General features: G+C 43.6%; 1 protein-coding gene across 5 annotated transcripts; it reads right to left on the bottom strand.

Moving 5' to 3' along the window:
* Nucleotides 1-17,918: 17,918 nt before the first annotated feature.
* VEGFA (vascular endothelial growth factor A) lies at nucleotides 17,919-48,123 on the bottom strand. Of its 5 annotated transcripts, none has more exons than XM_083732826.1 (8): nucleotides 46,972-48,123; nucleotides 39,953-40,004; nucleotides 32,445-32,641; nucleotides 29,631-29,707; nucleotides 28,347-28,385; nucleotides 25,194-25,265; nucleotides 23,875-24,006; nucleotides 17,919-21,788 (listed from the first exon to the last, which is right to left on the bottom strand). In XM_083732826.1, exons 1-8 carry the CDS (start codon nucleotides 47,035-47,037, stop codon nucleotides 21,767-21,769), a joined length of 657 nt encoding a protein of 218 aa, XP_083588952.1. In that variant the 5' UTR covers nucleotides 47,038-48,123; the 3' UTR covers nucleotides 17,919-21,766. The 5 variants fall into 5 exon arrangements, with proteins under 5 accessions (XP_083588952.1, XP_083588953.1, XP_083588954.1 ...); XM_083732827.1 differs by having other exon boundaries at nucleotides 25,212-25,265; XM_083732828.1 differs by having other exon boundaries at nucleotides 25,216-25,265.
* Between the last annotated feature and the right edge of the window lie 23,966 nt (nucleotides 48,124-72,089).

Genomic DNA, 72,089 nt, shown 5'->3' with positions numbered 1-72,089 from the left:
CAGAAGAACTTAAGATAGAAAAAGGGACACGTCAGGGGTGCCCAATTTCCCCACTACTTTTTATTTCGGTCCTGGAGGTTTTGCTGAACATGATAAGAAAGGACCAGCTGGTTAAAGGGGTTCAGGTCGGAGCGAGACAATATAAATTGAGAGCATTTGCAGATGATTTGGTACTTACATTGCAAGAGCCGGAATCCAGTACGAAAAGGGTTTTGGAATTAATTCAAGAGTTTGGTCAAGTGGCGGGATTTAAATTAAATAAATTAAAGACTAAGGTATTAGAGAAAAATCTAACAGTAAGAGAGAAGGAGAGGTTTCAGAATGAAACAGGGTTAACAGTGGTTAAGAGTATAAAATATTTGGGGATTAACATGACAGCTAAAAATATGAACTTATTTAAAGACAATTATGAGAAATGTTGGAACCAAGTGAAAAAAGATTTAGAAATTTGGTCGAACTTGAAGCTTTCTTTGTCTGGTCGAATAGCAGCTATCAAGATGAATGTATTGCCTAGAATGTTATTTTTGTTTCAAACATTGCAAATTGTTGATAAGATGGAGTGTTTTAAGGGATGGCAGCGAGATATTTCTAAATTTATCTGGCAGGGCAAAAAGCCCAGAATAAAATTTAAGATTTTAACTGATGCAAAGGAAAGGGGAGGATTTGCCCTGCCAGATTTGAAACTTTACTATGAATCAGCAGCTTTCTGCTGGTTGAAGGATTCGCTGCTCCTCAAGAACACTGACATCTTAGATTTGGAAGGTTTCAATAATTTTTTGGGTGGCATGCATACTTGTGGTATGACAAAGTTAAGGTTCATAAAGGTTTTAAAAATCATATTGTCAGGAAAGCATTGTATAGTGTTTGGATCAGATATAAAGACCTACTGGAGAGCAAAACTCCAAGGTGGCTTTCACCAATGGAGGCAAAAGCTGCGAAAAAACTTAATATGGAGTGTATATGGCCGAAATATTGGGAAATTTTAGAAAAGGAGGGTAGTAACTTCAAACTGCAGAGTTTTGAGAAATTAAAGGATAAAGTGAGAGATTGGCTCCACTATTACCAAATAATGGAGGTTTACAAGATGGATAAGAAAATTGGCTTCCAGGTGGAGAAATCGAAATTGGAAACAGAATTGTTAGAATCCAATACTAAAAATTTAACCAAAATGTATAACTTGCTGCTGAAATGGAATACGCAGGATGAAACAGTTAAATCAGCTATGATTAAGTGGGTGCAAGATATTGGCCATAACATTATGTTTGCTGACTGGGAAAGGTTGTGGACCACCGGCATGAAATTTACGGCGTGTAACGCCTTGAGAGAAAATATTATGAAAATGATATATAGGTGGTACATGACCCCAGTCAAGCTTGCAAAAATTTACCACTTGTCAGATAACAAATGTTGGAAGTGTAAAGAAAATGAAGGCTCATTCTTCCACCTCTGGTGGACATGCCCAAGGATTAAGGCTTTCTGGGAAATGATATATAATGAAATGAAAAAGATGTTTAAATACACTTTCCTAAAGAAACCAGAGGCCTTTCTCCTGGGTATGGTCAGCCATGTGGTGCTAAAGAAGGATAGAACTTTGTTTTTGTATGCCACAACAGCAGCAAGGATCCTTATCGCAAAGTATTGGAAGACATCAGATCTACCCACTCTGGAAGAATGGCAGATGAAGATGACAGACTACATGGGACTTGCAGAGATGACGGGCAGAATCCGAGGCCAGGAGAAAGAGACAGTGGAAGAAGATTGGAAGAAATTTAAGGACTATCTTAACAATTATTATAAGATTAAAGAATGCTAGATTGACTTGGATTTAAAAATATTGGTTTTCAGAGACATTAGAGTAAGAAAAGGAATGGAATTAGTAAGAAACTTTTGGGAAATAAGGGAATGGAGTTGCTGATGGGATAATGAAACTAGAATACGAAACGGTGAGGTATGAGGAAGTCGGGGAAATAAGGTTGAGAAAATAAGTTTTGAAATTATACTTGTTGTTTTTTGTTTGTGTTTGTTTTTATTGTAGTTGTTTTGTATTTGTATGTTCTTATTGGAAAATTTAATAAATATTATTTTTAAAAAAACAAAAAAACAAAGTCAATGTGAGGCCTGGAGGCCAAGTTTGTATCCAAAGTAGATGCACACATTAACATCATACATTTAAAGCACTATGATGCTACATTAAACAGTTATGTCTTCGTCCAGAGAATTATGAGACCTGTAATTTGTTAAGAGTGCTGAGACTTGTTAGGAGACCCCAAACCCCTCCCAGAGCTACAATTCCTAGAGTACCCTAGGAAGAGAGATTGGTTGTGAGACCAGTATAGGAATGTCTGTTAATTTCAATTAGTCTATTCTGTGTATGATGTTGGATACATCCACACGTTCACTGAGGGGGGAAATAAAAGAGCTAGATATTTATTATTTGTTTCAAAGGGAGCCCAGGATGGCAAACACCTAAGTGGTAAAACAATATGATGAAAACTAAAATATATTTAAAACACTGAAAAACATCTAAAAAGATTTACAAGTGTTAAGAACATCTAAAAACATTTGTTTACCCAGGCCTTTTCAATCTGGCATGGTAATATTTTCCCTGTGTGTGGATTTTTCTTATATATGACTGTTATTTGATGGATATTTGAGTTTGTTTTGGCCATTGGTTTAATTCTGTTATTTATCCTTTGCTGTGCATGGTCCTGGACTCTTGTTAGAAGAGGGGCAATCACATATAAAACAAACAAACAAACAAATAAATAAATGGGGGCGGGGAAATAGAGGGGTTGTTGACCATAAAAAACTCTCATATGTCATCGTCACTGATACCGCTCACAAGGTTCCCAAAAATGCACTGCACAAGTGTGCATTTGACAACCTATGAGAGAGAGAAAGGATCAGAATGTGTCTGAGGACAGTCAACATGACATTGCTGATAGCATCCAACTTGCTATGTGTGGCCCATTTCAACACTGCCACGTGGAAAAGAACTATGTCACGTCTAAGGAGTATAGCATGTTACTGAAACATATGTGGGGAATAGTAGGGACTCCACCTTTAAGAAACAGTAGGAGTGCAAAAGGAGCTCATGTGCAGCTCTCCTCTCATGTGCCTGTACAGTTTCCCCACCTGTCTGATCAGCAGGTCTGAGGCACAGTAGTACAGAGAAGGGTGCAGTCTGCATGGCAAAGACAAGACACAGTCTGCATAGGAAAAGGAGTGAGCCCAGTCTATTTCTAGAACATGCACCACTATTTATAGAATATGATGATGACATCACAGTGCTATACGAAGAGACAGATGGATGGATTTGGAAAGTCGAAACTAGCTTTGAATAATCTGTTAGGGCCCTTTCTATTGACATAGGCAGACAAATGAAGCACCTTCAAATTAAAAGAGACTGAATAAAAATAATAGGGTTGTACCAATCCCACACACAACATAAACAACAGCAACAAGCTGAAGTAAGCAAAAGCTGCAGTCTAACCTCTCTTGCTATGCTGTGTGAGAAAGCTCTGGTTTCATTTTATCGAAATAGCCGTTCTCAGGTCATTGGCTCAGCTGGCAAGGTGCTATGGAATGTTTATGAACATCCCAAATATTCAGAAGCTTAAAAGCTGTCAGCATGCATTCTAGCAGATGTATGGGGCTGTGTGCTACTGGTGGAAAGAGTTCTGTACAGAATAGAATAGGCAGCATTATTAACCACCAGAAGTAACCAGCTGCTAAACTGTACGTGAGTGCTGTGAATGTATGAAAGTGGTATTTGAGTACTGCATGAGAATAGTTTGTGGTATATATGAGAATAGTTTGTGGTATATACCAAGCCAACAAATGAATGATAATATAAGAAATGTAATTAATTTAATTGAGTACCTGGAAGTAAGGAATGAAAAACAGGTTGCTTTGATCTTTCTAGATGCGGAGAAAGGCTTTGATAATATTTCTTGGTCATTTATTATCAAGGTTTTAGAAAAAATGGAGACAGGTAATTCGTTTCTAGGAGGTATCAATGACACACGGGGCAATAGATATAGGACACAATATAGACTTAAATCTCTGGGAGAAACTTTGGAAAAGGTATTTGAATTTTACTGCGTGTTATTTTCTGAAAGAGAACTATTTGAAAATGATTCATAGATGGTATCTAACTCCAAGTAGGTTGGCTAAGATGTATAAAGCAGAATCAAATATGTGTTGGAAATGTAAAGAAATGGAAGGAACTTTTTTTCATATGTGGTGGACATGCAGAAAGGTGAAAGAATATTGGGAAATGATTTATAATCAGTTGAAAAAATGTTTAAATTTATCTTCCCCAAAAAGCCAGAGTCCTTTTTGTTGGGAATAACTCAGACAGAAATTCCCAGGTGCCATAAAAGTTTATTTATGTGTGCAAAAACAGTGGCTCATGTTCTGTTAGCCCCAAAATGGAAAGTGAGTGAAGTCCCTTGTAAAAAGGATTACCATTTAAGATGTTATAATATGCAGAACTTGCAGGTTTAACTCACAGAAAAAGAGAGCAAGAAGAATGTATATTTAAAGAAGAGTGGGAAATATTTATTGAATATATGAAAAATAATTGTAGACAGCTGAAAACACTGGCAGCATTAAGATAAATTCAACAGAGTAAACAATATTTGATTGATGTAAAAGTGGAAAATTGATTTGAATGGTTATAGTAAAATATGCAGTGGAGTATGATATATAATATGAACCATGGAAGGAGAAGGGAAGTCATTGGATATTTTAAAGTTTGTAAAATGTTTAATTTGAAATGTAGAAAAATGAAAACTCAATAAATTGCATATATATTGGTTTGTGGTATATATGAGCTCTGTGTATAAGTGGGTGCATATGTGGAAGGATACTAATGGGGAGTCTGAGACAATGCAAGGGAAATTGGCACAAAGAGGTTCTTACCTACTAAGAAACCACATCTGCAAATTTGTGGAGATTTCTACTTCCAAGGCAATATGGAGTCTGACATATTGAAATCAGTCCAATGTTCCAGCTAGCCTAATATTGTCTTATTTGACTGGCAATTGGATGAGGTCCTGTAAATCAGAGATGCCAGAATGAATCAGAAATAATGAGCTCTAATTCCCCCCCCCCCCCCATAACAGGCTTGGCCCTCATTTCATGCAGGTAATAATATATTTAGTAAAAGGAAATATTAGTGAACGGACCTCATACTTAGATGGAGAAATTGCTTGCCAAAATGCATGTGTAGGGAGAAATGCAAGTGTAAATACAGACTTATTTTTTAAAAAGAAAATGTGAACGGATGCAAAAATAGGGCAAACTGAACTAAAATGGAAAATGAGAATTAGAAAAACCAAAATTGGCAGATTTTTTCCCATCCCTCCAAGTATGGGACTTTGGGCCCTCCAGTTCCCAGCATGGCCAAAAGTCAGGTCACACATTTCCCATCCTTACCATACACTTAAAATTTCCAATTTGACACAGCCATGTAAGACATGGTGGGGTTTGGTCACATTACTCTTCATTAGAAACATGGCTTATTTCTAGAGTGCATCTTTATTCTGCTCAAAATGTGATCTGTTTTCCTCTGAAGTTTGAGGGGACCACAAAGCTTTTAATAACCCCATTCCTCAGGGAAAAGAAAGGTACATTTGCTTAAGTGGGTGAAATTATGACTCCAAAGTAATTCATCTCTTCCTTCTGTCTCAAAGAGCAATGTTTGTTCCTGTTGCTCCCCCGTCTCACACACACACTTCCTTGTTCCTTCCAAGACCTTGGCTCCTTGTTTAAAGAACTTCAAATCACAACAACATGTGTATTGTTTTGTTCATGTGTGTATAAGAGATGAGGGAACGCAATGTATCCAAACAGTGGGGCAAAGGAGAGCATGTAAAATAATCATGGAATGATGCTTGCATTAACACACACCTCCCCCCAGTCTGCTTCCAGGCCTTACAAACATGCATGATTCAGCTGACTTAAGTATTTCTTAGTATTTCAAAGAACCAGTAAGCATATCTTTAACCTCTCCCATTGGAATCAGTGTGGTATAAAAGGGTTTAACTTTAAAATGGATTGTGGCCCTCTGATTCACAAAGGCTCTTTATGCTATTAAAGGTACAATCCTAAAGAGGTAGCTTAACTGCCTTATCCTACGCCCTGGATCAAACCAGCAGGTGAAGTCACAAAAACACTCTAGTCACGTCCCTTCATCTTTTTGGCACTTTCTTCCCTGGCAATTTCTCTTTAATTGGGAACAACAGAGCCTCCAAATATCCTTATTTTGCAGCGACAGTCCCAGATTTACAGAAGCCATCCTGGTTTCTGATTTGATCCTGGAATGTCCCATTCTTCCTTAGGACATCCCTATTTTCATTGGAGAAATATTGGAGGGTATGGAGTTATGCGGCCTGCAAGCCAATGAGATAAGTAACTATACAACCTTTAGAAGACATCAGAAGGCAGCCCTGAATAGGGATATTGTTTAATGTTTAATTTATATATATATATATATATATATGTTGGAAGCCACCCAGAGTGGCTGGGACAACCCAGTCAGATGGGTGGGGTATAAAGAATAAAGTGGTGATGGAATATTATGTCCCTATTTTCATTGGAGAAATGTTGGATAGTATGGAACAATGGGAGGGAAATTTGCAGGGGAGATAAAGGCAAATCTTCTGAATTCCTTCATATTTCTTCCCATTTCTGAGTGCACATCAGGGGATTGGGCTGGATCTGGATCCAAGGCATTTTCCAGTTCTCCTGTAACACGCCGTGATACACACCTTTTTGGCTGTCCAACTTTGGCTGGACCAGGGTGTTAGAGGATCCCTCAGCAGCAAGGAGGCAGAATTCAAGAGGATATCTCCCCCCAGAAAAAATATGAGAGCAATGCTGGAGAGGGATATCCCTAGATACACCCACCCAACATGAAAATGGCTGGAAATGACTGACATCACTGTGCTTAGAAGACGAGGGCCATGCAGGCCTAACACAGGATGCAGTGGTGAGCATCAACTTGGAAGGCTTAAAAAAAGAGGATTAGAGAAATTCATGAAGAAGAAGCTGTAAATGGCTACTAGCCACAATGGCTATGTTCTACCTCCAGTGGCTGGGAATGGCAGGGGGGCTCTTGCCCTCGTGTCCAGCTTGTGTGCTTCCCTCAGGCATCTGATTGGCCACTGTGGGAACAGAATTCTGGACTAGATGGGCCATTGGCCTGAACCAACAAGCTCTTCTTATGTCCAGTCTTCAAAACCCCTGACATACTTCTCCACGTTTCTGAGGAAATTACTTGAAAAAACAAAAGCATTCTTTAGCACACAGATGATTCATTCCTGATATGTGACCAGAGGCAGGATAAATAGTCTTGTGATGTTGATGTATTTTGCATGAGAGTCCAAAGCTTTCTCTCTCCAGTATAAAATCCAGATCCCTTCTTTGAATTGTTTAAGAGGAGGCCCAGGGGGCCAGAACATTGGGTCTTTTGCATCAGACTCCAGATATCAATCCTTTGAAACTTAAAAAAAAAAAAAAACTTTGCTTACAGGATAGCTGCAGTGACCACACAGGTCAGAATGGAAAGTGATGCCTTGCTACATCCCTACTGCCACCACCTCTGCTGTTCACGAAAGCGTCAGCCCTGGGGTGGTCTACAAGGATTGCCTTGAGAACCTGTCGTGAAGGAATATGGCATCATTATATTAATTGCTAAAATTAATTGTTCCCAACATCAGATCGTTGAAGATATACTGACCTGGAGCTTAGTAGTTAGACTTTGATTTTTCATGGGTACAGGGACGCGGGTGGTGCTGTGGTCTAAACCACAGAGCCTAGGGCTTCCTCATCAGAAGGTTGGCAGTTCGAATCCCCGCAACGGGGTGAGCTCCCGTTGCTCAGTCCCAGCTTCTGCCAACCTAGCAGTTCAAAGCACGTCAAAGTGCAAGTAAATAAATAGATACCGCTCCGGCAGGAAGGTAAACGGTGTTTCCGTGCACTGCTCTGGTTCGCCAGAAGCGGCTTAGTCATGCTGGCCACATGACCCGGAAGCTGTACGCCAGCTCCCTCGGCCAATAAAGCGAGATGAGGACCACAACCCCAGAGTCGGCCACGACTGGACTTAATGGTCAGGGGTCCCTTTACCTTTTAGCCTTGGGTACAACTTTCTTCAGTGGGTTGAATCTTGAGCTCCATGAAATGAGCTCTGCAACAGCACAGGAAGTGGTGCAGAGTGGCCACAGGAAGAGAGTGAAAATCCACAACAAAAATCCCTCTTCCCAATTCCATTTGCAGAAGCTGTGTTGGATCTAGCCCTATGCATTTTTCTAAGGCGGGGGTTGAGAATCTGTGTCTGTCCAGATATTGTTGGACACCAACTGCCATAAAGCTCAGGCAACATTGCCAATTTCTTAGAGATTGTGGGAGTTGTAGTGCAGTGACATCTAGGCGGCCACATGCTCCCCAACTCTGATTTGAGTCCAATATGTTAATCCACATTTCATGAAGATATCCTTCCTCCCCACCCCCACCTCCTTCTTAAACATGCCATCTATCCATTTCCTGAATGATTCTGCTTGAAAGAAAATCTATTAATTATTTCCTTGTTTCTTCACTCATGATTTTATTCCCCCCCCCCCCCAAGTCAGTCATCTTTTTCCTAAAACTAAAACAGCCTTTGAGAAGCCTTTAAGAACTCCCATCAACTCCAGCAGTATGGCCAAAAACACCTGAAAGGGATCTTTATTGGGCTAAAAGTATCCTTAGGTTTAATGTTTATAGATGAATGCAACACATGGAGCTAAAAGTCGTGGCATTGAATAAGCTGTTGTTCAGGTCTCTTTTGTCTCAACTGAACCACCAAGGCCCAAACAGATTCCTTCTCGTGAACACTTAACAGATTTATAGGCCTCAGAAATTCCCTCAAGACATGTGGAAAGTTTCTGGAACAAAGCCTATCATTCAGGTAATAACAAGAGAACATCAGACAGACTGTGACCCTGGCATTATTGTAACAGTAGGTTACTGTCAATTCCCTGCGTCACTGAGAAGATATCAGTGTATCAACAGCGGCCTTACAGTAGGAACAAGCAGGGCCCTTTAAAATATCCCCTTTTGGCTGATTTATAGGCATTATGGTTTATTTTAGATGAAACACGGCATTTTATTCCAGTATGATGATGTCCACTAAAGTTCATGGTCAATAACATCAGTGAGCTTCCTAAAAGTGGCAACTAGATATTACACCATAAGGCTGGGTAGATCTCTGTTTTTGATGTTTTTGTGAAACGAACATGGGTTTTCTAAGGCAGCAAGCCTTCCAAAGCTACAGAAATCACACTGCATTTTTCATCTGTTGCTTGGTTTATATTTATCTTATTTACAAAACCAAGATAAAATGCAACCATAAATACAGCATGCTAAAAACAACATTAAAATGTGTGCAAGAGCCTAGGAGAATGAAGATGGACGATTATTATTGATTATTATTATTTATTAAATTAGCTAGTTGCTGTATCTTGCCCAAGGCAACACAACATGACTTACAACCTCAGGTATTTGGGTGTTAAATCATTTAGGGATTTAAAGGTAAGCACCAACACTTTGAATTATGCTCAGAAATAGCACGTATATAAATGCAGTAAATTAAATAATGGTTTTAAAGCAGCCAATCCAAGTTACCAGAGCGTGGGTAACTGTGACCTGGTGCCAAAGAATTTAGGGCTCATCCAGACTTTGTTTTATGCTGCACTTCTCAGTACAGTCTGTTGTGTATTGAGTCAAAGGATTTTATATCTGTATTATTATTGTCTGTATTTGCATTAGGGTAAAGTAACTGCCTTTTGGTTCCAGAGGGTACAGCTACTATTGGTTCATTTAAGCTGCTGTATTTGGATCCTCTGTCTTATTGGTTTCCTCCAAAAGGCAGGACTGTGATTGCCTGATATTGTTCCCTCCAAAATGTATCCTTTCTAGCTAGTTCCCTGTCCCTATAAATGTAGCTCTCCCCTCCTCAGCTCTCAGTCTTGTTTGCTTTAATAAAGAAGTGTTACTAGAGAACTGTCTCCAGCATATTATGTCAAGAAAGCTGAAATCACAAACCCCACGTCACAACACAGTCCAAGCTCTAAATCACGGGTCGGCAAAGTTTTTGTGGCTTGTGCCGGTTCACGGTCCTGCAGACGCTGCGGTGGGCCGGAGTGTGTGTGTGTGTGTGCACGCATGTGCAAACGCTATTTCCAGCACTCCTTCCGGCACGGAGGAGGAGTGTGCAGTTTCCCATTGACTGCAGGAACTTCCTGCAGCCAATAGGAAGCCAGCATCACGGAAGGCAGTTCCCACTCTGCTCTACACTGGTTTAGTGCAGCGCATGGGAGCCAACTAAGCGGGTGGCGGGGGTCCATGGGCCTTAGGTTGCCGACCCCTGCTCTAAATCTCCAATTCCAAGCACATTTTCTTCCCCCTGGTGCTTTCCCAGCAAAAACTTGCACTTTAGAGAAAATGGCTCTCCATGGAAAACCCGAATTTAGGGCTGCCATACGTCTGGAATTTCCCAGACCTATCTGGTATTAGTGCATTGGAAATAGCGTCCGAGGGGAATTTCCAAAAATCGCTGAAAATGTCCAGGAGAACCCAGGCGTATGGCAACCCTTCTTGTAAGTGTTGGTTTTGGGGGTGAATTTCCTTTAAAAAGTAGCTCAAAAACTTCAACAACTTTTATGTCTGAATTTTCACTTTTTGAAATATGGCAACCCTACCCTTTATAGAGTGAGTTTTCCTGAGGAAAGTGAGTGTGAGTGTGAGTGTGTGTGTGTGTGTGTGTGAGAGAGAGAGAGAGAGAGAGAGAGAGAGAGAGAGAGAGAGAGAATTCCTTAAATGCTGGCAACAGGCCAACATCCCTCACTACATAGAGAGCAGCAGGCTAGCTTAGGGGACACACAAAGATCTGCCTCCCAGTCCTTCACTGCCACTCCCTGCCCCCAGGACCTGCTGCCTGATCTGCCTAATGGTAGAGCTGGCCCCATGAGGGTATCATTCCAGGGTATCTTAGTCTTACTGTACATAGTGTCTCAAAGAACAATCAGGTGAAGATGCCCCTCCCAGAGGTTTTCTTTGTGTGGGATACATGAGTAATGGAGGAAGGTACCTAATCAACAAAATAAACAAAAGTAAGCTATCAGTTTCACATCATGCCTGAGGAGACAAAGAGAAAGCAGTGAGAGGTGTGTAGAAAAAAGCTTCTCTAAACAACCTGATTTGCATAAGAAGCAGAACCAGGAGAGGAGAGACAGACAGGCCAAATGGTAAATACTTAAACAGGTAACTGCTGATTCACTTCAATGGTAGAGAAGCTGCAGGAGTAGAATTCTTGTCCCTCTTCTTGTTAAATTATTATGTTTTAGGCCATAGGGAATCCAATGTGTGTGTCAACTCAGTCACTCCGACTGTGTTTCCTGTTAATGTTCTTTTTCACATAAAGGATTGCTATCTGGTATTTATTATACTGACCTAACCGTTTTTTGTTTTCTTCCCAGGCTTTGGGCAGGGAGGAATATGAACTCATCAGCAATGCTGGCCATGAATTGTTTTTTAAAATGTGCATTTGAATGAATTAACATAGGAGTGGGAAAGGGGGCAGGGTTTCAGTAAGTTGCTATTTCATAGGCTCCCAATGCTGTGGGTGCCATCTTGCTTTACCCAAAATGCAATGCCCTGGATGTTCTTTCAGTTTCTGACCCTTTAAGAAAACATGGTGGCAGCCATCTTTTTGTGGTGGACACCTTTTTTACCCACAATGCCATGGAAGAATTCATCTTGGAGGAGCTTTAGATGGTGGGCACAACCACAGCTGCCCAGAGTGGAGGCCCCAGCAGGTGTTACCAATGGCAATGAGCTAGCAGGTGTCACAACTGCCAGTGGTTTCTTGGAAGCTGCTGGGAAACCCAGCCAGATGGCAGGGTATAAATAAATAAAATTATTATTATTATTATTATTATTATTATTATTATTATTATTATTATTATTAAAATGTCTTCTTTGATTCCCATGGCTTTCATAGCCACATCCAAGAAACTGGCAAACAGATGAAGGAAGTCTTCAACAGATGATCAGGTGGCAGTTTTGTAAAAACGTGGATAGTGGGCATGATTGGGTGGGTAGAAGATTTCATAATAGCAGCTCATTTCTTAATCAGGAAGCTGTGGAGATTCCTGTACCAGGAAGGTGTACATCTCACCATGGGAAGATATGCAAAAGTTCTACCTCAAGCCATGGTAGTGAAGCACCACCACAGGAAGTGTGGGCACCTGTGCTTCCTGTTATTCCACATCTTCTTCACGTCCAAAGCTCTGCTCATGGGGCAATCCTAATCATGTCTACCAAAGTGCCAAAAGTGTTGTTGGACTATGATCCCTTTCATTCCTGGTCATTGGCAGGGTGGCCAGTCAGGCTTTGCCAAAATGAGGATTTGCATCAACAAAACGGAGATCAAAAGCGACGAGCAACTTGCTGGTGGCAATTTATATGTATAGCTACAAATTTACAAATAATTACTGTCATTTAAGTGGAAATACTATACATCTCACTGTAGTGGGGAAGACACCAGGTGACATCTGTGCCTGTTCAGGCTGCTGACCACTTCAAGGCACCTGCTGTCCTTATTTATAGTTCATTCTCTTTAAGCCAGACATGAGCTGGACACCTTCCAATGGACAAGTGTCCCCTGGCAGCCCTTCAAAATAGAGGACCGTTCTTGATAAAGCAGGGTATACGGTCACCCTAACCATTGACCATGCCGGCTGGGGCCATTGGAGACCAACAAGATCTGAATAGCCATCAGTTCTCCAACCCTGCTCTATGCATGTCAGTGGGGCTTAGCCAAACCTGGTAAGTGGGTTGTAGCCTTAGCCAGATTTTAGCATAGTTCTTCTCTAACTCAAGGCAAGGTTACGCACTTCCTAGGCCTAGAACAGGCTTAACACACAACTGCATCGGAAAATGAAAGTAACCACAAGAACAAGCAAAAGGGTGGAGTCTTAGTTCCAACCCACAATAACTAGAGACAATATTTAACTCTACAGTTACCAATTACTGCATAGAGCCTAACAAAACTTGTAGGCATGGCGAGTAACCATGGACCTTTGATCACAAACTGCGCACCCAAATAGCTTAACCTTTATTACCACAACTTGCAGGCATTTGTGTCTGTAAACACCTGCAACATGATGTGTTGTATCGCCTTTCACAAGGCGGCAATGTGTGGGACAGGTGGCAGAGGGTGCTTGGAAGATGCTGAGGTGCTTCTGCTGACTCATGCTAGCCAATAGCCTTTAATAGCTTCCCTCTGATAGGCTGAAGGGTTTGCATGTTCATGCCTCTTTCAAGGCAAAGTCTACTAAGAGGAGAGTTTCCTGCCAAGGGATACCCTAGGAATAGCCAAGTATAGCTGAATTGATGGACAATTATCAGGAAGGACTGTGGTGCAATGACATCCAGTGTGTACATGCCATATTTATAGCAGAGTGAAACAAACACATGATTGCATATACACAGAGGAAGCACTGGAGCAAGGTGTAGGTTACACCAGCTTCAAAACTCGCATCTGAATTTAGCCTTCGCTCTGCACACTAGGGCACTGTGTCCTAATATTACAAATACCAAGGTTGACATATAGGGTTTATTAATAGTGTGAGAGGTGTTTATTGCTCAGCAACAGTCAGTAGCAAGGAGGATATTACATGCCAAGGTCTGAGATCTTTGTTGTTATGGAGTCGGCTCACTCCCGTTAATACTTCAGCTCACAGGAGGATCAAGGCCTGAAGAAGCTGGGTTGGAGTAAAATGAGGCAGGGAAGTTTTTTTCCACATACAGGAATCCCAGAGTATTCAAGCATCCCTGACAGAAGACCATCTTCCCATTGCTTATAAAAACCTCTAATAAAGGTTCTGAGGTAGTCACTTAAGCAGCTTGCACCATTAGGTTCTTTTTGCTGAATGCTTAGTTCGAATCCATTTTCTTGTCATTCGAACACATTGATTAACCGTCAGGAGCAACAGAAAATAAATTTGCTTAGCCATCTATGTGACAGCCCTTCAGATATTTGAAGGTGGCCATCATATTGTGCTTAATTGTCTCTCCTCCAGGCTATACATACCCAGTTCCTCCATAGGACTTTGGCTCCAGGCACCAGATTATCAGGTTATTACAGTGGTACCTCAGGTTAAGTACTTAATTCGTTCCGGAGGTCAGTTCTTAACCTGAAACTGTTCTTAACCTGAAGCACCACTTTATCTAATGGGGCCTCCTGCTGCTGCCGCACCACCGGAGCACAATTTCTGTTCTCATCCTGAAGCAAAGTTCTTAACCCGAGGTACTATTTCTGGGTTAGCGGAGTCTGTAACCTGAAGCGTATGTAATCTGAAGTGTACGTAACCCGAGGTACCACTGTATAAGTAGTGTGTTTAATATTATTAGTGTTATTTATTGGATTTCTTACCTGCCTTACACCATGTGATTCCAGGTCGGATTACAACAATGTTAAAAGACAACATTAAAAGCCAGTTAAAACAATTTAGCGAGGCCATATCCAGTACTATTATACCACTTTAACAATCATGGCTTCCCCCAAGGAATCCTGGGAACTGTAGTTTATTAAGGATGCTGAGAGTTGATAGGAGATCCATAGTCCCCTCTCAGAGCTACAATTCTCAGAGTGCTTTAACAGTTGCTTCCTCTTCCCATATAACACTCTGGACATGCAGTCCACTTGTCTTTCAACGTTCCACAAAAAACTGAAACAAGAAGCAAGCACACTCCTAGAAGTTGCATCCGTTGGTCTTCTTCTTTCTTTAGTGCATATTAACGTTTTTCAGAAGCTGATTCAACCTTTCTAAAGCAACTTTTCTATGTATTAGTGAAAGTGGTATTTGACAGTTGCATTGTGGCTTGCCGTTGTGTTGCAATGCATATTGTGTAACGTTATGTAACAAATTAACAGAAAGTTCTTGGCCTAGGAGGCAGTATTACTAAATACATATCCAGTAAAAGTGTGTAATAAATCAATTAGTCTTGAAACTGACAAAAAGACAAGGATTTTTTTTCTTCTTCTTGTATCGACCATGCTTCAGCTGTTGGAGGATCATGAAGAGCTTTCAAGTTCCTACACCACTTGACTTTTAATAGAAAATGTCAAATTTATAAGTTTAACTGTGCCATCTTCATAGATGTCTTCTTAGAAGTAGGTCCCACAGATTGAAAGGTCTGTATTCTCAAGTACGGATAATTCTTTGGTGACCAATGTAACATTTGTAAGCTTCTTTAAATAATATTTTATGTTTTAGCTATTATTATTTAACTCCAATTAACATTAAACTATTTGTTAACTGGTTTAATCTTCCCTACAAAAATAATAATGAAATATGCACTATTGTTGGCTAACTCTTGTTTTGCTTTGTATTTATGTATTTAAACATTGATTTGGCAGGGGAGTTTTGTTTGTTTTGGTAATGCTGATTTATTCTGCATTTGTTGAGTTGTTGATTTTTGTCATTTGAATTTACTAACATGTTCTGTATTTTTGTATGTTTGTATTTTCAATGTTTTGATGTTTTTGAATGTTTGCTGTGAGCTACTTTGGGCAAAGATCATTGTGGAAAAGCAGCATATAAATAAACTCAACCAATCAATATGCCACAAGTAGTTTAAATGTTTTCTTTTCATTATGGTTGTGTTTTTTTTAATGTGACCAATGTAACAGTTTTGCAACCTCAATAATTCATCTGTAACTTTGATCACCCCCCCCCCCAAAAAAAATGGTAATGTTTACTGGAAACTGTGGGAAATAGGTTCTCTGGTAAATGACCTGGAACCAATGTATCATGACCAATATAACATGTGACAATTCACGGATAGACATCCACAAATAAATAGCTCCAAAGCTAAACCCTCTTGCATTCACAAGTTGCCAGTCAGCATCAAGTCCATGAGGGAAGTTGTAATTCCCAAAGGAATTTATACTTAGCTGCAGGCAACACTCAAATGATTTGCTTTTTTCCAACCAAACATTTGTCATTTTCAGGAAGGCAAATGCCAAAAAAAGTTCCTCTTTTTGAAGATGACTTCATGTTAATGAATATAATATTGCATCACCCAGTCCACTTTTTTAAAAATTTCCCAGTCTTAAACCCCAAAATAACAAAGTTGCCAACTGAAACTAGTAGTTCACTGGTTGTTTCTGTTTCTGCAGTTTCATTCAACATAATCACATTTTTCCTAGGGACATTATTCCCCATGGTTGTAGCATTTATCTTAAATTATGTTAAAATTCATTAATGCTTTGTGTTCCAAGGTTGCCTTCAACATTTCACAGGCAAGAGACCTTCAGTTCCTGAGGTGAAATTTCGAGATCAGGGGTCAGGAAACTCCAGAAGATGGCTCAGTCTTGGCCTGACAGGCTTCCATAATCGGGCCATGAGGCCATTTTGAGCAAACCATAGCCACCCAACCTGCAACTGATGTCATACAGGTGTGTGACCAAAAGAGTGGAGCTTGTTCAGCTTTCAAAGTGCCAAGAGCCTGACAACCAGCTGGTTGTCGGAGACTTTGAAGCACTGCCCAAAGTGGGAAAACCAGTTTAAAATCCAACATGAAGTCCTCTGGCCACGATTTTACCTCACTTTTGTCTCTAGACACCCAAACATCATAACCTTTCCTCAAAGGGGAACTGCTCCAACTTCATGTTAATTTCAGTTGCAGCTTTGACATTTTTATTTTCCCATTATGTGTTGTAAGCAGTTTTTAAAGATCTCTGAAAGAAAGGCATGGTGTCCATGGTGCCTTAACAAAATGGAACCTGGAACCAGCTGGAACACCCATCCAACGGCCCCAAAGAATCATCTCACCTGCAGTTAACCAAAGATTGTGATGCAACTGTATTTTCTGAAAGCCCAAACTCATTCTTGCTGAGGATATGTACTTCAGGAAATCACTAGGTGATTGATAAACTTAGTTGTGAATGCCATCAAAAGACTGGCATCTGTGGCATAGGTTCATATGAAAGAGCCTTCAATAAAGTCCACCACAACTAGCTTGCACAGATAAACCGCAGTCGTATGAAAATGCTAGGTTGTTAGGTCTTCCAGCAACCTCTGTGTCCATTAGAGCCTTCTGAGTGGACATCTTACTTTCGGACTGAACTGTTTGCTAGTACAGTGGTACCTCAGTTTTCGAATGTAATCACTTCCAGTAGACCATTAAGATTTCTGAAACATTCAAAAACCGAGGAGCAAAGGGTCGTCTGCAAATTCAATAGAGAAAATTGGGGGGGGGGGGGACTCAACGAAAGCCATTTGACTTCAAAGGTGCGTTCGAAAATGGAAGCATTTAATTCCAGGTTTTCAGCATTTGAAAACCAAAACATTCGACTTCCAAGTCGTTCAAAAACCGAGTTACCACTGTATATAGTAATATTTGGATATCTTAACAGCACAAGTAGGGAGCATTGAAAGCATACAGTGGTACCTCGGGTTAAGTACTTAATTCGTTCCGGAGGTCCATTCTTAACCTGAAGCAACCACTTTAGCTAATTGGGCCTCCTGCTGCTGCCACGCCGCTGGAGCACAATTTCTGTTCTCATACTGAAGCAAAATTCTTAACCCAAGGTACTATTTCTGGGTTAGCGGAGTCTGTAACCTGAAGCCTATGTAACCTGAAGCGTCTGCAACCCGAGGTACCACTGTATTGGTATTCTGCCCATAGATCAAAGAGGGCTGTTTTGTGGCCTTAGGTCATTACATAAGACAATGCACTTTCACAGCTATACAAGCCCTTCCCCCCCCCCCCGTGTTCCCCTCCCCACAGCCGATTAGCAAAATCAGTTCAAAAACACCAGCAGAAAAAAAAGATGCAAAAGAAGTTTGGGAAAATAAACCAAGTGAGAATTAAATTCTTTATTACAAAAAAAGCCATAGATGGTGGTTTTTTTAAAGATATATTTGTTATTTTTTTGTCTAAAAATAAATATTTCATATGGAATCTTGAGATTAGCCAGTGTGGCAAATGTATTCTTTTCTTGCCACATTACAGATAAACAGTAGCACCAATAAATAAAATGATAGTAAATTTTTCTATATTTCTGGGGCGCAGGAGCGGGTTACATATATAAAAATCGTAGTGTCTATTTATTCCGAATCACACATATACATAAACATATATATATATATATATATACACACACACATACATATAACCAAATATATATATAATATGTAGATGTATAACCCTTGCCTCAAAAGGAATGTGTAGGGGGAGGGTGTTAAGAGATATTAATTAAATAACTGATCATGCTACTGACTCTGTCAACAACTGGGGAGAGATTGGATGGAGCAGAAGAGTTAAAAATTTATACATAACAGTACAAAAAAAGAGGTACGGCTTATAAATAGTAAAATTAAATATTAACAAAGAATACTGAAAAGTACCTAGTTTAAATTATTATTTTTAATTTCTAATTTTTAAAAAGGGATATTAAACAAGTATATAGAACAATGTTTGTCACCTTGCACAGCATGAATATATACATTTCAGCTGTGTGCGTGTGTGTGCACGCACAAGCACACACACACCCCTGCACGCACACACACACTCACACATACACCACACTTGCTATTGGGTAGAAGGGAATTTCATAGTGGTTAATCATCAAACTTGCAACAAGTTGATTTTTTGCTTGTCTGGAAACAGACAGGCATTTGACAGCATTCTCACACAGACCAAATGTAACTTGATTTTTTAAAAACCCAAACTTCTGAACTGAACACCAGGCGTACACCCCACTCCAGTGAAGGCAATTGGAAGCAAGCTTCCATACACACACACACACACACACACACACACACACACACACACACGGTGGGCACATGGCTCTAGACCTCTGCATTCACAGCCACCCACCACTGAATTAGGAAACAGGTCTGCAATGCGAAATGGATGGCCAGCGCTAAGTGCTGAATCTCTTGGGGGGGGGGCGGGATCCAGAACCTACAGCTACCCCAATGCAAGGGAAGAAGTTTGGATTCATTCCGCCCACTCACCGAGCCAATCAGAGCTGGCCTTACTACCTTTTGAGCAGCCAGGCAGCCACAGGTCCATGCATGCAGCATCACTCAGGTGCACGCACACACACATACACACTGAACGCTAACGTATTTTACATAAATTAAATAGGAATAGGTTTTCAAAGGCAACAATGCTGTTTCAAATCTCAAAGAGTCTGCACCACCTGCACCTGCTGTAGAAGCCACCCACAACGTCCCAGGTGCTGGGTTCAATCCGACTGGGGGAGGGGGGAACGGAAGCACTGCCCTTCCAGGATCAAACCAAGTGCAGGAGCACCAGTTCCACTCACCCACCAAGTAAATTTCATCTAGAACTAATGAGTGAGGGGGGAAAGGCTACCAGTGGATTGTATCCACGTTGCACTTGCCAAGTCATCAATATGGCCCTATTATCATCAGCACTCATTTGCTGGCCAAAGCCAGGGTGCATTTGGGCAAGTCAACAAACTTCAGATATTTAAAGTACATTGCTGCCAGCTCCTTTCCAGATCAGAATGTTTACTTAATACCTAGTGGTTTGGTGTGGTTTGGTGTTTATAGGGTTTTATCTTGCAAAGGCACTGAGCATTATAGCCTGATCTCACAAGAGCACTTAGGCATCCGTTACTCAAAATTTGTGCATTATATCTAGGTGACTAGCCCAAGCTTCTGTGTTGTAATGCAGTCCCCATACCAGTGTTACAATGGAACTCTTGCCAGTTTTAAGAGTTGCAAAGCTTTTTTCTACTTTCCCAAGGGTTGTGCACACATGGTCCCGCAAATCGCAGGCAATGCACCTTTATAGTGGCTGTTGGCTGGGCCTGATTTTACAAACACACACACACACACACACACACACACATTTAATTCAACAGCCTTCCCCAATCTAGCTGAGTTAGTTGTAATCCCAAAAAAATTTAGCTGTAGTAAAAACAACAGTAACCACTGGAAAGCACCAGGTTAGGAAAGCTGTGCTAAAGGGAGTTAAACGATACTGCCAACATCTAGAGAGCCTGAATATATTAGCCACTCTAGGGTGCTACCAACTTTAACCAGGTTCCACATAAGAATGTTCTGAACCTTGTAGTGCAGAAGCATGATGAATGGGGTCAATTTGAGGCTATCTTTGTCACATCAAGCCAAGTCATACAAGTGTTTTCTGAACAATTCAACACTGAAAATTCAAGATTCTACATGGCACATTGCTCAAGGTTATTGGGGAAGGAAAATTTAAGATGGGCACCCCCAAAGTCCAGATGAGAGTTTACTTCAGGCAAATAAACTCATTAGGAATTATCCAACGTTTGGTGGCGAATGCTTCATAAGTCTCTTGTTAAATAAGTTTCTGTTGCAACGGAACACGTTTTCAAATAAACAAGACCGTGTATTGGTAGGATAGGCAACATTACTCCACCAGCATGATGGTGGAAAGGAATAAAGTTACAAAACTCCAGCATAGCACAAGATGTCTTGGCACATTCATGTTACAACAGATTGAGAATATTAATGAATTCACAAAACGAGAAGTAATCTCTCATCGGATACTGCCCAGCAGGCTGTAAATGCCACTTTCCAATTTTGAACCTGTATATTTGTGTGCATATACTCCCCACACAGACACACACTCACCCCCCGCCCCAATCTATTGTACATATATACTTCAGATTAATATCCCTTTCCAGAGATGTTCCATAAGCATCTTCAATGGCAGCTCTGTGCATAAGGATGGCAGACAGCACTGCTCAACTGCCTGGCTATATATTCTTGCTTCCATGTACTGCCAAGCCCCTATATCCTTGATTTAAGTAGCAAAGAGAGGTTGCAAGATTGTAGATCCCAGCAACGCCTGCTCAAGTTGACAAGCACCAGCCACTGACAAGCACCGTTAAGGCCAGAACATAGATCCAGGGCAAAGTTCCTGCAGCCAACTCAATTCGACAACATACACCAGTGTCCCATCAAAACAGGCAGGTTGCAAGACAAGTTGGGGCAGATCGTTTTGGAGAGGAGGGAGAGGGAAGTTGACCGAATCCTCAGACCTAGTGGCTAGAGTCACTTCCTTGACCTTTTGACCCATAATATTCCAAGGCCCCATCTTTGGAATCCCCTGCCACCTCCTCTCTGGTGCCAATGTCTCTCCATACAAGACAGGGCCTGGGGAACTGAGCTTGGTGGAGCAGCATGCTTAACAGAGTCAGCAAGAGTATGAAGATTACACTGAGCGCTTTTGGCTGAAGTCCAGTCATCGTTTCTTTCTTACGCCCCAAGTAGCCCACTTGTGTCCACAGCAGTTGAATATATCCAGTGAAGACACCAATAATGTTAGCAATGTTTTTTCTCTCTCTTAAAACTCAGAATATATATGTATATCTATATTTACAAACATATATATTTTTATTCGTGTGAAACGGGAGTCCCAAAACATACCACTCCAGTCTCCCTGGCTCTATTATTTAGCAGCATGAGAAGGAAAGTCTCTATAGAAAACCAGTTCAAAACCAAAAGGTGAATCTTGTGAGGGTCCTCGGGGAATGTTCCTTCCGGAGTCCATCGTCCGTACTCAAAAGTGCTGTGCTCTACTGATCCTTCATTTTAGTGTTCATTTGGATTAGTGTTTTTTGACCAGGCGAGATATCAGGCTCCAGAAACCAAGGCTCTCTTCCCCCACTCCTTTTCTTCTCTGCTGCTCACCGTCTCGGTTTTTCACATCTGTTGAAGAGAGTGGGTGGGGAGAAGAGGTTATGGTTAACTGAAGTAACTTAGGTGTGGCATTCTCTGAGGTGATGAAGGCAGTGGTAGGGGAAGAGGAGAACTACAGAGCTACTAGAAGAACAGTCAGTCCCATTGTTCCCCCACATAAATCCATACAAAGCAGGTGAGGTGGGTGACTTGAAATTTGTCTTAAAAGAGCAATTTTTTAAAAAAAAAATTAAAACACCACTGCGTTTCCATGTGATCCCTGCTCCCAAATAATGACAGAAAACTACTTTCCTCTCCAAACTGTCATACCTCCTTGCACGTCGCAACTCACACACACACAAATTATCCCCTCCCAATCTAGATTGCTTTTTGTTTTGTTTTTTATGTGGAGGTGCAGCCAAACAAAGCCGTGAGTGTCTCACGCAGGCAAAAGGGAAACAAAAAATATATATTGTTTGTCATTCCACTCTTTGCCAAGAGACAGTGGTTAGTGCCTGAACACAGCAGCAACAGTTTGTGGCAGAAGCAGGAAGAAGATGAATTTGCTGTGCCCTTTTAAGGTCCAGATTTCATAACTCGGTCGGAATGAAAGTTCATCTGAAGCAGCTTTCCACACTCACACAGATATGAGGTTGCCAGCCCCAACGAGTATAGCCTCTTCTCCCACCCGATGCACTGACAAGACACTCTGAAAATCAGCATTTCACCCTGGCACAGGGGAGAACCTAACCATGGGGTGAATAATTTCCAAATCCTAGAGCATTTTCCTTCCTCCTTTGAGAAACCTTCTGAGCCTTAAGCTTCTAGCAAGGATGGTTTTCCAAAGCTGCTCTTTAGAAAGTTTGAGGAAAAACTATAAAGGTCAAGGGCAAGAAGATGCCTGGTTTCTCTCCAGGGACTACTTCTGCAGGGTGAACTGTAACCCAAGAAGAGCTGGCTCCCTTCTTTCTGCAGCAAAAGGCATCCACACTCAGGTTACAACCCCTCACAAGATTCCCCTGCATAGAGAGCAGTGTGTCTCAAACTCCTCCACTAACAGAGAATGGAGCTTCCTGGCCAATCATATCAAAAAGCCCAACGGTATCCAGCTCAATATCTGCAAGCACACATGGTCGACTGCGGATATTGTAGGTCAGTCTTCACCAATCTAGTGTCTTCCAGATGTTTCTGACTACAGCTGCAACTCTGCAGAGTCCCAGCAAGTCCAAAGCATCTGCAGGGCACCAAATGGACAAAGCTACTGTAGAACCACATGTGCTATTCTCAGAGAACTAAATGGACTCCTGCCCTTCTAGCCTTGGCTGCAGGGGACCCTTTCTATCGAGGCAGAAATGCTCATTTCCCAAACGTAAAAACAGGATGTATGAAACCTCTTGGTGGCAGGAAGCTCTGGAATCTTTGTGAAGGGTTGGGTGGTATTTGTGGTTACAAAGTGGATACAGAGATGATGACATCTTGTATGCACTCAGTCAGACTTTGAGGTGGTGCATATCATTGGCTTGTGGCATTGCTTCTCTGCCTATTCTAGTCCACGCAAGTCACTCTTCCAATTACACCACAGATGGAAGGACTCAGTCCTAAGGTGGACTACTGCTGCAAGCCTTAATAAATATTTTAAAGAGCTTGTCTAGTTACGCTTCAGTTCTCCTTACAGCCCTGTGTCTGGAGCAAAAGGGACTTCTGTTATGATCCAATAGCCTATATCCTATTATACAAGCACTTGCATTAAAGGCACTGAGCCCTTTCCCCTGGTTTCCAGCAGCATGAAATGAGCCATCTTGCTAGCCAAGGAGCACGTTCTATCTTAACACCGCCCTGTCTTGTTGTCATTCCAGCCCAGCCCTACCATAACACAGAAAGCTTGTGACATGAGACTCATAATAGCCCTGTCCTTTTCCCTATCCATGTCAAGCAGGGGAAAGGAGGGATCATAGAACATTGGCAACAGAAGCCAGCAGGAAGCAAACTTTCTCTTGCTCTTTCTCAACTTGAGAGTGTTTGTGTGTTTGTGTGAGCTGCACGCACGTGTGTGTGTGTGTGTGTGCCCATATGTTTGTGGGTATTTTCTCTCTCTTTCATTCTTCAGGACACAAACCTGCAAGTGCGCTCGTTTAACTCAAGCTGCCTCGACTTGCAACGTGAGTCTGTGAATTTGCAGGAACATTTACAGGTCTGGGGATCTTGTTTGAACAAGTGCTTTCTCCTTTCTGAGCAAGGTTCACAGTGACTGCAAAAAGGCAAAAGGAAAGAGGTCTAAGCTACAGCGCTTTAGCGGGAAGAAATTTACACATGCAACACCCTAAACATTGAAGCAACCCCTGCCCCCAACCCCCACTCGCTCAGCACTGCTCATTCAGAACACTGCTGGCTGGCAGACAGTCCCAAAGGCGTCCCAACACTTACTTGCAACAGCTTAAAGAAAAAGAAACCGGCTCTCTGCAGCTGCACAATTCACAAATCCTGCATTAGTCCAATTGGCCAAGGTAAAAATGGCGAGAGCCTCCTCATGTTAACAGAGGTCCCCAAAACTAGAGTGAAAACATGTTAAATACCCAGTGGCAGCTCCTCCTACAAAGAAAGTCTTGCTAATGTCAACTGGGGCAACAGCTATACCAAAAGGTGGAGAGGAGAGGAGACAGTCTCCTAGATTCAGCTGCTTTATGCGTGGGGGCCTTAATAATAATAATAATAATAATAATAATAATAATAATAATAATTTCCCCCTTAGGAATTGAATCAAAATAGCTCCTTTTCAAATCCCTTTCCTGCTCCAGAACTGCCACCAGATTATTAGCAATGCAGGATTCTGTGAATTGAAGAGAGAGAGAGTAAAAGAGGAACCACCAATATCCAGAAGAAAGAGAGAGAGAGAGAGAGAGAGAGAGAGAGAGAGAGAGAGAGCGCTCCTCATATGTTTCCCAGAGTCCTCTAGCTCCTCACTGGTTAGTGTTACCATCAGATCAAACACAGAGACATAGACATGCATGAATGGCAAGCACCAAGCCCTTGTTGCCAGCCTCATTAACAATGACAGCCTTAAAGGGAAAGCTGAAATTAAGGGAAGCGAGGAGATGGGAAATCACACAGGGGGAATTGCAGGGTGCAGCAACAGTGAAGCAAATAAGCCTGCCTGTCCCTTCATGTTGTTGTGCCTTCAGAAGAGAAAGAGTAATCCCAAGCAAGAAGAAGAACCGCTCCTCCTTTTATGCCTCTGCGTCAGACGTGCCAAAGCTGCTACGCTACCACCACCAGTGAGGCCACCCCAGCTCTCCACAAAGGGGTGATTTGGAGAAGTGGGTGGGGAATTGTCTCTTTGTTGTAATTAGGTGTATCGCAAGCAGGTGTTTTGATTTGAGGGGTGATGGGAAGAAATGGGGAAGGGGCAGAGTCTACAAGCACATGATGCAAACGTACAGGTTTTGTGGTTTATACCGGCCTCTCTTGCGCTTTCTCTTTTGACCCTTCCCCTTTCCTCGCTTTGATTTTCTGGAAGAAAAACAAAACAAAAAAAAGCAGAAAGAAAGAAAAGAGAAGGAAGGAGGAAGAGAAGAAGCAGGAAGGAAACAGGGAGGGAGGACAGGAAATGGGGGAGGAACTGCCCTGTGGGCTTGGGCGAACAGGAAGCCCAGGAAGAAGAGAAGGCTGGAAAGCCTTTGGCTCAAGGTTTCTTTTTTGCCACCTCTTACTCTAGCCCCCTTCACACCACCAGCACAACCCCTGTCAGGGCTACGGAGCTGGACCATGGCAGACCCAACAGTGTCTCAGCATGCAACCCTGCCACTGGCCCAAGAGATGGGAGGAGCTGCTTCTCCCCACTTGGCGGAGGGGCTTGCTGAAAGAGGCCTGGAAACTACCTGTGCCCAAATGAAATGCATTGTTCACCATCAGCTGGTAAGAGACAGCGCAGGCAGGCATCCTTGATAAAGCATTTGCGCCTTGCCCAGCATATGTCTGGATTATTCTGACACACAGAACTTCTGACCTCAGAAATCCAGTTTGAAGAACTCCAGTAAAATTATAAGGGTGGAATTCACAGTAGCACTAAGGAGACCACCCATCTTTGCCCCTGTTCTGTGGGTTGATTTGGGGGGCACAGAAGGAGAAAAGCCCCATTGCACTAGCTGGACTTCTTGTGTTGGCTCCCGCTAGCACAACTATTTAGTTGAACTCAGCCCTATGTGGTGCTCAAAAGTAGGCAGGCAGCAAATGGAACTGCTGACTAAAATCTCAACCTCAGTCCCTTTGGCCTTACTCTGGAGACCATGAACTCTGGGTCCATTTGAACCCAGCATGCTATTCCACAGCTATGACTGTCATGTTGCAACTGACAGCAAAGCAGCCCGTTCTGCTATCGCTTTGCTGCTGGGGTCATCCACAAAGACTGAAGCCATGACGGATGCTGGCAGGTGAACAACGATGCAAGAAGAGGAGTCCTAACCCAAAGAACGGCTGCTGAACTTCTCTTGCTTCTCAAGCCCTGCCAGGAACAAAGACCTGCCAAACAGCCTATTTCTAAATGATGAGATGGTGAAGCAAAGCCTCAACCTAGCTAGCGCTCTTTGGGTTATGGCACAGGCCTGCCAGAGAATTTGGAGCCACCTTCCTGTAGTTAAGATAAGACTGATAACCTGCTAATATGGGAACTCAAGTCTTATTCCAATATGGGACGCTGCCTTATAGCAAGCCAGACCACTCAGTATTTATTATGCTGACTAGCAATGGCTCTCCAGGGTTTCAGGCAGTGATGTTTCCCAACCCTACCTAGAGATGCCCAAGACTGAACTTCAAACCCTTTGGGTACAAAGCTTATGTTTCACTGCTGAGTTACAGCCCTTCCAAATGTATGTTGATAATGTGAATTGATTGAGATCGGCAGGAATGCTCAGCTCCAACCCCATGACCCAGGTGGATGTCTGGGGAACCCTGATTCCCTGTGTTAGCAGCAGATCAAGGGAGAGGTGCACACAGAAAGAAGCAAGAGCATTTTGAGAGGGTTCCTACGTCTCACTCCCAAGTTCCACCTCCTTCCCTCCCACAGGCAAGTCCACATCAATGGGATGGGAAGAAGAGGCGGGCTGTGGCTGCATCTTTCCTGAGACTTGTTCAAGCCTGTTGGTTGGCACCAGTTTCTCTTTTCCTTACTACAGGCAGAGTAAGCACCCCCAGATCGCAGCTAGAGCTACAAACAAGACAGAGGGAGTGGTGCCTGCTTGAGGAAAACCTTTCCACAATGCTTGACTTCGTGAAGGACACATTCCCCAGGAGGAAAGCAAAACCAACAGCATCGAGCGCAAGAGGAATTTCAGCTTAACTCAAAGCAGAGTGCCCCATGTTCTGCGAAATTTGCAAAGTGAAGCAAGCCACCTGAAGTTCAGCCAAAGGTGAGGAGTGGAAGTTTCAGCAGAAGGTAAGAGGACTTTGGCTACACGAGCATTTTCTCTCCATCGCAGCAGCACACCCTGCTCTCTTTCAGCCACTCCATTGAACAAGATACTCCAGAAAGAACAAGCCAAGCTGAAAGTGCTTTGCTGGGCTCTCCCCTCTTGATGGTTCCGTGAAACAAATCCCAAGGAGAAGGTTAGAACATGGTAATGGCAACATAGCTGGCCATTAAGAGTCTCTTTCTTCCTTTCTCCTTTCTCTCTCTGTTTCTGCCTAGCTGCCATACCAAACCAGAGACTGTCCATTGTCCTACTCATGCCCTCATAATGCATGTGTAATTTACTTATTTTTTAAGCCAGGAGTGGGAGGAGTAAACATTACATTTGCCCTTGTTCGGTATGGTCTGGGAGATGGGTAGAGAGGGTTTTTTTCCCCAATCAACACTGCCGCATTAGTCCACACAAAGCTGAAAGCAGATTGCTGTTCACATTATAACATCAGCTAGTCCCTTTCCCACAAGGCAGCCCATCCAATGTCAAGAAGGTTCACATGTCAAGAGAGTTCATTTTATTTTATTCTACCCATTGTGATCAATATGCGAAGTTCATTCACATGTAAGTCACCTGACCGCCCATACCCCGAACAGGCGTCTACTTTCAGCTTTCCCCCCTATAGCTGGCAGAACTCCCCTTCTCTGAGAGAGACAGCAAAGCTCACATGCATAGCCTTGGTGTTAGGAATCTATGCAAGCGGCTATGAATAAGTCAGCAAGTTTTCACCCAAGCAGCAAGAGAGAAGCAATGATTTCCAGTGTCCACAACAACAACTGCTCATGGAAGGAAACTTTAACCTAGAATCCATTCCCAAAGGGAAGGAGGGAGGGGGAGATTCTGTTGCTTCATTGTTGTTCTTTACCAATTTTGTCCTTGCTATTCTTTACAAATTTCTATGAGTAAGCCGTTTCAGTATGTTATCAGGCAGAAAAGAAGCAACAGTCATCAAAGCTAGGTGTGTGCATGTGTTATCTGCCTACGAAGAATGGATTCAGGGTGCAGCCCTTATGATGGCAATTTTGTTTGTTTGTTAAATCAGTTATTGTTTCCCATGATTGGAAGGAAAGGAGGGAGGGAGGGAGGGAAATTACCAACACCAAAAGAGAAAAGGAACTTAAGCCAAGTTACTTACTTTTCTTGTCTAGGTTTCACTTCTTTTTTTGGTCTCTCTCTGGAAAGACAAGAGAAGAGATATCAGGAGGGAACCAAGAATATATACACAGGTATCACACACCCGCCTTCGCCATGTTAAACCCCCTCTCCCCAAAAAAATGATTACAAGGGTGCCCTTTCTATCTTTCAGCATTTTGCTTGTGTTATATGTTGTGTGCGAATTTGTTTTTATTCACACTTCTGTAAGCCATCCTGGAATCTCTCAATCAAGGGCCATTAACAAACATTTTAAATAAATTATCGCAGCCAGATGCAAAATAATTCCTGGCCACGATGCTAAGATGCTTCACAGCTAGCTATTGGCATCTAATGGAGTCTCATGCTTTGTGCAGATATTCTGCCTGAACATGTGATGCTCAAAAGGAAGAAATGGAGGCAGGGGTGAGCATACAAGCTCCCCCCCCCCCAGCTTCCCTAGGCACACGGGCTTCCCTTTAGATTGGGAGTGGGGCTGCAATACAACAGTGGGCAGGAGCAGAGGCAGAAGGGGGTGGGGCTCGTTTCAAAACATATCCTACATACTTTTATATACTGTTGTATATAAAATATTTCAAAAATATGTAAAAATGAATGCAAAATACGTAAAATGCAGCCTTAGGAAGACTGTGGAAAATGGCAAGGAAGGTCAACATAATTGTCAAATGCCATCACATGGCTGGGAGGTGGGTGGGGTTTGCTAGAAATGACCATTCAGAGAGGCCTGGCAGGCCTCCTTAGGCCCGTGCTTCAGAGGTCCCAGAGAGCTGTTTCTGACCTTAACAGAAGATTCTGAAGAGGGTTTCGCAAGTGTGCTCCATTGAATGCACTTAGAAACCACCCCACAAGTGGGAGACACAGCTCAGTAGGGCTCCTGGTTGTGGGAAGTCTCTAACCATGTTTGATTGAACGTACCTATAAACCCTTTCCAGGTGTTTACAACTAGTTGAGTGAAGATCTAAAGGGAAGCCCATGTGGCAAGAGAAGTTGGAGGTGGGAGTTTAACTAGGTGTCCCTGCCCCAACTTCGTGAGCACTATGCATTCACGGCTTCAGTCTGCACCATCCTGTGAACATACCTAATTGGTGGCGAGCAACCTACAACTATTATATTAAGAACATAATACCTCTATTGAAATATTCTCCTTCAAGCAATCATCAAACAGAGGCCCCTCTGTACTAAGGCTGTGGACCTTTTTTGCCTTTTCTTTTTTTAAGATGCAACTGTAAAGCAGTAAGTTCAGTTCCAAGAAGGTATCCACTCTCACCTGCATTCACATTCTCTGTGCTGCTGGAAGCTCATCCGGCTTAAGTGCTGGCCTTGAAAGTGTTTAATTCTCAGGATCTGAAATAAAAGGAGGGGAAAGAAAGAAGGTAGAGGCTAAGTCTCATTCACCAATCACAACCTCTCAAAACAAAGAGGCAAACAGCACTATGGCAAAACAAAATTAAGAGAGGCTGCAATCCTATACCCGCCTAACCTGAGAGAAAGCCCCACTGAACTCAGTAGGACTTACTCCTGAGTAGGCATGTATAGACTTGCTTTCTAAAGCAGTAAAGAAGTATAAAACTGTGTAATTCCTGCTCCGGATGACCAGCGCAAGAACCCTCAATCAGCAGTTTGTTAAAAGGGCATATTTTTCAATCATCTTCCTCTTACTTGAATTTTAGCTACCAAGCAACCTACTTGCCCACAAAAATGACATGCTTCTCCACAGGTGGGGCAAAGGACCATTTCTGGAGGCATATTGGTGCCTGGATTCAGGAAGACACAATGAAACATGACTTGAGCAAGGCAGCTACAGACTCAGGAGACTTTTGGCAGCCACAATGATTTCAAATGTCTGTAGAGCACACAGGATGATGAAACATGAAGTGCAGGTTGCTACTGAGTGCGTGTGTATTTGCAATACTAAGGAAAGAGAGATGTGTCCAGGAGCAAATCACACATGCAGGGCTCATTCCATCAGCCAACTCTATCGGGCCTCTTCTCTTGCTTGTCCACTGGAAGCAGCCCTTCCAGGAGTCTGCCTTAGCAGAAGAAACGGGAAGCAGGGCTCAATCCATCAGCTCTGCTGAATGGACCCCTCCTGCCCCTGAACTGTTTCCATTCCAGCTGGTCACTAAAATAACTATTCAACTTTTAGGAACTGACATCTGCGTTTGCTTTTCCTCCTTCTCTTCCCTCCCTTTTCCTTTTGTGTTGGGTCTTTCAGATTTCACACCTGCAGGCAGGGACTGTCATGTCTGAACTACTTGCATGCAAGTGACTTTTGGGTGGAGAGCAGGGTACTAATGCTATATAGTCCTGCAGACTCTAAACTGTGTCTCAAAGACAGGCTTGCCAGTTTTGTCTGTTTGGTGAACAGCAGGTTTAGGTGATAAACCCTTCAGCTTGGGGGCCTGTTCCTCTGCCTTGTGCAACAGTACGCAAGGGTGGCACCGCCGAAATGATAACTGGCAGGAATGCAATCTTAACTCCATACTTCACCAAGGTCATTAGTAGAACTGGTTTCCTTGGAATACACATTGCCACTTGTGGTCTTGGGTCTGTATACCAAAAAACCACCATGGCATTTACGCCCTCTGTTTGGGTGAGGCCAGGTCTAGAATGGCAGGTTGACATCTGTAAATGGTAACTGGGGGGCATCAGCAGTCGTTTTCTTAGGCATGGATGCAGATGCGGATCAGGATTCAAGACATTTTTGCAAAGCTGAGAGGAATAGACAGGAAGCAAGTTCTGGCAGAGGCGTATTGGCTGTGCTCTGTGTGGAAAGCGTGCATCCTCACAGTATGCTTTGGCCTTAGCTATTCTTTCCAACCACTTCCCTTCAGGATGACTAAATTCAAAGTAAAAGAGAGAGGAAGCTCTTCCATTTGTCTCTGCATTGTTGTTCTTCCTACCCCTGCAGTGCCTTTGCAACTAACAAGTCAGAACTCTAGCTTGGCCAGTGGACCCTGACCTGGCCAACTTTTGATGAAGAAAGTTCACAGCTCCTTTTGTATGCCACAGTCTGCTGCACTGGGAGATGGGGATGGAAGATACAGAAGCCAAAACAAGAATTAAGCAGAAGCCTGAGTGAAGAGGGGCCAATGGACCTGAGGGGATCCCTGTCTACACATAGATCCTCAGTTTGTAGCTAGCGGGTTCCCTCCAGATATTGCTGGACTCCAGCTCCCACCAGTCCCAGCCAGCATGGTCGATGGTCAGAGATGGTGGGAGTTCTAGGCCAAGAGGATCTCAAGGTGCAGAGGCTCCCCATCCCCAGATTTTCTATGAGACTTAATGGGGACAAAAAACAACAAGCTCATCTAGTGCAAGGGTAGTGTGTAAGCTAGATTGGAGTGGGCAGTCAGGGAGCAGATGGATTCTCCCCATTCAAGCCGCTCAAAAAATCACGGACAGTAGCTGAGTGAAGGGCAACAATTCACATGCTGCTTCTAGACCAGCTAGCTATTTCTCAAATTTGAGGGGCTACCTGATCTAAAGGCAGCACACGAAAAACTGCTATTATTGTTATTATTATTATTATTATTATTACTACTACTACTACTACTACTACTCATTGAATTTATATACTGCCCTATACCCAGAGGTCTTAGGGCAGTTCACATAAAAAGATCACAGTATATAAAATAAAAATAAAAGAAATAACCCAGTAATACCCCCCCTAAAAAAGAGCTACATTTCTCACAGCTGCTTGGTACCCTTCCCTCAAGTGGAGAGGAGAGGTCTCTGTAATGCTATATAAATCACTAGGTCAGTTCCCCATTTTCTGATGCAAGGAGTGCGTGTGCTCCTTTTGACTTCACCAGCACTCCCTAGCAAGTAAAATCGCTCGAGGAAGGCAAAAAGCAGAGCAAAAATAAGAATAAAGAATCCTTCTATTCCAGTGCTTCGACAGCCGACAGCATGAATAGACGGAGGAGGCTGATAGATGTGGTTCAAGAGCTACCAGATGACCATTCCTGATTTAGATAAACCACCCGTGGTCCTGTGTGAGTTACACTGAAGGAAACAAGCAATGTCACCTCCCCCTTTGCTCTGTCCCCCACCTCCAGTTCCTTAGCTAGAGCCTCACCTCCATGGTGACATTGTACGTCGATGTGGGTACGCACTCCAGCGCCTCGTCATTACAGCACCCTGCACACCTCATCAGGGGCACACAGGATGGCTTGAAAATGTATTCCACCTCGTCAGGGTATTCTTGGAAAATGTCCACCATGGTCTCAATTGTCCTGCAGGCACTGCGCTCAAAGACCACCAGAAATGAGATAACTACAAAAAAAAGAGGTGGAGGAGGGAGAGAAATTAGGAATTAAGAACATCTCTGTTTTGCACTGTGATCGTTCATAAGCTGTTTCAAGGCAATGTAGGAAACAGGGCTGTGGGTGTGTGGATTAATGGCTCTGCACTCGGTGTTCTTTCTGCCTAGATACTTTTCCCATTATCTCATGGGCTCACTGAAACATGCTATCAATAAATGCATTAGTTCAGTTAAAAAGCACTTAAACCCAAGGAGATACAGAGTAGAACAGGGGTTGTAGAAAAGCAAGATAGGGCCAAATCACTGGCAGGTTCAGCATTTGCCCGTTTGCATTTTAATGAGCTAGATATCCTGAACACATTTGCAAGGCAGAAACTAAAGCGAATCGTGAGCTCAGAAATCAGAGCAGATCTCACAGAGGACCATGGTAGACCTTATTAGAGCAGCATTCCCCTGAAGCTAGTGGAAGTGGCATGAGGAGTTTGACGCACTCTGCTCAGAAACCAGTTTGCCAAACCCAGATAACTCAACCCAATAGCTCACCATATGAAAAACAAAAAAGCCACTACAAGTCCTAGACATTGTGCATTTCAGGGCCTCTCTTAAAAATTGGCATTTTTCACAGAATAAAAGGCAGCTGTTGGGGAGAACCAGACATCATCTCCTAAGGAAGCACTTTCGCGGTGGGGATATTTTCCTGGCACTCATCACATAATGTTTCATCACAAGGAAAATGTGCTTTTCCCTTCAACTACAGTATTAAGACAAACAAAATTCCTTCCAGTAGCACCTTAAAGACCAACTAAGTTAGTTCTTGGTATGAGCTTTTGTGTGCATGCACACTTCTTCAGATGGTATCTGAAGAAGTGTGCATGCACACGAAAGCTCATACCAAGAACTAACTTAGTTGGTCTTTAAGGTGCTACTGGAAGGAATTTTGTTTTGTTTTGACTATGGCAGACCAACACGGCTACCTATCTGTAACTACAGTATTAAGCTTATTGCGATAGGCATGGAATCTGGAACAGTGGCTATGCAAGTTCTAGAGTCACCTACTGGATACCTGTCCATCACTCAGGTAAACCCTTAAGGCAAAGTAAAAGAAGGAATGACCTGCCATTTTTCAAGCCTTTCAGAAAATGTTCAGGTTCAGGTTCAGGTTAATTTTTTCAGAGCTGTGCTCTTACTCCTTCCTCATTTCAGCACTGGAGTGTTTGTGTCCCAGGATGTTCCTCCACCCCACCCCACCTGGCAAAGAGCAAAGAAGCTACCAGCACCCTCCAACAAGGCTGCTTCCATACATTACAACGAGACAGGGTGTATATTGGTATGGCATTAGCAAAATTAATACACTTTTCCTCCCGACCCTTCTTCCTATTGCTTGTGTTTCATGCTCTATACTTTGTGTGTTTGCAGGAAGGATCCTACCTGACTTCCAGTATTGGGGGAAAGCTTTAGCCTGGGTCCAACCTGTCATCACCATAAGCTTTAATAATGTGTTTCATTATCCAAACCGGTTATTAGACTTGTGTCACCATTTTTTATGAATATAAAAGGATATGTTGTATTTCAACAGTATTGAAGACATGAACAGGGCCACAAATATGCAGCTAGTAGAAAAGGTGCAATGGGCTGAGGTGCACCCATTTCAGCTGCAGATTTTCCATGCTATACAAACATAGGAAGCTGCTTTCTTGATTTCAAGTAGTTATACATTGCTTTACGTCAGAAAAGATCACAACTCTGTTTTACCCCCCCCCCCCAAAAAAGCAAAGCAAAGCAAAGGTATGTGCAAGCAATTTAAATTATAATTTTTTATACTATTAGCCCATTGGTCAATTTGGCTAAGTATTGTTTACACTGACCAGCAATCCAGGGCTTCAGTTAAGGGGTTTTCCCAGCCCTACCCAGACACCCTGCAGACAGAACTGGTGACCTTCTGCATGCAAAGCAGATGTTCCACTACTGAGCTGCAGCCCTTCCCCAAAGACCTTGTGCATATGCCAAGAGAGAGAAACTTAACCAATTTCCACACACACCAATTTCCCAAGTGCACAGCAGAGCTTGGACTTGGGGAGAAAAGGCTGCAGAACAACACAAAAGGAACACATGCAAGCGTGCAAAGTCCTCGTCCCGAGATTGTGCTGCATACTTCCAAATACACTCCCAGCAGCATGGGATTGTTCCTTCTTCCTCCAGCATGCAACTGTTTTTTAAAACAAGCTGTTAGCAGGGCTCAGTTCACAGACACAGCAGATAGCATCTGACCCGAGCTTTCTTGCCTTCAGATCATACGCCTGTGCCGTATGCAGAGTCCCTGCAGTAGTGAGGTTGATAACCCGGTGTGATAACAAGCACAAACTGCTTGCATCATGGAAAAAAAGGGACTCCGGTAAGCGTTTCTGAAGAGCCCTGAACCTGTGACAAACCTGCATAAAGGTTGTTCCATCGAAGCAGTGGAGGTGCACGGAGGGAGGGAGGGAAGAAAGGAATGTGCAGAAGCTGCCAGGCTTTGAGCTCAGGGCTTCTCAATTAATTGTCAAAAGTTAATTCTCGGTCATGTGGAGCTGACAGTGCCACAGTGCTGCTGGCAGCAGGTATAACTAAGGAGGAGGCTCCGCCTGGGATTTCTATGGGCTGCCCTGCCTAAGTGCCTATTAAAGAGGCAGTTGCTCAGGAAGCAAAAATGCAGAGTACTGACTGGCAGCGCTCATGGAGGAAATGCTAAGCCCCTTCATTGCTTCCACCTCCCCCCTCCTTTCTTCCCCAGCCCTCTGCCCAGTCCAAAGTCTGGAATCAGCCTCTCATATCCTTTCTTGCCTGGTATGGGGCCACCTCCTTCTCCTTCCCCTTCAGAGTGACCTTAACCTTAAAATACAGCTATCTATAAACTGGAGAATTAAACAATTCAGCGCCTGGGAAACTTGCAGGCATGCAGCCAGACACGTAACCACATTGCTGATTATTCACACCTTTCCTAGCATGAGGCAGCAAGGAACCCATTGGGGTAAAAATAATTTTTCTGCTCAGTATCCATCTGTGTACAGTGGACTCGCCGGATACGGACTTAATTCGTTCCAGGGGTCTGTAAGTACTTTGAAAAGTCTGCATCTAGAGGCACCACTTCTGCACACACGCACAGTGTAATAGAGTGCTTCTGCGCATGTGGCGAAACCTGGAAGTATAGACTCCAGGTTTGCCACGTTCGCAACCTGAAAGTTACATTACCCGAAGGTAATGTAACCCGAGAGTCCACTGTAATTATATATATATATATATATACACACACACACACACACACATACACATTATGTATATGCATATGTATATGTATATGTATATGTATATGTATATGTATATGTATATGTATATGTATATGTATGTACACACACACACACCAGTGGTAAGCAGCTATGGGCACAGAGACAGAGCATCTCAAGATCCCTTCCATCCATGCTGCAAAAACAGCAGGTGTGTGGGGTTTTTACAGGTATGCAAAGTGGCAGCAATTAAGTGTGTTGATTTATCCATGAGCAACCTCTTCACCCCCGGTCACATCAAAATTCATCAAAATCTGGAGGGCTGCACTTAATTATACAGGACAAAATGTGCAACTGAACATGCAGTCTGCATATCACTCAAAGAAATATGCCAGTTGCCCAAATATAATCGACAGGCATCATGCTCTCCTTTTTTTATTCTGACATTTTCACCTTTAAATGGAAGGGGGTGAAGAGAGGGGTTGCCTAGCCTCTAAGAATCTTGGAATCTCAAGCACAAGAAGCAGAGATGTAAACCAGCTAGGAGCTTCCAAAGAAAGTGGCCTGACAGTTTCCATTGCCTACAATGAGTTACACATTAAGATGAGGAATAAGAAAGGGAAACTGTGTGAATATAAAGAATTTTGAGAATTAGTGCTACTAAATCATAAGATGTCAATCCCAGATGGCAGAATCAGGCAGCTCTGTGGAGAAAGTGATGCACAACTGGAAGGAGAGAGCATGTGTTGTAGAGTCCCTCATTTGTGGCTACACATACAGTTGTGGTGCTTTATAGATAGTGCATTATGATAAATTTCATTATTAATATAGCAGTGAATCTGCAGGTGAGCTTTAAATGCAGTTGCCTGAATCTAGCTCAGTGACTGTACCACTTCTGCCCACCACTTATATTCATCTGTGACAATCATGACAATGCACAGTGTTAAAACAGACTGTCACAAGAAATTTCCTATAGAAGCTGCCACTTTAACTGGCTGCTTCTTGAGCATCTGAACACGAGAGGCATGTTCCACAGTCTTTAAACAGCATTTGAAATGTAATTAGGATAAACCTACAAAACCAGGAGCCTGCTTTTGACAGCAAAGCTAACTTGGCTGGACAGTTTCAGTACATAGTATTCTGTAGAACTGATATCAGGCCTAAAGCTAAAGGATGAAGGAACCCAAACAATTGCTTTGTGATAGAATAGCATCAACGATGAACCACAGCTTGAGCCTCTGCTGCCATTGATATACCTGCAGCTCAACATAAAGGGCTATACAATCTAAAGAGCAATCACAGCAGCCAGAGGTTTCCCTTATATACATACTACAGGGAGGAAGCATTTCCCCTGAAAGCAAACATGGTTTTTTGGATTCTCTCTGCGCTGGTCCACGTATTTCAGAGGGATATAAATTCTAAATTCTGCCTCCACTGTCAGAGGTAATACGTCTACGAATACCAATTGGTGGGAATCACAGGTGGGAAAGTGGGTCCTGTTTGCTGATTTCCCACAGGCATCTAGTTGGGAGTAGGAAGCCAGACAAGATGGGCCATGGTCTTGATCCAGCAGGCTCTTCTTATGTCTGCATGTTCTTATGAGGTCTGATCTGGCCCTGTGTGTGGAGCTGCACATCGGCCTAAATAGGTCCATGGATCCTCCACAGAAAAATTAATTTGATCCTCCACAGAAAATTAAGAGATCAACCCCACGACTTTGGCCTACCCACACAGAGTATACAGGCTCCACAGGTGGCCAATCCCCTTGTGGGTAGCAGAAATTAAACCTGTCGCGCTTACTTCCGAGTATGCATGTATAGGATTGCGCTACAATTTACTGTACTCCTAAATCATGTAGACCGACAGCTAAGTGGTAGTTGGCCAGGAACAGTAAAATACAAGTGGCTATCCCCAGAATAAATCATTTTAATCAATGAAGACCAGTGTATGCTAAGCCCATAGGAACAAAGTGATCTTTCATCCCCAAACCAGTACATGTTCTGTGAATATTAAGGAATAGAGGCTAAGCATGAGTACGCAATAATTGGGAAGAGAAACTCAGAATTCCGGTCCTACTCCTTCCTCTAGAACTCAACAATTCTCCTCCCATTTAGTTAAAACAAACCCAGAGAGCAACAAATGTTCAACTGTCCCACCAGGAAAAGAAATCCAGCGACAATATAAAATGGGTCCGTTGTTACAAACTTGCTCTCCTATAAGCCTCTGGCAATGCTCCTCTAGTTTACCCAGCCAAAAGAAATTGTTGCAATTGTAACCTACTGTGGCAAGATGAGAGGCTGCCCCCTGGTGCCCTGCACTAAGAACAGCAGCCCAGTGCCACTCCCTGAGTGTCCCAAAGCAGGCAGGTGACATTGCCATTGCAAAAGTGGTACATTGCAAAGCTGGAAAACAGCAACTTGGTGATCTCACTGTGGGTGGAGACTGCACAGCCTAAAGGTCCAAAGTTTGCATCATGTATTGTTAAACTGATGTCCTCACAACTAGGAAGTAAGTCTTGCTGAGGTGATTCAGCCACCTATCAAAATAAGCTCTGCTCTCTTTACTTACTAAATCCTCCTCTGGCTCCACCTCTTCACCCAATGCTATTCCTGCCTCCAGCATCACTCAACCTTCTCTTTTATGATGCACATTCATGCAAGATGTAAGACTTTTGCAAGGAGCAGGGAGCTGGCTGCTCCCTCTCTCTCAAGAGCCTTGTTGTGAAAAGGCTGCACTCACTTCCAGAACAAGACCTAATTGCCCAGCACTTGCTGAAAGTCTAATGACCAGGAAAGTCAACATGGTGTCCATCAGATGTTGTTGGACTGCAACTCCCATCATCCCTCAACATTGGTAAGCTGACCACAGCTGACGAGAGCTCTAGTCTAAAAACATCTGGAGGGCAGCACATTGGGTCCCCTGGTTCAGAAAGCAAATGCATTCAGACCCACCACCACTACCCTCCAAATCGGTATAGTCACAACATCCTGGCCCCAGAAGTGGCTGAATTGCCTGTTCCAACATCTACAACGTCAGACGCACCAAGGAGCTTCCATTCACCCTTTGCCCATATTCCCAGCTATACTGGACTCTGATCCCTAGCAATGTATTGACTGGAAAAGTTCAGCCCCAATGCCCTGCCTTGTGCAGAACAACTGATCTAAAAATTAAAAACATGCCCACACACCACCACATGCGTTTTCCCTCCTCCCAATACATTGACAGTGCCATTGTGTGCATGTTTCCTCCAAAGTAAACCCCACTATGTTCAGTGACGTTTGTCCCAAGGTAAGTATGCCAAGGATGGCAGCATTTGAAAAGATGGCCAACTTTCTGATAAGTTTCACTGCTGCTAAGGATAGAGAGGGAATTGACTGGAAAATTATCCCCTCTTAATTCCCTAACTCAGGTTTGCCAGCGGCATGATCTTTGGAAGACTCAAACACTGGTTACTAGTTTGGTGTCTTGCTTCTGTATCTGAACAATACAACCTGGGTCAAAGGCTTGCCAATGGGAAAGATGCTCAGGTGCCCAGTGATAACAAAAAAATGCCAAACCTTCCACAGAAACCATGGCAAATTCCTCCTTACTTCTTCAAAGGGTTGCTGAGAGGGGGGGCATTAATTTTATTTTTAATTAATTCAAATTAAAATGCAAGCATCCTGGAAACTGAAAAATAAGCTTCAGACAATATGTTTTATAGGGTTTGGTAAAACTCAGGGTTTCACACTGTCTGTGCTCCAAAACAAAACAATATTTTTATTGGTTGGGGCAATTTTAATTGGGGGGGGGACACAAGCTGGGATATATTGAAGCTAAGGCAAGGTTAAATCTGGTCGTTAACTGTTCAAACTGTATTTCCCATTCCTTCCTTTTAATATGTGTGCTTGATCCCCCCCAGTTTATACCCATTTTCCAGAAGGTGGCAGAATTAATGAGGCTACCCCCCCCCCTCAGCAGCCCAGCAAATGGATCCACCTCCACAACCTGCCATCCTTCTCCCATAATGTATCTGCACCTACCATGCCAATTAGAGGAGCAGAAGGAAGACAAGCCACTTACCCTCACTCTGTTGCTTTTCCCCATCTCCCTGGGCAGGAGCAGCCTGCGAGTACTGTGAAAACAAGAGAAAAACACAAAAACACTGTTAACCTGTCTTCAGGAAAAAATGCTTCTAATCAAGAGAACCAAGTTGCTTCCCAGGACTCTACAGCAAGGCAAAATCAAGACACCATTTTAAACTGTCATGGCTCCCCCTGCAAAGAATCCTGGGAAGTGTAGTTTTTTATGGGTGCTGAGCATTGTGAGGAAAGCCCTATTCCTCTCACAGAGCTACAGTTCCCAGTGATCTTTAAGAAGTTGTTAAACTACTCTGGGAATGGTAACTCTGTAAGGGGAACAGGGGTCTTCTAACAACCCTCAGCGCCCTTGACAAACTACATTTCCCAGGATTCTTGGAGGGGGGCCATGATGCTACAGTTATGATAAAGTGCAGAAGAGGCCTGCTATAATTTGTGGCATTATTACAAAAATGTTGATGGCAAACAGTTGCAAGTCCGCAATTCTTCTCTTCACTGGGAAATGAGACATCCTCAAAGGAACGTGTCTGAATTATCAGCTGAAAAACTTCTGGGGTATGGCAGGGCTGTGTGGAATTGTTTCTTTCTTTTCATTTGTGGGGTGTATTTCTCCAGTTTCCATACTGAAACACCCACAGAGACCCTTCTCTTTCCCTCAGACAAGAAGGAAAGAGGGCTTCAAATGCCACCCATCAGGGCAAGGGAAGGGCAGGGGGGAAGGAAGGCCCAAGAGAGCAGTTCCACAGGCTCCGTCCATGAAAGGAGGGGAGCTCAGGAAGAGAGATCTCACAGAAAGCTCTTCTCCCTGTCACTTTAACAGGCAACAGAAGTGCAACTAGCTGCTCTCAAAGGCATTTCAGATTATTAAGGTCGAAACACAAGAGAGCAAAGCTGAACTGGGGAGCGGGGTGGCTGAGGAGAAAACAACATTGGTGACCTTCTAGCGCTGACATGACAAATATGCCACGAGATTTGTACACGTCCCTGTTCCATGGAAAGTCAGTAGAAGGTATTTCGAAAAGGGGCCTGCCTGCTACAAAGCACTCCAGGAGCAGAGAGCAAAAGGGAGCTGACAGAGCCGTTAAAGGGTCCACAATAAAAAAAAATTCCCCTTCCTAGTTTCGTAACAGGATGGGCATGGCGTGATGCGAGGCAAATTCAGAGCAGAAGTGTCCCTCAGGTTGGAGACTCTACCTGTGCTACATCTGCACAAGAGTGGTGGGTCCTAGCTAGCCTCAGGGCCAGCATGTGGTGTGATGCTTAGCGTTGGACTAGGACCTGGGAGACTAGGGCTATAATCACCATAAAGCTCACTGGGTGACCCTGGGCCAGTCACTTTCTCTCAGCCTAACCTACTTCACAGGTCTGTTGTGAATATAAAATGGAGGGAGAACATTCATGCTGCCTAGAGCTGCCTGGAACAAAAGAGGAATATAAATATAATAAATAGTCTTAAATGCAGTATCACAAAATGTTGGGTTGTTTCCCCACAAGTCTTTGAAATTAGATGTCCCATTAAAATCGGATAAGTGTTAGGCCTCACTATCCCTGCAAGTACTTCCATCTTTTTTTCTCAATCACTCCATCGCAAACAAGCACCTATCTCACATCTAACCTGCCCAAAATACGCTCTATAGTTCTTGTTATCAGAGAACTGTTTAAATGGCATTCTTCAAAACCAGCTCCTTTCTCAAGCGCTCAAATACTAAAACCCTTAGGAAGTCACTATTAACAGTCCTGGTTTTCCAGCTAAGCCATTCTCTTCACTGGTGTCTATGTGTTTTGGGGTGAACGTGCGGCGTATACATACAAGCAACACACAATTTGCAGGTTCCACGTTTAGTCAACAAATTAATTTCTGTAGCTGCATGAATGGAAATTCAGCCAGAACAGTGAAGGATAGCACAGGCAGACAGCAGGTGGCCATATCTATATGCAAGCAGTTTGCACATTTATTTTCGAGAGAGTAATGGGGGTTTAAAATTGAGGAAGGGGGGAAGTATTCACATAAAATTTCCCCTTTGGTTTGCATTTGCTACTGATATGCCTCCAAGTCTCTCGGTTTCTGTCCCAAAACTTCAAGGAATTTGAGTGATGCTTAGTTTCAGATCTCTGAGTTACTCAGCCAAGGTCGATAATCCAGTTTCAGTGAGGAGAGAAGACCATCAGGCCATTCCATTAGTGTCAACAGTCCTGATCTGCAGATAATGGATAAGAACCCACGAAGGTGGCTGCAGGAGAAGCGGGAGGAAAGCAGCAGAAGATGCCCGGCCTGTGCTCTTGAACAGCTCAGCTGCTGAACTCACATTTACATCCATGAAATCTAAGCAGCCTAAACTGTGTGCTGGCCAAGTGGACAGAACCACCTGTTCTTAAACAGAAAGAAAACTCACAACTGGCTGGCTTTCTTAGCAAAGAGAGCTTGGTAGTCAACAGGCTACAATGTGAAGAACAGAGAAAGGTTTCTATTCAAAAACAGGGAGCGGTTTCTATCCCAGTGTGAAGGTGACGGCAACAGGTATAACCATGATTTGGGAGGAAGAGGCCACACCTGAACCCCAGTAACCATCCAATGCCAGCAGGCAGCTGGAATATACTCAAGGAAATGTTGCGTCTGAGGCCTCAGATGCACAGCCTGCAAGTGAGATGGCAAGCTGCCACAGCTGTCAGGCAGGTGTCCACCCACCTCGCCGGCACCGCGTATCGCACGTAGCCCTTATGAGCAAGCATCAAGTGGCAAGCTGTCCTGGGACTCCTCCAGTTTATGATGGAATACCACACCTGCAGCAAACGTGATCGCATGCACCTGTTCCCACATGAGTAGGCAAGAACACAATGCAGGCCAAACACATTCAGGGGCCTAGTGAAAGAGCAAAATGTCTCAGCTTGCCATCCTTTATTTCCTCGTATTCTTCTTTGGGAGATTCTGAATCAGCTACAAGCTGCTCATTACTTTTTAGCTAAAGTTGCCTTTGAGGGACTTTGTGTTGTTTTTTCAAAGTCCTGTTAATTTCGCTTGAAATAGTGCTCTCTCTCTTGCTCTCGCTCTCTATCTTCAATGTTCAAAACAAAACAAAAATACATTTAGGAAAGGGACTGACAACTAAGCCACTGATGTGGAACCTGTGGCCTGCCATGTGTTGCTGGTCTCCAAATCCCATCAGCCCCAACCAGCAAGCCAACAGACAAAGATGATGGGAGCCATAATCCAGTAACATGTGGAGAGATACTGGCTCCCTGTGCCTGGGCTACACTATTGCTTACAACACTCTGCTCTGCTAAAACCTCTAGTTTCGGAGCTAGCTGAAAGGCCACTAGAAATCATTCCAGACACTAAATGGAGATTTACTCTGGGTTGTTGTTTTTTTTAAGTATGTGTTAAGACGAGACTGAATACTGCTGATTAACAGAGATCAGATGTATTACATCGAGGTATTCTCCCGAAAGGGATTGCCATCTATCTCCATTGCTCCTGTAACGACACAGTTGTTAGCCATCACGTACAATATTTTCACAGCATTGCTCATGCCGTTTGCCTTGGGATCGAGACAGCCTCTTGGAGCTATTTATACAGCAGTGTCACCTTGAGTCTATATCAGAAACATGAAGGTGCTTTGCTTGCCTACAGTGCTGAATTATGTTCTCTGCTGTTGTGACTGGGCAATCCTCAGCTAACCGAAGCAGCAGTGCTTAGGCAGAGGGCAATTTGTCCCCATTTACACCGAACTTTTCTCCATCGCAGGGAAGACACTAAAGGGGGGGGCGGGATCCTTCCGAGGGACAAAAGGGCCTAGTGCCCTTCTGAAGGTCAGGCTGCTTCCACCCATCTCCTTTGCTGGCTTGGGGTTTTACTCATTGTTTCTATACGATGGCTATCTTTCCATCTCACTTCAGAGTTTCCCATTAGACAGATTCTGCCTTAGAGAAAAGACAGAGCAAACTGGGTACTAGGGAAAATGCAGGTCACCAAGAAAGACTCTCTTCTTGAAACCACTACCTCCTGCTTTTACAACAAGGTGCCCGGTTCCAGTTTGAACCAAGGAAAAGGTTAATCCAATAAATTACACACACACACACACACACACACACACACACACACACTTTACTCCTTCACACCACAACTACCCCTTTCCCTCCTCCCCCACGCCTCCCCCTAATCTCTGCAGCCTCATTAAAAGAGCTTTGTAACTGTTTAGGACTGGAACAAACAATCCAGCTACTTTGGAAGGCCCCCTGGGACAGGAGTTAAAACCCTTTCCATCTCAGGCGCTAAAAAAGTCTTCTCAGAGGTTTCTACTTAAGGAGGAGCTTTGGTCTGCAAAATCTCTCTCCTACCACCCCCACCCCCCATTATCCATACAAGGGGAGAGAGGCCAGTAATCCAGGCAGGCAGCAAGAGAGGGATCTGTGAAATGGCACATTAAGAGGAGAAAGAGAGGCTTGGACTGTTCAGAAATGACAGGAATATTACCAGAGGAGCAATGGAAGGGGGGGTGGATCTGCCTTTTGCTGAGAATACTTGTTGATCCTGGTGGGAGGTGACCCACTCTGTTCCTTTCGAGCCAGTGTGGCCTGATCAACAGCAAGCGGCTAGTGGCTGCAAGATCATTAGCAGTCTAGTCACACGCTCTTGTCCCCTCCCCCCTCCTCCTCCTCCCTCTGCGTTTGATCTTTGCCTGATCCCACTGGAAACACATCCTGGGAAGGAGCTCCAAGGCATGTTCACTACACCTAACTTAACATCAAACCGCACTAAGTAAGGTGATGGCGGAAAGGGAACTGCAAGATGCCAGTTAAGTAAAAACCAGGACAGAATAGAACTGTCCAAGGTCTTGGACGGAGCCTAGATCCAAATGGTCTTTGAACTAGGGCAAGAAAATCAACAGGAACATGAAGTACCCAAAGTCGTAACTTGACAAGTTTGGAGCAAGTCATCTAACCCTCTTCCCACCATATCCTGACCAGCAATTTCAGAACTGGCTAATCGCTGGGGTAGACAAGGAGCTGGGGAATGGCCACTGACTGCACCAATATATCCACAGGAGGTACATATAGACATATATTGGAAACCAACACCTGTGGTACCTCTGCCAGGTCACTGACTTGCAGGTTTCCTGGACTCACTTCACAGCCTCCATCTGTGGTTAGTAAAGGTATCTTTCCCTTGACAAAAGGAACCTTATCACAACCCGGCACCTCCCCTTTTGTGCTCACTTAAAAGCAACTGCACAGAACTCCGATTCTTCTCCCTCAACACATCCAGCGGCAGGCAGGTGTGTGTAGTCAGAACTGCAGGAAGTTGATAAATATAAATTTATCAATTTCCCTTTCCCAGCAGAGACACAGCTTGCCAAGAACGTGAGCTTCGGCTAGCACTCCTATTACTCTCCTTTACTATAGTTCCATACAATCTACCCAAGGGACTGTGCAGTCTTCACAGCTGAGCATCCCATCACCACACCTCCCTGGAAGAAAAGGCATCTCTGGTTCCCCCTAACTATCTCTATCTACACTCAACTTTTCATTCACCTTGGAGTAACGCTCCCTCTTTCACTTCACCTGCAGGACCTCATTTTTAAACAATGCCATTTTAAGAGCGCTTTCCAAAGCGAGCATGGAAATGGTATCACGCTGCCTTGCTGCAAGGCTCCCCAAAGAAATCGGAGCCACGTTTCCCCATCAGGCACAGCCTAATCTGCTGATGTCACTTGAAGACAAGTGGCAGGCTAACAGGTTAGCAGGAAAAGCATGTGACCCCCCTGGCAACAGGACATCTGAAATGGCTCCTAACTGAGGTCTTACATTTGGTGCTAAATTAAACAAATGCAGATTCATTTTCCTATGACACACTGATTCTCACATGTTGTTGCAGGGGTGGTCTGTGCCCACACTGACCTCCCCTAGAATTTCTCAAGACTAACAGCAGAATAAAACTTATTCTGTACTAATTATGACATGAATCTCTACTCAACAGCACACACGAGCCACCTCAGCTGGAAAATCTGTCTAAACTCCAATACCCAACTCTAGACTCTCTCTTTTTTAAACAAGGAGAGTTCAAACAAAAGTCCGATGAAAGAGCAGGATAAAAGCCATTTATGGTATATATTAGGAGTAATGGGGTGGACTTCTACAATCAGAAGTACCAATAAACTGATATAGGAAAAGAGTTATGAGGGCAGAACAAACTTCCTACTTATGGTAGCTCAGCAGAGCCGTTTATTTTGAAAATCAATCTGGAAGAAATACAAGGATCCATTTTGTGGTCTTTGATCTCTATTTGCTTTTCCAAGCCAGGAATTTTGAACTCCGGTCAGCAAACCTGCCTCTACCTAAAGCAAATAGGCCGAAACAGCCCCCCCCCCGCCCCATTTTGCAATGTCAGGAAGGAGAGAGCGTGTGTGTGTGTGTGTGTGTGTGCTGATGCAAGAAGTCAGCGCGCTCCGCTGCCTCCCCGCTCGGCGATCGATGACGACGCAGAGCCTGTGTCGTCTTCACGCCTGGTTTTCCAACTCCTGCTCAACTCCGCAGACGGACAGAAGGGAGGGCAGCCCAGCAGGAACCGTCTGGGCAACGTGCGAGGAAGAGGAGGTCCGACCTGTCCTCCTGGGGGATCCGATCCCGCGCCTCCCTTCTTGCCACAGGCCCCGCGCGCCCCGTTCGCGCGAACGCCAGCAGGGAAAACCTCCACGCCTCGACCCTGCCTCGCTCCCGGCCTTTTGTTGGCAGCCGCAAGCGGCGCAGACACCGCATGTCCGCGCCAGGGCAAGCCGAAGGTGGCTTGGCGCCGAGGAGCACCGAGGCACCTGGATCTGCCCTCCATTTGCGCCAAGGCAGCTTCCGACACGCGCGCGCGGATTTCTTTCTGGTCCGGCTGACGATCCCCTGAACCCCCGCGACGCGCCCTGGCCGCCAAGCGAGCGTGCAGCGAGCAAGGCCACGCGGGGGCAGGAGGAAGGCTTCCCCGCCGCCCCGGATCCGCCCGCCCGCCCCCTGCTTTACCTTGGCGTTCTGGAAATAGAGCAGCGCGGCCAACCCCCAGTGCATCCAAGCGAGCAGAAAGTTCATGATTCCTGGCGCGAGGCAAAGAGGAGCCGGAGTAGCTGGTCGGAGCCGCGCTGGCTCGCTCTCTTGAACTCCTCTTCTTCCTTTTCCTGGGGCCGCTCCGATCAAGGAAAGCGCAGGGGTGGGTTGTGGGGGGGAGGGGGGAGACTTCAGTCTCTGGTTTCACCCGTCCATAAGCCCGGCTCCCTAGGCGCCCGAGACGCAGACTCCCCTCCGCACACCTCTCGGCTCTCTTTTCGGCTTGCAGAAAGGCTCTCGGGGCTTCCTCGCTTCGGATTCGGAGTCTCTCCGTAGGAATCCCACCAGATTCGTCAGAAGGTTCTGAATTGTAACAGATTTCCAGCCGCCCACTCTCTCACTCTCTCTCCAACCCTCGGTGGCAAGACACCACACGCGAGCGAGCGTGCACTGCACAGGCAGACACACACACACACACACCAAAAAAAAAATTGAGAGGGGGAAGCGAGGAAAGTTTGCGCGAAGTTTCAATGCATTTTCTCTCCCCCAGGTCTCTCTCGAACGCACGCGTGGGCTTGGATCCTGCAGCCGCTGTCGCTGCTTCCAAGCAGAAGTGGCTGGGTGGTTTTTTGGGGGGGTCTCTCTCTCGTCTTAGCACCACCTTCGGGGCCCGCGATCGCTCAGCCCAGTTCGATTCGGGACTCTCCTCTGCTAGGCGTGAAGAAGAGGAGCAGAAAATGTCCCCCCTCTTTCTTTCCACTTAACCAAAAATAAAAAATAAAAAAAAATCCAAGTTGCTTAGCGAGGAAAGCGAAACCTCTCAGCCGATCGTGGTGGTGGAATAAATTAATAGAAAAAAGGAATAGCAGATCCTAAATGCTTAGGATATAGAGAAGATCGCTCCTCCTCGCCTGAATCTTTTCTTTCTCGTTCTTCTGTCTTTATTGCCTTCCTTCCTCTTTTATTTCTTCCCTTTCCTTTCCCGAGGGAGCCTGCACTTTTCGCTCTCTGTGCGTCCGCGGCTCCCTTTCTCTCTCGATTGAATGTCAGGCAGCAGCAGCAGCAGCAGCGACGCTCTGACTGGCTGGCGCGCTCGGTGAGCTTTGCCTCTCGCGACTCTGCTCGGAAAGAGACTCTTTTTCAGGCTCCGTAGTCCCTCCCTCGCCCTCCTCCTCCGCGCTCCTCCCCCCACACTCCCTCCCTACTTATGACACTCCGTACTTGTCACCTGGAATTAAAAAAGACCCTCCTCTTTACCACCGCCCGCCTCCCTCCGCTGCACACGCAGATTCTTCAGCGCATTGAAGGTTGAGCCGGGAATCCGGGATCGAGGCGCATGGAAAGGCTTCCGCGCGAGTCTATTTCACTCAACGAGTGGAAAGAGCGCAGATGTCCCATTCATTTACGCGAGGGTTTCTGACTGAATTGTGCCAGTGCGGTTATGACCATCATTATAAAAAGGCTAACAAAAACCCCACATTAAGAAATGAAATACCAACTCCATATAGCGCCTGTTCACGGGTCGGTTGTTTAAAAAAAAAGAGCCAAAGCTATTGGCGTGGGACAAGGAGAAGTCGCGAGTGGAGTTCCTTCCTTGTCCCCGTGTTCCCTGAGGAAGAGATCTCGCTCAGTTGTAAAGCGCAGAAAAGGTTCGATCCTATCCATCTCCTGGGACAAAAAAAGGAAGGGGGGTGGTTATCTGTTGTGAGCCGCCCTGTGATCTTCGGGTGAAAGGCGGCATACAAATTCAATAAATAAGAATGATAATATCTGAAACGCTAGAGAGCCGCTGCCAGCCAGTGCTGACAGTGTGGAACTAAACAGAGCAACGATCTGGTACACGGCGGCTTCCTTCCCGCCCCGTTTTTTCTTGAACTAAGGCTTGCGAGTTTTTAAAGTTCTAGGCAGCTTTTGTAAGCCTCTCTTCTCCCACACGCTTTTACCTGCAAAAGAGGCAAGCATGCCACTTCCTGAGCGCGCATGTGGACATACTTTGGGCTTTCCAGGGAATTGGCCTTACTGTCTGCTCCATAGGTGAGCGTAGGCCAAAAGCTGCGCGCACCATTCTCTCTCCAAGTTCATCAAGCCTCCTCTTGGCTTTGGAAAGCCATTCCCAGTGTATTCCCCACTTGGGAAGCCCAGTTTCACCCCCCTCTTTCTGCCCAACCACTTCTGAATCAGAATCTCTCCCTGAACTCTGCAATGGTTTCCACACTTCAGAAGTTCAGCCCGGGCAAAATGCAAGCTCTTCGCCGCAGCTGAAGGAAGCAAAGCGCGGTGGGGGGTGGGGACGGGGAGAGGAAATATCATTAGAAAGCAGTCGGCGCTAAACCTAGGGACCTTGAATGAAATGGGCAGAGCTGTGACTGTAGCGCTACCTGGTGGCAGAAATTTGAAGAAACTTGAGCAAATGTGGCTAACTCACCACAGAAAGTGTGGGGAAAGGAGTTGCTTGGATATTTGCAGCATTAAAGCTTTGCACATTGGCAGAATATTTTTTAGTCAACGAGGTTAATCGGAGGCATGGTTATTGTGGATTTAAAATGACATGATTTTTTTATGTTGTATTTTTTTTGCACCAGCCACATTAAATGTGACACTTTTCCTCTTTGGGGGAAAAAATCCATTTAGGGAAAAGCATGAAACAGACTTGCACTTTGTGATCGCACGTGATGTTGACACCTGTATATAATATTTCACTAAGAAGATAAGAAGAGTCTGCTGGATTAGGCCATTGGCCCATCTAGTCCAGCATCCTGTTCTCACAGTGGCCAACCAGATGCCTGTGGGAAGCCTGCGAGCTGGACATAAATGCCATACTGCCTCTGACTATGCAAGCAGAGCATAGCCATCATAGCTAAAAGCCACTGGTAGCCCTCTCCTCCTCCATGAATTTGTCTCATCCTCTTTTAAGTCCATCCATGTAGGTGGCAATCTCTACATCCTGTGGCAGTGAGTTCCATAGTTTAACTATGCACTGAGTGAATAAGTACTTTCTTTCACCAGTCCTGAAACTTCCAGTAAATATAAAGGGACCCCTGACCATTAGGTCCAGTCGTGGCTGACTCTGGGGTTGCGACGCTCATCTCACTTTATTGGGTGAGGGAGCCGGCGTACAGCTTCCGGGTCATGTGGCGAGCATGACAAAACCACTTCTGGAGAACCAGAGCAGCACACAGAAACGCCGTTTACCTTCCCGCCAGAGCGGTACCTATTTATCCACTTGCATTTTGACGTGCTTTCGAACTGCTAGGTTGGCAGGAGCAGGGACCAAGCAACGGGAGCTCACCCCATCACGGGGATTCGAACCACCGACCTTCTGATCAGCAAGTCCCAGGCTCTGTGGTTTAACCCACAGCGCCACCTGCGTCTCATCAGAATCTTCCAGTATTCAGCTTCATTGGACGTCCTTGAGTTCTAGTCTTATGAGAGGGAGAAAAACTTTCCTCTCTCCACTTTCTCCATGCCATGTCTATCAGGTCACCTCTTGCTCACCTTTTCTCCAAAGTCCCAAATGCCGCCAACTTTTCCTCATTGGGGAATTACGCCATCCTCCTTATCAGGAGGTACACAGGTACTGGGCAGTTTCATGCAGTTGTATACATGCTGAGCAGCAGGTTATACACATCAGGATCATCTTATATGATAATGTACATGGAGGTCTTCTATTTTTCCTCACACATTCTCAACCTTCAACTCTATGCACAGATACCTGAGAACAAGGGCAAAGCAAATTTCCCTAGTCAGGCTTTAGAATAACCAAAGCGTTTTCTTTGAATTTTTGAATGTGGCTTATTTGTGTGGCTTATTCAAAGCCAGATTCCTAGCCAAATGGGAACCCATTGTGCTCACCATGATGGATGAGGGCTCAGTCCTCCCTTCATCTACCTCCATTGAGCTTCCAAACTTCTTTCCTCACTTGCCCCTATACCTGCCTGCCTGCCTCCTGGCTTGTTGCTTTGGCACTTACCTGCGGAGTACCAAACTAGTTGTGATGTTAACTGTATGGATGCAATTAATGCACACATGTTTTGTGATGTACACAGTAACTGCTGGAAAAGCCTATAACTGCTGGAAAGCCTATAATAATAATTATTAATTATATTATTATTATTATTATTATTATTATTATTATTATTATTATTCCCTTCTTCTCCCCACCCTTATGGCTCAAGGCTACCCAGGCTACCCCTCACTAGCTTTTTACACAAAGAATTGCATGATTGTTTGCTCCAACCCATTAACACCATGCAAAAGCTTCAGAGATTCAGTGGCATCAGATTCAGTTGAACTCAGATTCCTCCTCTTGACTCACAATTCTGTAAATTTCTTATGAACAGTAAAATCGTTATTAACTTGTCCTGTTTATTGTGAAATCGCTCATTAGTGGCTGCTGCAATATTATCAAAATGGAAAGAGTTTCAGTGAGGTAAGAAACTTACTCGGAGTAAGAAACTACTCAGAGCTAGGGAAGGAAGACTTTGGGACAAATACAAAAGAAGAGGAAATGATATAAACCAACAAAAGCCACCAGTCCCATTCCTATGAGTGCAGATCATTTTTTAATTATTATTTTTCTGTTCCTTTTGAGGTTCTGTAGAAAACTACAGTCATACCTCGGGTTGAAGTCGCTTCAGGTTAAGCCTTTTCCGGTTGTGCTCCACGGCGACCCAGAAGTAATGGATTGCGTTACTTCCGGGTTTCACCACTCGCGCATGCGCAGACGCTCAAAATGATGCTGCGAGCATGCGCAGAAGCAACGAATCATGACACGCGCAGACGCGGGTTGCACTCGCTTCAGGATGCGAACAGGGCTCTGGAACAGATCCTGTTTGCATCCAGATGTACCACTGTATACCTATTACGGTCAGGGAATTAAAAATATCTCTGTGTGCCATCATATACAGAGGAAAAAGGTGAACAAAGCCAGTGATTCGGAAAAATCTGTCCTGGTATGCTAGGATAGGAGAAGTGTTCAGAATTACCATGTCAGATCAGTTAGTTTGGTATTAATCAGAGATGCTACGTTAGGATTATCCAGGATCTCAGTAACAGTGAAACAGTTTATCCAAATATTTTCCTTCTAAATTATCCATAGTTTCCTTTACTTTACAAGTGTGATTAAAATCCTGCCAATGTTTTAACCTGCTTGCAGTGGTCTCGTATATAAATTATAAACTTTCCCCATTCTTTTTTAAAGTTCTTTTCTTGATTTCTGAGCTTCCCAGTTAGTTTTGCCATATCGGCATGGTCCGAAATCTTGATTTGCCATTCTTCTCTGGTCGAGGTTGACTCTTCCTTCCATCTCTGGGCCAGTAGCATCCGTGCAGCTGTTGTCGCATACATAAATAATCTTTTCTGATCCTTTGGGATTCCTAGTAAGAAAGCGTCTGGTTTTTAAACAAATGTTATTTTGAACATTTTAAAAATTTCATTATATATCATCTCCCAGAAGTTTTTTACTACTTTACACATCCACCACATGTGGCAAAAAGATACCTTCTTTTTCTTTGCATTTCCACAAAACCTTGGAGATTTCAGGACCCAGACTTGAGACCTAGGGGCAATCCCTGGTGATGTCATGGGGCAGCCTCTGGTGATTGTTCCCCAAGAGACTCTGCAATAATTTGCAGCCAGCTTGTGCCAGGCTGAAGCTTGCAAGCTGCACACATAGTTTTCTTAATGTTAAAAAAACTGCAGAGGCATTCTCCCTCACCTGGAGATTCAAGCCCTCCCCCTGCCATGGGGGTGGGAAGGTAAAGCTGGAGACTTTGGGTCAGCCCTAGAGGTCTGGCAACCCTAAGTCCTGCTGAACTCAATGGTGCTTGCTTCTGTAGACATCCATAGACATGCACTGTAAATGTTTTCTTTGCAGCTGAAAAATCTACAACAAATGCAAAGGAGCTGAAAAATCAGCCTTCTCAAGGCGCTTGGTCATCCAGTTAAAGAAAATAAATACTCCTTTGTAATGAGACTCAGGGTAAAAATAAAAGAGGCAGAAATCAGCAAAATGCAATGAGCCAATAAATGGACCTAGAGGTTACTGATCAAATAATTTCAAACAAATTCTCAGCAAACCGCAAGTTGTCTATGAGTAAATCAGCATCTGAATCGTGGGCCAGGTTTCTCAAATAAATTCCGTATGTGAAACTATACATGAAGGTGAATATAAAGGGGAGAGAAATCAACACAGTGGCACACGGTTCCTTGTTTGGACCATCACATGCTGGGGAGAATTTCAAGGTAAAGTAATCCATCAAAATAGTTTGCTGTCCACTAAAAGGGGATATCCCTGTCAAGCTTCAGTGCAGCCTCTCTTCTAAAATTACCACTATGGCTTTGCTTGGCTGGTTTTATATTTCATCTGGATCTCATGGGCCTGACACTTGCGACAACATCCTGTACCCAAAAAATCAGTCAACATTAAATGAGTTCGTGCAAGTGCATGAATTCAGTAAAAAAAGCCATGAAAAGCCCAATTCTTTTATTTCGTTCCAATTCCAACAAAAACTCTGGTGTTGGAGACAGCTATATGTTTTTCCAGGGATCTTAAAATGCTGGCATTCAGCATTACAAAGTAACAAAATAATGCCATTTTTAAAAATATGATGTGCATTATTTCTACTCTCTCTCACACACCCACACCATTGTTTCTGTTAAATTATTATTATATAATGTATAGCATTGTAGAGTGCAGCCCAATCCTATTCATGTTAATTCAAATGTAAGGAGCCTACTTGTGCAATCCTAAACAAGTTTACTCAGTCTAGAATCCTATGCATACTTCCATGGAAGGTAAGTCCCACTGAACTCCATCAGGCTTACATTTGAGTAGACATGTCCAGGGATCCTCTACCAGCCTCACTTTGTTCAATGGTGCTTATTCCCAGGTTCTGTGTATAGATTTAAAGCATAGCAGTGAATGGTAGACCAAGGAATCCACAGTTCAAATTCCATCATAGCCATAGGTACCCATGCTTAAGTCAGGGCTTATCCATACTTCCTCTGGCGATGCTGCTTTCCACCCAAAGAAAACTGTTCTTTAGCACTCAGTCAGAGCAAACAGCAAGTTAGGGTTTCTCTGGATTGCCCTTTGCTCCAATTTAAAGCTAAAGATTGAGTCAAGCAGAAAGCCACTCAGACCCATGCTTTCCAGACAGGACAAACAGAAGTGTAGATGAGCCCTTACTCTTTTCAAACTCATTCACCAACTGCAATGAAGAGATAACAGCAACCTGTCTTACTGGGCTGCTATGAATATTAACACAATAGGGTAGATGAATAACTTTGAACACTCTGTGGCAGGGCTGATGAACCTTTGGCCTTCCAAATGTTTGCTGGATTCCAATTCCCAGCATCTCCATCCAGCATGGCCAGTGGTCAGGGATGATGTAGTCGAGCAACATCCAAAGAGCCACAAATTATCCACTCCTGCTCTAAAGCATTAAATAAGCACTAGGGGGGAAGAAGAAGAAGAAGAAGAAGAAGAAGAAGAAGAAGAAGAAGAAGAAGAAGAAGAAGAAGAAGAAGTGGTAAGTGGTGTAAGAAACAGTCGTGGCCGACTCTGGGGGTTGCGATGCTCATCTCGCTTTATTGGCCGAGGGAGCCGGCGTACAGCTTCTGGGTCATGTGGCCAGCATCACTAAGCCGCTTCTGGTGAACCAGAGCAGCGCACAGAAATGCCGTTTACCTTCCCGCCAGAGTGGTACCTATTTATCTACTTGCACTTTGACGTGCCTTCAAACTGCTAGGTGGGCAGGAGCTCACCCTGTTGCGGGGATTCGAACCGCCAACCTTCTGATCGGCAAGTCCTAGGCTCAGTGGTTTAACCCACAGCGCCAAAAGGCATCTGTGCAAGAGTACTACCTACTCAGAGATAGTCCAAGCCGTGTAAATTGTCCTGCACACTGAAAAGTCTGAGGCACTGCACATTAGTAATAACTTCTGAATCTTATCCCATGAAACTATACAGTCGTACCCTGGAAGTCAAACGGAATCCATTCCAGAAGTCCATTCGACTTCCAAAATGTTCAGAAACCCAAGCCAGTTGGAAGTTGCAGAAGCCCCATCAGACGTTTTGAGTTCCAAAGCACATTCACAAACCAGAACAGTCACTTCCGGGTTTGTAGCATTCGGGAGCCAAAACAAGTACCAAGGCGTTCAGAATCCAAGGTACGACTGTATTCCCATTCTTTGGAAGCAGTTTGATCTGTGTCCTCCAAAGAAAAGTCCAAACATTTTTAAGGGAGTCCTGTGCAAAATTCAAATGTCAGTTTCTATTTGAGAAAATTTGGGCTTTAGAGAAACCAAACTAAACACTTATTTTCTTAGAGTTCCATCTTGTGAAGTTATTTGGATTTGGATAATTCAGGAGAGAAGCCAGGGAAACAAGAAGAAGAATCGTGTGATGGTATTGGTGTGGTGCCAGTTTTATTTCTTAATTCTCAAACCACACTCTGATTTCGTATAAAATCCCTGGACAGGAAACCCAAAGCCCAGCACCAGAAAAAGCAGCCGACATCTTAGGTTTCTCAGCAGATCAAGGGAAAAGGCCAAAGAGCATTCACTTCCAAGGAAAAGCAGTCCAGAAATCCTCACATCTCAGAAATGCTTCAGGTCACTCATACTAACCAAAACTGCAAAATAAATTTTAAAAATGCAATCACATACAGTAGTTGTACAGTATTATTGCATAGTACTGGGACTCTTGCAGAAAGCAAGATTCGTTTCAGCTGCACTTGCATGAGTAGCTTAAGATACTTTTTTTACACAGCATGACTAACGCTCCCTCTGGTGTGTTCAAGACAGAAATACACTTTGTATTTGCCCAGTATCATCCTTGGAAGTGTGATTTTCCTTCAGATTCATCCCTGTGTACACTGATGAGCAAGACATTTTTGTGACTGCACTCACTTGCATGGAGTAGCAGCTCCTCTTTTGTTGCTGCTGATGGCAGCAGCCAGTTTGTGATGACATCCACGGCCCTTTTCTTATTCTACGAGTACCAGCACCTCGATTTTTTACCCACCAACAGCATTGCCTATGAGTAAGCCCCATTGAGCACAGTGGAATTTATTTCTGAGCCAGCATGCATAGAAGTGCATTTTTTAAAGTATATTATGCAAGCCTGTTGCTTTTGTCTGTTTTCACATGCAACCTTTTAGTCTATGATATTCATTTGAATATAGAAATCAAATAGGATTGTTTTCAGATCAAAGGTACAGTTGTAGTTTTATCAACCCATTTATACATGTGGAATTTCTTTTTAAGCATTTAAGCATTACTGATGAATCATAGAATTGTAGAATTGGAAGGGATCCTGAGGGTGATCTAGTCCAACCCCTTGCAATGCAGGAATCTCTGCTAAAGAATCCATGACAGATGGCCATCCAACCTCTGCCTAAAAACATGCAAGGAAGGAGAGTCCACCACCCTTCGTGGGCATCTGTTCCACTGCTGAACAGCTCTTATTGTCAGAAAGCTTTTTCCGGATGTTTAGTCAGAATCTCTTTTCTTGAAGCCATTGGTTCAAGTCCTACCCTCCAGAGTAGGAGAAAAAAAAGCATGTTCCCTCTTCCATGCGACATCTAGTCATCTAGTCCAACCCTCTGCAATGCAGGAATCTCAACTAAAGCATCCAAAACAGACGGCCATCCTACCTCTGCTTAAAAACCTCCAGTGAAGGAGAGTCTACAACTTCCTGGGGGAGTCAAACAGCTCTTACTGTCAGAAAGTTCTTCCTGATGTTTAGTCAGAATCTCCTTTCTTGTAACTTGAAGCCATTGGTTCGGGTCCTACTCCTACTCTCCGGAGCAGGAGAACACAAGCTTGCTCCAGTCTCCATGTGAAAATGACCTTTGGTTCTCTGTGCCTATTGTAGAACTTGATCACTGGTGCTCCTCTTCATCCACTATTCCTTCCTAAACTTTAACTTATTCCTCTTTGAAGCTTTTAATTTCTACCTGCACAAGTAGAGGATATTGTTATGTGTGCAGCCTTAAAGCAGGACAATGTGGGGCCTTCTGGATGCTGTTAGATTACAACTCCCAGAGATGATGGGAGTTGTAGTCCCAGAACATCTGGAATATACCACATTGGCTACTCACAGAAGCCCAATAGCCAATGTGAAGTTCATTCTACTGAACTGAGTCAAACATGAAACAGGAAGTAAAACTGCCAATTGGGGTGAGATTTAAAGAAACTGTACAACATAGGTATGATCCTAGCTGTCAACATTTCCCTTTCTTGCGAGGAATCCTATTTGGAATAAGGGAATTTCCCTTTAAAAAAAAGGAAAACATTGACAGCTATGGGTATGATAAAGATTTCAGGAGTAATGAAGGTTCCTTTCTGATGCCAATTATCTTGGGTAGGATTGACTTAGTTTAAGATCTAACACTTTTTCTTATCTCCCTAGAAATAGAAGGTCACTTAAGGAATATTGGCAAAATTATCAACCGATGAAGATCATTCCGCCTTGGGAAAAGCATTCCAAAATGGCATTCCCAGCCCATTCCCACCTGCAGCCTGAGCAGAACTGCTTGTCTCAGGATTCACTCAACTGCAGTGTATAGACTAAATGCATCACAAGCAGTGAGGAAGCTTTCGATTATCTAGGTATTCTTCAAGCTAAATATTCAACTAAAATCTCAGACAGGATGGGGAGAGAAAGATTTTTCAAGGGATGATAGAAAAGTCTCAAATTCTGCCATTTGTAACAGTTTTAAATCAACTAAAGAACTCAATTACTCCAAAGGCCATGCCTGCACACAGAATTTGTCTCCCATCTGAGAGGAGAAATTGAATTTACTCCTACACCAAATGCAGGCTAAAAACTTACAAAACCTGTTTGAGCAGATCCTGCAACAGAACAACAACAGGAATATGTATAAACTGTGGGCAGTGATAGCACAATCACACCATCCAACCACTTTGAAAATGTTACTTTGGTATATAAGCTGAGTTGTAACCCCTTTATCAGCATATCCTGGTACCATTTTTATATGACTCTTCTCTGTACGTTTTCCAATTTATGACATGAATTGAACAGGACAGTCCCTAACACTCAAGTTATACTTAGAAGATGGAACCAAAACTATCAGAAAATGCATTTTCTTTTCAGCAGCTAAGTACTCTGCTGTTAGAGAGACTTTGTGTTAATTTTTATTTTAATAATTTGTATATTGTATATGCCAGACTGCTTTTTTTAGATTTCAGCTCGGCATTTAATACCATTCTACCACAACGTCTGATGTCTAAACTGGAAGATCTGGGGCTTCCGTTATCACTTTGTGGGTGGATATTGGACTTTTTGTCAGACCGCCCCCAGAGGGTTCGGTTGGGCCCTTATACCTCTAGTATGCTTAAGACTAACACAGGAACACCACAGGGATGCGTACTCAGTCCGCTCCTTTATATTCTCTACACGTACGATTGTGTCGCTGCTCACCCTAGTAATAGGGTTGTCAAATTTGCAGATGACACAACCATGATTGGGCTCATCTCTGAAAGGGAGGGTGAAACGGACTATAGAGATGAGGTGGAGCGGCTGACAGAGTGGTGCAGAGCTAACAACTTGCTCATAAATACAAGGAAGACAAAGGAGCTTGTGGTGGACTTCAGGAGACAGAAGAGCAATGTCCAGCCACTTTTGATTGATGGGGTCTGTGTGGAGAGGGTAACAACGTTCAGATTTTTGGGCATTGAATTACAAGAGGATTTGTCCTGGAGTGTCAACACAAGGGGGCTTGTGAAGAAGGCGCAGCAGAGACTGTACTTTTTGAGAATTCTAAGGAAAAACCATCTTCCGCAGAAACTGCTGCTTGCCTTCTATCACTGTGCCATTGAGAGCGTGCTCACTTATGGCTTATGTGTGTGGTACGGAAGCTGTACTACCCAGGACAGGATGGGGTTGTGCAGAGTTGTTAAGGCAGCAGAGAGCATTGTTGGCTGCCCACTCTCCACCTTAGAGCAGATTTATGCCACAAGGTGCCATAGGAAGGCACTGGACATAGTAAAAGATCCATCGCATCCTGGTCACTGTCTCTTCGAGCTCCTGCTGTCGGGACGGAGATACAGGACGATGAAGACAAGAACGAGCCGTCTTAAGAACAGCTTCTTCTCCAGAGCAATCTCGGCCCTGAATGGGAAGCCTGGACTTTGAAAGTCATCTAATCTTCCTTGCTGTATTATACTGTATTGTTTTAATTAGTGTTTTTATAGTTGTTTTGATTTTGTGTGGAGTGCCCTACCTGGGTGGATGGAGCAGCCAAGTAATTTCGTTGACAATAAAGATATTATTATTATTATTATTATTATTATTTTGCTTAATCACAGTCACCAGAGATATACTATCCCTGTCCAAGAATGGCCATGGCTGGCATATCATCCATAACTGGCAAAAGGCACTACGGAAACTACCCAAAACTCCAGCTGCAGAGATGGTTCCAGAAACATCTCCAAACTCTGAATGTATTATTACAGAGGGAGTGCAACCTATCCAGAACTGGTCTTTCAGCTTATTAGCCCTCATCCACTCCACAACTTCATTTTTGTCATTTCCTATTTTACAGTTTAAACATCAGTTATCTGTGAGTAATGAATGGCAATATCTTCAATTACAACGTTTGTTAGTGTCTATGTATGGGTCATCTGTTCTGAGTATTTCAAAGTCTCCTAAATTGTTGGAATGGATTATTGAATCTTTGTGGATAAACCACTGTTTATAAATGCTTAATGGAGCTTTTGTGATATAAAAGTTCAGGAACTTAGAGAAGTGTGGATTAGGGAATTAGAAATCATGTCCTCCCTAAAAGAGGGCACATGTTGCGGTGAGACCTGGAGACCGATCCCTTGTATTGTGGGTGGGTAAAATTAATCAGCCACAACACCTGATTGGTAGGTTCCTTCATGTTTGGTTCAATCTGGCCAATGGGGCGCAGTCCAAACAGATATATATGCCCATGCACGTGACCCAGAGCTTCCTCTTTCGGTGTGTGCATTCGGAACACCCGCCCACCTCTCCCTACTTTTAGGGCTTTGCGCTTGACCTTGATATGCCGTCGTCTGTTGTTGGGACAGGGGCACGGCAGGAATTTTCCCCACTTGGCTGATAGGCTGCTGCCATTTCGGTTTCGCCTGCTGCGTAGCAAATCGTCACAACTTGTAAGGTTGCAGATAGGCTCTGGTTCAGGTGATAGGGATGGGAGAACGCTCTCACCATCCATATTTGAAGAGTATTCTGTTAAAGGAATCCAAGGACTCAAATGGTTTGCTCAACCCCTGTGAGGGGGTTGTGCCAGTGCCTGAGTCCAGGCTACATCTGGGTGGCGGACATAGTCTGTTCCCGACTTTTCACCCATCTGGGTGTTCACCCTTGGCTGACCTATGCTGGAACCCTGGGTCAGCGCTATCTGCAAGTGCAGGGAGCTAATCGAACCAGAGCCTATGCAACTTTCTGTAATCAATACAGTTGTGGACTAAATTCTGCAAAAAATCAAACTAAAATTTGAGTCAAGTGTGAATTTATTTAGTGGGGAGGTCTCTGGGTCTGAACACGCAATGTCTATTACAGTGTAAAGAATGTAAAATTGCTTTAGAATCTATATGGAATGATTCTTTAGATTTGAAGCTGAGATCAGTCTGTCAAAAAATAATATTTCAGGTATATTGGACTCCACAACATCTGTGTAGGCAGGCACTGTTCAATACAAATAGATGATGGAGGTGAAATTCTGAAAAGGCCTCACTGAGGCACATGATGGGGGTTTTGGGGTGGGGAGGGGACGTTTTCAGAAGTTGTTGTTCACAGTTTTGTCCCTGCAGTATACTTTTTAAATTTTATTCCTGTGGTATGGGAATTAATGGCAGGACAACAAAAATGGATATTTTAAAAACCCTTATGGCCATGAATAGATTATACTTGAAGCATAAATATCCACGGTCTATCACAAAATGGCCTGAGGACCTCACCGCTTTGACTGCACTTGAACATATTTCATATAGACATCAATTTTGTATTGATACCTATTTGGACATCTGGAGGGCTAATAATAATTTATGTTTACTTTAAGATTGATGCACTGATTGCATCCTTAACGTGAGGTAATGGTATTACTACTACTACTACTACTACTACTACTACTACTACTCATATGATCTCTTCTTTCTTTATTTTTAAAATAGCCATTTTACTTCTCTTTGTTTAATGTGGAAATAAAAAAATCAAACAAAAGAAGAACTGCGAGACTCCAATAACCATATTCATTTGATTTGCCTCAGGAGGTAGTTTCTAAATTTTAATTATTCTGCCTTACCACCTGCACTTTCCCTTGGGTACTGCTAATATATTTACACACCAAACTTCTTTCTTTACTTCATGTCTTGGGTGCATGTAGTTATTTTGTTGGGAGGGGTGGCTTCGGTTGAGGGTGGATTTCTTAAATTTTTAATTCTTGATTTGGAATGTTCACTACTTTTAAAAGGGAGCTTTGTTTGTTAAGCACCTCTTTGGTGAAGTTCCTGTTTGTTCCACCTCTTTTTTAAAGCAAGTTTCAGGCCAGTCTGTCTTTTGTGGGGTTGACATCTAGCATCCTGCATCAACTGACAGGTTTATATTGCACTTCCGCAGTTCATTTATTAATTAGCACATTGCCAAGCCATTTTCCCTAATAGCCCCTTTCAGGGTTGAAACTTGTGCTGGCTGTCAAAAATCTGCATCTTTCGAAGATGGTGATTACCTTGTAACCAGCAACAACTTGGCCAAACCATTTAGTTTTTTTTCATCTGTGCCATATCATTCTATAATTATCTTGCATCCTCTCAAGAGAACCTTGTAAACGGTCTGCTGCTTGAATCAATTAGTCTTCAACATTTTGCTAGAAATTTCCAAAGGCTGGGCCCAGGAACAGGTGGGGAAAAAACTCTGTGACTGGAACAAATAATGCAAATTAAACAAATTGTTTCAATTGACTCCTCTTGGTCACACAGTGTGTTCTGTGGTCCTGTTAAAAACAGATCATTTTGTTCCATGTATTAAAATTACAAACTGTCGCTGCGATTGGTATTCAGTCACATACCTGCCAATTCAAGTTGCGCCATTTAAAGAGGATTTTGTGCTCTTGCACAACAAACCCACTTCCAAAAATAAAATAAAAACTAAACTTTTGCAGTAAGGGAAGTGATGGAGAAATGCACTGAAAAGGGTGGGATTCAATTTCCTCCATGAGATGTCATAAAACCTCATCAGAAACAAATCAAAATGAATGCTCATTAAACTGTGGATCTCACATATTAAAGAAATCTGCAAGCCATTCACAAACAAATGATGACGATGGCTGAATAAACAGACAGTGTAAATGCACAGAAGCTGTAGATGTGGTGAGAGAGAAAGCTAGGCTTGAGGGGAATTAGGAAGATGAGGAGAAGAAGTGCTGACTGGCGCTCAGTAGCTGCAAGGCCTTTCAACCCTTTCAGGGATTAGGAGTGACAGCTTTCAGACTGGGCTGGGGGATGTGTGCTCAGTGGTGCTAGTCTTGAATACGATGGTCCACAAAAGCTTGTACCATCATTAATTTGTTAGTCTTTAAGGTGCCACAAGATTTCTTGACATGAGCCAACAGTGTGACGCAGCAGCTAAAAAAGCCAATGCAATTCTGGGCTGCATCAATAGGAGTATAGCATCTAGATCAAGGGAAGTAATAGTGCCACTGTATTCTGCTCTGGTCAGACCTCACCTGGAGTACTGTGTCCAGTTCTGGGCACCACAGTTCAAGAAGGACACTGACAAACTGGAACGTGTCCAGAGGAGGGCAACCAAAATGGTGAAAGGCCTGGAAACGATGCCTTATGAGGAACGTCTAAGGGAGCTGGGCATGTTTAGCCTGGAGAAGAGGAGGTTAAGGGGTGATATGATAGCCATGTTCAAATATATAAAAGGATGTCACATAGAGGAGGGGAAAAGGTTGTTTTCTGTTGCTCCAGAGAAGCGGACACGGAGCAATGGATCCAAACTACAAGAAAGAAGATTCCACCTAAACATTAGGAAGAACTTCCTGACAGTAAGAGCTGTTTGACAGTGGAATTTGCTGCCAAGGAGTGTGGTGGAGTCTCCTTCTTTGGAGGTCTTCAAGCAGAGGCTTGACAACCATATGTCAGGAGTGCTCTGATGGTGTTTCCTGCTTGGCAGGGGGTTGGACTCGATGGCCCTTGTGGTCTCTTCCAACTCTATGATTCTATGATTCTATGATTCTTATTTTTTGCTGCAACAGGCTAGCAGGCCACCCTTCTGTAGACTGATACTATTGGCAAGGCTATGTATGGAAGAGATGCATGTGTTTTATATAGATTTAAGATAGCTCAGTCAGAGCATGATACTCTTAACAGAATGCTCCCCTTGGCCCCACGTTGAATACAACCCATAGTACATTTGGCCTGCGAAGCCACACTCAGTCACAACTTCCTACGCATAGATTTGATAATAATATTTGACCATCTGCATGCACTTTGAAGCCTTTCCCCCTCTACAGAGGTGCTTTCCTTGGTGTAAATGATTGAAGCACCTTCTTTTTCTTCTTTGGTGATCACTCGTAGCCGAGTAAGATTGTCTTCCATAAACACGGTTTTAACAATGGAAAGCGTAACGCTGGTGGTCAACAAAAGAGGTTTAAAGACTGTCTCAAGGCAATTTTTTAAAAAATGTAGTATAAACACCAACAATTGGGAAACACTTGCCTGCAAGTGCTCCAATTGGCGAACAGCCTTTACCAAAGGTGTCACGGGCTTTGAAGACACTCGAACTCAGGACGCAAGGGAGAAACGTGCTAAGAGGAAGGCACATGGCTAATTGTGTCATGAGCCACTATGAACAAGAATTCACTACAGATTCATCAAATAGGGGTGTTGCCTGTTGAATTATATTTCTCTGTAGTATAGATCAATAAATCTTTTGTATTTATTTGGCTCTGAAATAGCCTTGAGGTTTTTACCCTCTCTTTTGCATTGTGTGTATTTTACTGTTGGCTGTGACTAAAGACAACTCCCTTTTTTGTGTTTGTGTAGATCCTAAAGGGCACCCCTGACAAGTACCAGCATATTGCACAGAACAGATAGTGATGCACAGGTGAATGTACCTTTGAGAGCATGGCTGATGCCCCCTGCGATACAGAGTAAATGAAGGGAAACAGCTGGTGCCAAAGCGGCAGGTCTTGATGTTTTGCTGCATTGGGTGGTCGACTGCTGGTGGTGAGCAGCTGTTTCAGGTTAGACACCAGTCAATTGTACCCATTGTTAATTGAGCAGAACCCAACCAGGGACACAGGCAATCAATTAGAGTAAGGTGCCAGATTAGAATTTCCTCAAGCATTTTTAACCAATAGCTTCCCTAACGATCCATGACACCTTGGGTTGCAAATACTGAATATCAGATTTGGACAATCAGCTACTGGCTATGAACTGTCATTCCTCTTCTCACAGGCCTTTGGCCAATTAAACAAGCTATGGCCTTTTAAACTGTGGGTGGATGTATTGTTTCTGTTTGTTACTAGGTTGTGTATTTTTGTATTTCTATATTTTAAACAGGGCAGTATAGAAATTAAATAAATAAAATCCTTAAAATTACACATAGAATTGTTGTTGTTTTGAACTCACAAGGTTTCCCACCCAGTCCTTGATTGATCGCTACATTTACCACATCCCTTTCCTCTATCTTTTCCTCACAGATCGCAAGTTCCCTGTTTTTTAGGAAACTGTACTGCTCTATTCTGAATACCATTGCTCTTTTCTCTACTAAAGAAGCAGAAAACTGTATTATTAAAGCACAGAACTTAGAGAACACAAATTTGGAGGTAATTTTTTTTTTATTTCTAACTGGTTTTGAAACCAGCATAATTTGAGAATGTAATTCTGTGGTTGGGATAGATGTGGTCAAATCTTTCTCCTTCCTCCTTTTCTCCATCCTCTTATTGTTATTGAGATAGACATCAAGATAATATAGTGCTGTCACAAGAGTTTTGCTGTGTCTACTATACTTTCAAAGCAGCCAAGGGGTAAGCTTCATTCTGCAGCTTTCCTGGGTGCTCACACTTCAATTAATGCCTAGGGGTTGACATCCTGAGGTAATTCCTCTCCTGGGACCTTTCTGGTCAGGAAGCATATGGGCAGACAGGGGGGCTGCAAAGTGCTGGGGAAATGTTTACAGGGAAGAAATAAAAATGCATACCACCTTTAACGAATGCACAGCAATAATCCACACTACAGAATTTCTGAAGTGTCCTGAGCATGAGAAAGAGAGAAATGGAAGTCTCTTTCACAGGGGAAGAAAACTTCTAAGACAGGTTTCAGCTGAGCACTAAGAGGAGAAGAAGTCGGAGCAATGTCACAGTTTCGCTTCAGCCAGCCCCCTCAGGATGCTACATTCTGGTGCAAGTCTAGCTCCATTGTGTCCATGTTAATTCTGAAGCTCCGTAAGCCCAGCCTTTGATATCTCTGCTGGATAGATTTTACCCTGCTCCTGGAACCACTGGAAGGCCACAGCATTAATCCCATTAACCTACAGGAGTAGCCAAAGATCCCTTGGCTTAGGATCACCAAATACGCCCTTGCCCTGAAACCCTAGTAGTCTTTCATTTCTCTTTTTGAGAAGTTACATTTAACAAAACAATGTAAATTGAAACAGAAAGTAATTATTACAATCCTGTTTGGTTATTGTTTTTAAATAATTTTACCAAACTATAAATAGCAAGTCCTCACATTCTTTTACGATTAAAGATGGCGATGGTACTCCAGCCAAGACATAATTGCTGTCTGACTTGAAGAATGCTTTCACATGAATGACAAATGGTATTTTTATTTTTCGCAAGTGATGCTTCTGCTTTTTGCATTTTCCATGTCTGTAAATTGAATGAAAGCCCTGCATTGTCTAGGAGGCACATTCAATTTAAAAATGGCTCTCTTCTGCTTTCTATACCACATTAACAGCGTTCAAAAGTGACATTCCTGTCTTTAGGCTGCTTTCCTGTACTTTCTGTATACATTGCACAAACTTGATGGTAGGATTGTACCCTAAAAGTGTTCTTGGCATCCCTTGGTAAAAAACACTCACAGTCTTTTAAAATAAAGCAGCATGCATGTATTTGAAAAGAAAAAGGCAAACAATGTTTGTGAAGAATAATTGCAAGTTTCCCCCTCCCCCTCCTTTTGTGAACTCTTATATAATTAGTCGAAACAGCAATTGCCCGCAAGCACAAAAATGGCCTTAAAAACTTAAATCAGTCTCCAGACCCAGAGTCTATACAATTTCTGCAGACTGCTCCCTCTCCCTTTAGAAATCCAGGGGGAATGAGGAACAAAAACCATAAGTAATTACAGAAACCAATATCCTGTGGTTACTGTCCAGCACTTTAAAAAAAAAAGGCTTCACACACTGCTGACCATAACAGTATTTCCATTCTGTGTTTCCATTCTGGCCCACAAGTCCCACTTTCAAAATGACTCGAGCAGAACGAAGCACATCACACAGAAAGCTGAAGGAGAGGGAGTACAAATATGATCAGGAAGAGGCAAATTCTCTGTTCAACAAGGAGCCACAATCACAACCAACTCCAGTTCCAAAAGATAAGGATCCTGAATAATGTCCTCCTCTGAGTGGTTGGCCCTGTCGCTTCTTGTTCCCATGAAAATAGTTGTTGCTAATTTCGAATTAGAAGGCAACACTTGGCATCATGAAATTGTCCGTCTCTCACACAGTCAAATAATTCAGGCCCAAGCTACAGCATTTGAAAATAAAGGGGTCCAGCTCACAACAGCAATATTTTGCTCTGACAGATCAGGGGAGACTCTGGTTGTACCAGGGCTTCTGCCATGGAGTCCTCTGGTTCCAAGGCAGCTCGCCTCACCCCCTGCTTCGAGGAAGCAGTCGGCACTCCCTGGACCGACCTAGTCAATCTCCTCTGGCTAGCTACCACAAGTCATGATGGGAAAGGGTCAAAGTTGCAGGTGGTAGGCCCAACAACTTTACACCACATAATAAGGCTGCAACGACTGAAAATAATCTGAAATAACCAGACACAATATGCTCAGGATGCCTATGCCAGAGTTGTAACAACTGTGGTGTGACGTTCAACTCCAATGCAGGCAATTTTTGCCTCAAAATGCTCTGGAAACTTGCCACAGCAGGCCTCCAAGTTCTCAGGACTCTCTCCCAAAGGAGAGGATTGTACCAGCCCCCTAACCACCTGGGAAAGCTCCACTGGATAACTATTGGAGCAATTGCAGCTGACAAGTCTGTTTCTTTGCCACCATACAGTAGGTGTGATTGTGATCTCTGACCTGTGCTCACTCAGTTGCCTTTACTTGAGCCACTTGTGCTCTAACCCTCAATAAGCCCCCCAAACCAAGGAGTCATTCAAGCTCCACAATGGAGAAGGTGCTTAAGGATAACTTTGTCCATGGCTCTTTCCATATGATGTAAGTATCAGCAATGGTTTTCAGGAGCTAAGAGATGAACATATTGCTCTAAGGCCCCTAGAACACAGCAATTGTCTGAGAATCCCTAGTTGAATATTCTGCTTCTTCGCAGGAATGACCAAACCAAACTTCTACACCTGGTCAATCTGTCTTCATTCCCTCCACTCCCCAGCTTCCATTGATCTTTCATAGCTTCCTTCTGCAGATCCATGTCACTCTTTTCCTCTGTAAAATTATAATTCTCTCCTCATTTTCTAACAGGAAAATGTTACTGAAGATTCAGGATTTGGCTTCAGACAGATCAAAAAACAAACGGGACCCTGGGGGTCATCTAGTCCAACCACTGGACCATATAGACAGATAGATGTAGATAAACTGCAAATGTGCCCACGGGTTTAAGAGGCACAGAAAGGCCATTGTCAGCTTGGTTATAGTATGCCAGAAGTTGCTGCACCATTGTAATATTTGAGAGATGCGGGAAAACATAATCTCAAGGGATAGCTCAGTTGGTAGAGCATGAGACTTTTAATCTCAAGGTCATGGGTTCGAGCCCTACATTGGGCAAAAGATTCCTGCATTGCAGGGGGTTGGACTAGATGACCCTTGGGGTCCCTTCCAACTCTACAGTTCTAGGATTCTAAGGGGTGCTACCAGATTTCAGCAACAGCAAAATTTGAGGCAAATTGGGGTGAGGCAAAACATTATTATTTTTATTTTATTTTTTGAGAATTTTGAAGTATATTAAAGGATATTTTCCTAAGATTTTCTGAATTTGATTGGATTTTCCTCAAAAGGCCTATTTCATCTCTAACAATAAGTGAACCTTTGGCATGGGCTGCAGTAAGACAGATTTTTTTTTTTTGTAACTTAGGGCTACGTTTTCACCACCAACATCCCTGTTCCTCAAGGTTTTTTGTTGTTGTTCTTTAAAGTGACCTTGCGGGAGATATTGAACATTCCCTTACTGGGCAATAATACAGCCAGTCTAGGTGGGGGGAGGGTAAGGAGGATCCTTCGCCAATCGCCCCTTGTTAGGCTACCTCACCGACCACTTTAATCACAGCTCCATTGACCCAAGTGTCTGCCTCATCAAAAGAAACTGGAGTTCAGTGTCTGTTCTGGGAAAGGCAGAGGGAAAGGAAGGGGCTAGGGGGTGGAGCGGGGGTCAGAGCGGATGATGGTTTCCATGGTTTCAGCCTTCACTCTTTCCTGGTGATCCCTTCTTCCTCATTGGCAGCTAATTCCTCCTGCCTAGGTCCCGTTCATTGAAATTCACTTTTCTGGGGAAGACAAAGGCGCACATTATGTGACATGTTAAATCTTTCACCAGTTGAGGTCAATTGAGTTGAACCTGCTTGCACCAGAATAGATTTTGGCCAATGGCGTATATGCGTGCGACTCCACTTTGCGTCCAGTTTTCAGTCAATACTGCTTGATTCTTACCAGTCAGTGCCACGCTGAATATGGCCTGTCCTAGATGTGTTGCCTTGAGAAACCACGACATTAAAAATGTATACATCCATCCTTTCCTTCTCTCTCACACACACTGCTTTCCACATGCCTGCTATGCTCCCCACCCTTCAATCCTAGCAACATATTTAGTGGGTCCGTGGGTCCTGCCCTCTGTTTGAAGAGCTTTCATAGAGAAGTCCTCAGTCTGCTGTCCAGTTGACGGGCAACTTCAAGGTTTCTGCTGCTCTCCTTCCTTAGGGTTCTTTATCTTTAAACCAGACATGAACCAGGCAGCCCTTTCAAATATCTGTATATTTATTTGTTGAATTTGCAAAATAAATAAATAAATAAATATTTGAAGGCTGTCTGGTTTGAAGATGAAGAACCCTAACAAGAGAGAGCAGCAAAGGTCTTGAAGTTGCCCTTCAAAAGTTGGCACCTTGAGAGCAGAATGAGCACACACAATACAGGCCACCTGGTAGTGCTATTTTTCTAGAAAAAGAGGTGCCGGAACTCTTATAATTGCAATGGCACCCACCTGAGAGGTGCCAGAACTGAGTTTTAGTGAGTTCTGGTGAGTTTCAGCTGGGGGGGGGGGGGAAGCCTTGCCGCCTGTCTTCCCCACTAGGGTGAAAAGTATTGAATTCCTATTTAAAGCATATTATTTTTAAATGTGCATCTATATACATAAATTAGCATGTGCAAATTTTGTGCAAACCTACACCAAATTTTCTGCCTTTTGCGTTGCCTCTTTTTTGGAGACAATGTGTAACATAACTGGCCACCCTAATCAGATTATAGCTAGAAGGATCATCTCTAGTCCATGCCTCTCCAACAGGAGGATTTCCTAAAACTTAAATGCTTTATATTTTGTAGCAAAGCTGCATTTGCGTCCTTCCTGATTTCATCAGCTGTGCCTGGAGTACTAGGCTTGCCAGATGTCTTCGTTTAAAGGAGTTTCTGCTTATTTTCCTGATACAGTATTCTAATCCCCTGAAAGAGAATCAATACCAGGGAAGGTCCTAGAACAGATAATTCAACAGTCGGTCTGTGAGCATTTGAGAAAAGGATGCTGTTATTACTAAGACCCAGCATGGGTTCCCCAGAAATAAGTCATGCCAGACCAATCTGATTATTATTTTTAATGGAATTACAAACTTGCTGGATCAGGGAAATGTTGTGGACATGGTGTATCTTGATTTCACTAAGGCTTTTGACAAAGTACCCCATGATATTATCACAAGGGAGCTGGTAAAATGTGGATTGAATGTTGTAACGGTTAGGTGGATTTGTAGCTGCTTGACTGACCAAACCCAAAGAGTACTCATTAATGGTTCCTCGTCATCCTGGGGAAAAGTGACAAGTGGGGTGCTGAAGGGTTCGGTCCTGGGTCTGTTGTTGTTCAGTGTCTTGAATGAAAGAATTGAGGGGATGGTAATCAAATTTGCAGATGACATTGGGGGGGGTAGCTAATGCCGCAGAAGACAGAATCAGAATTCAAAATGACCTTAACAGATTGGAAAACTGGGCACAGGCTAACAAAATGAATTTCAATAGGGACAAATGTAAGGTTCTGCACTTAGGCGGGAAGAACCAGGTGCACAAATATAGGATGGGGGGCACCTGGCTTACTAGCAGTACATGTGCAAAGGTTCTAGGGGTCTTGGTGGACCACAAGCTTAACACGAGTCAACAGTGTGATGCAGCAGCAAAAAGAGCTAATGCTATTCTAGCCTGCATCAACAGAAGTATAGTGTCCAGATCAAAGGAAAGTAATAGTACCATTCCATTCTAACTTGTTCAGACCACACCTGGAACATCGTCTCCAGTTCTGGGAGCCACAATTTAAAAAGGATATCGACAAGCTAGAACGTCTGCAGCAGAGGGCAACCAAGATGATTAAGTGTCTGGAAACGAAGCCTTATGAGGAGCACTTGAAGGAGCAGGGTATGTTTAGCCTGGAAAAGAGGAGACTGAGAGAAGATATGATAGCCATCTTCTAATATCTTAAGGGCTGGAAGAGGGAACATGCTTTTTTTTTCTCCTACTCTGGAGGGTAGGACTCGAACCAATGGCTTCAAGAAAGGAGATTCTGACTAAACATCCGGAAAAAGCTTTCTGACACTAAGAGCTGTTCAGCAGTGGAACAGATGCCCACGAAAGGTGGTGGACTCTCCTTCCTTGCATGTTTTTAGGCAGAGGTTGGATGGCCATCTGTCATGGATTCTTTAGCAGAGATTCCTGCGTTGCAAGGGGTTGGACTATGTCAGGGAACTGCCATCGGAGCCAGAGGCGGAGGCAAGGCTCCAGAGCGATGCTGGAGAGGGTCCCAGTAGGGAGAGAGGCAGCCCATCTGCTGGGGAAGGAAATCAGCGTAACACCAGTAGAGAAGGGGGGCAGATGGGGGAATCGGAGAGGAGGCTCCAGGACGCCTCACCGGAGACCAGCGGGGAGAGCATGGGTACTCCGCTGCCCACACCCTTCCTGCGCAGAAGACCTCCACGCAGGGAGAGTAGGAGGAGACTTGGAGTCAAAGAACTTCTTTGCTGGAAGAAGTTCAAGAAATGCCCACTGACGGATTCTGCCAGCGACTGAAACAACGACGAAGTGAAGGGCTGTCCAGACAGAAAGGGTTCAACCAGGTAACCTAGCCAGGAGTGGCGGCAACTTATGCACGAGCAACCCCTATAACCATTACAGACTAGATGACCCTCAAGTTCCCTCCCAACTCTACAATTCTATGATTCTATGAAACCTACTTAGAATTAAATTCTTAAAAGGATCATTCAATGTGCTGTAGTTTAATACTGCTTATTTCATCTAATGAGAATAACATATTGCCACAGCAGTATTCCCAAGCTCTCATACCCTAGAAAGGAACTTACTATTTTATGTTAAAATTTGTTATTTACATCTATCGGCCGTTTTCAACAAGCCATGTCCACCCAGTAAAGAATGTGAAAGTAACAATATCCTCCACCCAAATCTGTGGTAAGCTAGGGTTTGCTTTGTACTTCTAGAAGCCTTTTTTACTTTTAAACGAAAAGTAAACGCAAAGTGACTTACAATATAAAATTAGTGACATAACTATATACACACACACACACTTTAAATGCTATTAACTACACACACACACACACCATTAAATATGAATAGGATTAAATTTATCTTCTCTTTAAGAA

The sequence above is a fragment of the Podarcis gaigeae genome, assembly GCF_964106915.1.
Source record: "Podarcis gaigeae genome assembly, chromosome: 3".
NCBI lineage: Eukaryota > Metazoa > Chordata > Lepidosauria > Squamata > Lacertidae > Podarcis > Podarcis gaigeae.
This window is presented reverse-complemented; position numbering and strand designations above follow the sequence as displayed.

What these genes read in the sequence shown, in the direction of transcription:
- VEGFA (XM_083732826.1), bottom strand. Translation starts at nt 47,037, where the DNA reads ATGAACTTTCTGCTCGCTTGGATGCACTGGGGGTTGGCCGCGCTGCTC. An exon ending in GTGAAACCTAGACAAGAAAA is followed by an intron (nt 25,266 to 28,346) that starts GTAAGTAACTTG and finishes TTTTTCTTCCAG; the next exon opens with AAAATCAAAGCGAGGAAAGG. An exon ending in CGGTATAAACCACAAAACCT is followed by an intron (nt 24,007 to 25,193) that starts GTACGTTTGCAT and finishes GCCTTTTTGCAG; the next exon opens with TCACTGTGAACCTTGCTCAG.